General features: G+C 40.7%; 6 protein-coding genes across 6 annotated transcripts; 2 read left to right on the top strand and 4 right to left on the bottom strand.

Annotated features, from left to right (window-relative positions):
* Positions 1–8,019: 8,019 nt before the first annotated feature.
* On the top strand, positions 8,020–9,594 carry LOC110697470. The gene is made up of 2 exons (XM_021874842.1): positions 8,020–8,105; positions 9,138–9,594. Exons 1-2 carry the CDS (start codon positions 8,020–8,022, stop codon positions 9,592–9,594), a joined length of 543 nt encoding a protein of 180 aa, XP_021730534.1.
* Positions 9,595–36,924: 27,330 nt separating this feature from the next.
* On the bottom strand, positions 36,925–37,788 carry LOC110697461 (serine/threonine-protein kinase WNK8-like). The gene has a single exon (XM_021874830.1). It carries the CDS (start codon positions 37,786–37,788, stop codon positions 36,925–36,927), a length of 864 nt encoding a protein of 287 aa, XP_021730522.1.
* Positions 37,789–40,051: 2,263 nt separating this feature from the next.
* LOC110697457 (serine/threonine-protein kinase WNK8-like) lies at positions 40,052–40,996 on the bottom strand. The gene has a single exon (XM_021874826.1). It carries the CDS (start codon positions 40,994–40,996, stop codon positions 40,052–40,054), a length of 945 nt encoding a protein of 314 aa, XP_021730518.1.
* A 7,228-nt stretch (positions 40,997–48,224) lies between these two features.
* On the bottom strand, positions 48,225–49,334 carry LOC110697447 (F-box/LRR-repeat/kelch-repeat protein At2g27520-like). The gene has a single exon (XM_021874817.1). The coding sequence runs from the start codon at positions 49,332–49,334 to the stop codon at positions 48,225–48,227; it is 1,110 nt and encodes a 369-aa protein (XP_021730509.1).
* Positions 49,335–63,698: 14,364 nt separating this feature from the next.
* LOC110697434 (protein FAR1-RELATED SEQUENCE 5-like) lies at positions 63,699–64,499 on the top strand. The gene has a single exon (XM_021874810.1). The coding sequence runs from the start codon at positions 63,699–63,701 to the stop codon at positions 64,497–64,499; it is 801 nt and encodes a 266-aa protein (XP_021730502.1).
* A 2,590-nt stretch (positions 64,500–67,089) lies between these two features.
* On the bottom strand, positions 67,090–68,499 carry LOC110697423 (protein MAIN-LIKE 1-like). Its single transcript, XM_021874802.1, has one exon. It carries the CDS (start codon positions 68,497–68,499, stop codon positions 67,090–67,092), a length of 1,410 nt encoding a protein of 469 aa, XP_021730494.1.
* Positions 68,500–72,089: the final 3,590 nt, after the last annotated feature.

Here is a 72,089-nt window from a genome sequence, read left to right as displayed (position 1 = left end):
CACTATAAGTTTTTGGGTCACTATCCACATTGAAACAATATGGAGTAGTGGAACTAAGGACATCCCTAGATCCTTCAACTAAGTAAATAATGAAGTCATCTAGAGGATTCCTAATTTTCCTTTCTCTAGTACTTCTCCTTAAATTAGGAGTTTCAACATCCTCATTATTGAATGTACTTTCATGAGTTTCAAGTTGATCATTCAACTCTACTATCTCCCTATCACTGGCACTAATTTGTAGATCTTTCGGTTTACTCATTGATGAAAATCGGTTTTCATCAAAAATTGCATCTCTTGACTCTATAACTGAATGAACAGATATATAGTCATTTTGTTCTATTACATAGAACCTATAGGTTTTGCTATGCTCAGCATACCCTATAAATATGCAATCCAAGCCCCTTTCACCGAGCTTTCTTTTCTTGTTGCCGGGCACTCTTACGACTGCCCTACAACCCCAAACCTTGAGATACTTCAAGTTTGGCTTTCTCTTGTACCAAAGTTCATAAGGAGTAGATTCTTTTCCCTTAGTGGGAACTCGGTTAAGAATGTGACATGCTGTCAACATAGCTTCACCCCAGAACCCTTCACTCAAACCTGAGTAAGACAACATGGAATTAACCATTTCTTCTAGGGTTCTGTTTTTCCTTTCAGCTACACCATTTGATTGTGGTGCATAACCAGCTGTAGTCTCATGAATTATACCCAAAGATTGGAAATAACTTGGATCATAGAATTCCCCTCCCTTATCAGTTCTAATTCTCTTAATAAGTGAATCTACTTGCAATTCTACTTCCCTTTTATAAATATCAAACTTGGTTAAAGCTTCATCTTTGGAATGCAAAAGATACACGTAACAAAACCTAGAATAGTCATCTATAAAAGTAACCATGTATCTTTTGTTCCCCAAAGAAGGCGTACTATGAAAATCACACAAGTCACTATGGATTAGTTCTAAAATGTTAGAACTTCTCTCAACTCTCTTAAATGGAGTTCTAGTGATCTTGTTTAACATGCAAGTAGAACACTTATTAGGAGAAATATCACAACATGGAATCAATTCTTGTTTGGACATGAAAAGCATTTTATTATAATTCACATGTCCTAATCTAGAATGCCACAAGTCAAATAAACTTAAATCAACATGATTATAACTTGCATCAACATTCAAACAAACATCATCAAATCCATACATGTCTTTCAAAGAAAGCTTAAATAATCCATTACATAAATAACAACGACCTATGAAATTTGTTCCTCTAGTAATAATACACCTATTTGCTTCAAACACTAGTTTATAGCCAAGACTATTCAGGGAAGGCCCCGATACAAGATTCCGACTAATATCCGGAGCATACAACACATCCCTAAGAATGATTGCATTCCCCGAACTAAACATTAGTTCTACTTGTCCTCTACCAAGGACCTTGATGGTTGAATTGTTTCCCATAAAGAGATCTTCTCCATCACCAACCTTGTGAAAGGTTTTGAACCAATGCCTCATCTTGCATACATGCCTTGAAGCCCCCGAATCCATCCACCATGAGTCATCATCCTGCACCATAAAAATGTTAGGATCTGTTGAATTTAAATCCAAACCGGAATTAAATTCAACCTCGTGAATTGGATTACCTTTGGTGGGTTGTTCCTTGCTAGTGCTAGCATGACCCTCCTTGGCTTTCTCCATCCTTTTCTTGAAAGAAAAGCAGTCCTTCTTGCGGTGACCAACTTTACCGCATTCCCAACAAGCAAACTTGTTATTGTTTGCTTGCTTCTTGGACTTTCCCTTGAAAGAGGTATTATACTTCCTCTTTCCACTAGTGGAAGCACTAGTTTTTCCTTCCTCTACCAAATTAATGGTAGATGAGCTAGGATTCCCATCCTTAGCACTTTCCATGGCTCTTATCCCTTCTTCAACTTGAAGATGGGTGGCCAACTCGGACAAAGACATGTCCTCTTTCTTGTGTTTAAGCTCATGCTTAACACTTTTCCAACTAGCAGGCAACTTATCAATTATACTTGAAACAACAAACAATTCATCCATAGAAATACCATGTTGTTTCAAGTTCCCATAGATTCGTTGTAATTCATGAAATTGGTCAATTATGGACCGACCATCTACAAACTTATAATTATTAAAATTACTAACCAAGAATTTCTTGCTTGAAGCATCTTCAGCCATATATTTGCCTTCTAAGGACTCCCAAAGCTCCTTAGCCGACTCCACATTTTGATACACATCAAAAAGATCATCTTCCATACCATTCAAAATATGACCACGACAAATAAAGTCATCGTTGTCCCATTTTGACATTTCCCGAACATTTTCCAAGGATTCTTTCTCATGTTCACTAGGCCTTGGAGTACTAATAACATAGGCTACTTTCAAAGATGTAAGAAGAAAGTACATCTTCTTCTTCCATCTCCGAAACTCCACACCGTCAAACTTCTTGAGTTTGACAAAATTTGTGGTCAAATCTTTCACACTAGACATGCTTGATTACTCTAAAAGATTAAACTCTTTAGATTGTTAGGTTTACAAGTAATTCTATAACAAGAAGTACTTTAACAATTGTGGGAACAAAACCTAACTATGTATAATTGATAAATGAATTATACAAACAACCAAATACAATTCAATGTATTACAACCAAACACCAATTTTATCAAAGTAATACAGAAAACACAAAGAAAAACTAGTTGTGAAAGATATTTTACTTGCCTCTACTCCAAGCTATTCCATCCAACATGAACATGAGAATTCGGTGACCACTTGAGTCTCAATCCTTGATACACTGACTTAGGCGTATGAATACATTCCTAAAGAGTTTAATTTCCCCCACAATGGTGCTTGGGTTTGATCCGGAAATACTCTTTGAGATACAAAAGTCAGCCCAATTGTTCTTTGCACTAAGAACAAATTGATGATAAAATGATTCACAAAGAAGACTAAAATCAAGAAGATTTCTCACAAAAGTTTGCAAGATTTTTGAGAGGAAAAAAGGAGAATTACTTAGGGAGAATTCCTGAGAAAATTCTGTGTTTTTGTTTTGAAAAACAACCTCTTCCTTATAATAGGATCAACCGTCGTATAAAACCGCAAAAACGGCAAGAAGCGCGGGCGCGTTCGAAGAGGCGCGGGCGCGCCACCACAGAAGCGCGGGCGCTCCACCATGGGGCGCGGGCGCGCCACCAGCTTGCGCGGGCGCGCCACCAGCTTGCGCGGGCGCGCCTTCTTCTTTGCCTATAATAAATGAAATTCCAGGAAGTTAGCGCGATTTTAGCGCGGTTAGGCGCGGGTCGCGCCATGCCATGGCGCGGGCGCGCCAACCGGAGGCGCGGGCGCGCCTCCAAACTTTTCCAGAATTTCCAGAAACTCATCGCGGTTTATGCGCGGTTTTGACGCGGGTCGCGCCTAACTGGCGCGAGCGCGTTTCAGAAGCGCGAGCGCTCCTCCGACACTCTAAATTATCAACAAAGTCAACGCACATTCTCCAGCTACCATTTGCCTTCTGAACCATCACAACATTGGCCAGCCATTCTGGGTACTGACAAGGCTCGATGAACCTAGCATCCAGGAGCTTTTTGACCTCGGCCGCAATGTTTTGGTTCTTTTCGGCGAAGTAGTTCCGCTTTTTCTGCTTAATGGGTCGACTTGTGGGGTCGACATTAAGCTTATGGGAGATTAGGTTCGGATCAATCCCGGGCATTTCTTCGGCCGAGAAAGTGAACACATCTCTGCTGGTTTGAAGGAGTTGGATTAGTGCAGCTCGGGTTTCTGGCTCGAGGCCTAGCCCAATGCTAACACATCTTTCAGAATCTCCTTCGGCAAGCTCTATTGATTCAGTCGGATTATCCGTCTCCAAGTTTTTGGAGTCGGACTCTTCATATTCCGGCCTGCTGTCAATATCAGCAGGCTTTTCTGATCGTGGCTGATCATCAAAGTCTTTAGGCTCTGACATGGAATCGGCCTTTTGACCCCCTTTAGATTTTTCTTGGGAGGGGGTCTCACTTGTCGAAGCGCCCAAACTTTTCATCTTTTTGGCACTTCGATCTCGATGCATTTCATCTTCATCATCTTGGCCGCCTCGGCGCGCCCTAGATGGCTTGAGATGATTACATCGGCGGGCTTCCCTCTGACTGCCCTTTATTTTTTCAGAGCGGCCCTCGTCCGATACGTATATCATGACTTGGTGGTACGTAGAGACGACTCCTTGAATCCCGTGAATGAGGGGTCTCCCCATAACCACGTTGTACGCAGGCGGTGCATCAACGACCAAGAACTCGGCCATGATGCTCCTCGCTGCTTGGCCTGAGCCGATGGTGACGGGAAGTGTAATCTTCCCATCAGGGTATAATGAAGAGCCGTTGAATCCAGACACCGGGTAAGGTGCTGGGCTCAGGTGACTGGCCTCCATCTTCAGTTGATCAAATGCTCCTCGGAAGAGGATATTCGCTCCGCTGCCGCCGTCGACGAGAGTTCGCCAGACGCTGCGGTTGGCGATGCCCAAAATGATTACAAGAAGGTATTCGTGAGGGTATACCACCCCTTCGCAGTCCTGGGCTGTGAACAAAATGTTCGGCACCGGCGACTGAGGTCGCCGAAGTTCAGCATGATAGACGTGATGGGTTAAACCCCTCATGTGGCGTTTGGCTGCACTTCGGGAGGTTCCCCCGGAAATGACTAGGATTTCAAGGGTGTCCTTGTCTTGGGACCCTTTATCCTTTTTCCGGGAGAAATTGAGGTCCTGCCGAGAATCTTTCTCGGCTCTTTTTTCTTCGCGTCTGTCCGCGAGATATTTTTTTAGGTACCCCTTCCGGACCAGCTCCTCAATCTGATCCTTTAGCTGGACACAGTCTTCGGTGCGATGTCCAGGAGAATCGTGGAACTCGCACCACTGGTCCTTGCCCCTCTGCTGGTTCCAGGGCGGCAGCTGACGAGGCTTTTTGAACCTCCCCTCATCCTTGGTCGTGCTGTAAATTTTTGCACGTGGAAGGATGAGAGGAGTGTAAGATTCATACCTTTCCGAGTAGGGAACGTACTTCTCCTTCTTCGGCTCAGGAGCAAAGGACGGTTCTGAGGCCTTGGCCTTCCCTTTCCTTTGCGCCGAATTGTCGGGCTGCTGCCCTCTCGACTTCCCAGCCCCTGATTGAGACTGAGACTTCGATTTGTTCCACTCTTCAGCCCGGATGAATTTATCCGAAGCTTCCAAGGCTTCCTCCAAGGTCTGCGGGGTATGCATGACCATGAAGTCCAGGAACTTGCCAGCTTGAAGGCCGTTCCGTAGTGCAAATACGGCCAGGCCTTGATCCAGACTTGTAATTCTGGACGACTCATTGCTGAAACGAGTAAGGTGTTCACGGAGGCTTTCGTCCTCCGCCTGCTGCAGGCTCATCAGCTCTGTAGTCGTTTTCTCTCGGCGGTTTTCCGTAGAAAACTTGCTCTTGAACTTGTTGGAAAGATCATCCCAACCAGTTATAGAGCCATCCTTGAGCCCTTTAGTGATCCACGATTGTGCAACACCCTTGAGGGTCGTAGGGAAATACTTACACCAGGTAGCCTTGGACCTAGGGTTGAGATACATGTGCCCCTCGTAAGAGGCAATGTGATCCTTTCGGTCAGAGGTACCATCGTAAGTTATGTGCGCGGGTATTTTCACCGTCGGCACATGCTCCTCCACAATCCACCTTTGGAAGGGTGAACTAGTAGGAACCATCACGGCTTTCCCCTTTTGCCTAGGCGAAGGGACCTCGCTTCTCCCTCTCAAAGAGGTGGAAGTGGTTTTCGTCCTTGGCCGAGACATTCCGGGGCGTGAGCCGCTTTTTGCAGGGAAGGTGAGGCGGTTGTGCACGCTCGCCTCCTTCGGGCCTAGGCGTTCAAGAACGCTTCGGCGAGCAGTTTCCTCCTGCATGGAGGTTGTATTACTGCTTTTGAAGCTCATGGAACGCTGAGCTCCGGATTGGACGAAGAATTGTGGGTTCCTCTTCCTCTCCTTACTCGTATTCCACGTTGGCTCCTGCCACTCCCTCCCGACTTCTCGGTGAGATGGATCTTGTCCATCTTGGTCTTGACCGATTCTCCTTTTCAGGAGCCTCGGCTGACAAGAAGGGTGCGCAGAGGGAGTGGTTTGGATGGGTTCCCCTTGTGCTTCGAGGAACCGGATACAGATTCTCACGGCCTGGGCTACTTCCTCGGTTGAGGGCCCTGAAGGAGGAGTTTCCTTCGGCTGAGACCGTGAGCGCCAGCTTTCATGCTGGCGGGATGGGATTCTCGCCTCCGAACCTTCCTGGCAGACCGGGCTTGCTGGCGGCTCAGAATGGTGGGGAGGGGATCCTCAGGAGGTTTCCCTTGCCGGGGAGCGTGAGGCTCCACCGGCCTCCCTTTCAGGAGTTGAGGAGGCCTCTGAGGAAGAGACTGCGGCTTCAGGTGAGGAGAGAGCGGGTTGATGCCCCCTCACCGTGATCAAGTCCCTCCTTCTCTCGGAGGGAGTAGGAATGGGACCGACTCTCTTCTTGGCACCCTTGGTGCCCTTGCCACTCTTAGTCATTATGATTGCCAAAGTGGTCGATGATTGACGCGAATTTTTGTGAAGTTCCCCACAGACGGCGCCAAATTGTTTCGGATGAAAACAATAGAACCTTGGAAGGCCCTTTTATCTCGGGAGAACTTGATCTCGGTCCAGTAAGCGATGGAGCCGAGGATTTCCTGCACAACGAACACACGTAAACTAGCCTCGGGGGTGTAGCTGAGGAAGGCCCCTCCGATGCTAAAGTCAGTATGTGTGAAGAGAAGAAGCTGTGCCAGATATTTAGTGCTTGAGGCTTGTTGTGTATATCAGAGAATAGACCAAGTTAATGGCTTTTATACGTTTGCTTAATTGGATGTTGACTGGGCTATGAAGTCAATTGGACTTGCCAAGTTGACTGGGCCTTGACTGACTTTAGCATGCTTTGGATGGGAGTAGACCTTTGCATTGGGCTTGTGATTGAGTTATTTGGACTTGGCCCAATTAAGTTGGTGAAATTGGACCCAAACAAAAGTGTTATTATGTTGTCACCAACCATGCACGATAGCCAGAATCACTTAACTGTATTCGTTAATTGACCACAAACGAGATGTAGTATATACCGAATATCTAAGAATACATAGGCATATAGCCTATGTCAAACAAGAATCTATAATAATATGAATATAAAATAAATAAAGTAGAGGTGCAAATAAGATGATTCTTACTATTTTGAAAAATGTCTTCAAGTGATGTAATGCAAGATGCAACCATTGTAAAGTCTTTCTAATAATTAAGAAAAATAATTCATTGGTTGTTGCGTGCAATCTAGATTTAAGATGAAGGATGAGAGTAACTGAAGGGAAAGGAAAATGTAAGGAGGTGTATTGGAAATAAAGGGTGTATTAGGAAATAAGATAACTGAATTGACATATTTTAATGACTTTTATACCCTTACTTTGAAATATTATTACATCATCACCCATAGTTACCTTCAAACCACAAATTCATACCACCACACCACAACACCTACACTGCCGCCACCATTAATACTCCGGCCGCCGGCACCACCACCACCACCACACCTCGCCACATTTTTCGACTATATTAAAAAAACAAATCTTATACAAAAAATAATTCCCTAATTTTATACAATATAATTAGTTCAAATAAAAAAGATTTGACATATTTTTAACACAAACATTTATATAGTTTTATAGAAAAAAAGTTCTTTTGATAAATTTCTACATCATTTTATGTATGACAATTCTCTATTCTGATCAAAATTTGTCAATTATATTATTAAATTTTTTTTTTTATAAGAAACTAATTATAATGACAACTTAATAGTGGTTATTGAAAATTTCCGTGGATGGCTAGTGACCAACCTACATGAAAACCCTTAAATCTAGTGTAACTACTAGCGATTAGTTATTTGCAAACCGTAGGGAGTAGTAAAACCCTGTTTTAATTAAGTTCCAATTTCTCCCTAATATTTTTTTGTTCTTATACAATGGCGGACGAATTGCCGGAAATATCAATGAATTTGTGGACGGAGATCTTAGCAAGGCTGCCCGCGAAAAGCCTAATGAGATTGAGGTGTGTTCGTAAAAGCTGGTGTTCTTTAATTGATTCTTCTGATTTCATTCTTTTGCATCATCAAATTTACGACAACATAGCATTCATAGTATCGATACATTCAGTAAAACTCCTGATTGTTGCGCTGTTATAGGGAGCTGTAATGGATTGATTTTGATGTATTCCTTAACGTATAATAACATTATGATGATACTTTATGATCCTTGTATTCGAAAGTCCCTTGTGATTCCACCTTAGCTTGTCCTTTTATTTCGATAGGATATAGAATAGGTTGGCTAGGTTTTGCTCCGTCTAGTATGGATTATAAGTTGCTTGCTTACAGGTTTCTTAATCATAAGTATCCCAGAGTTTTCAATCGCGGTTTATTCATTAAATGTTTGCCTTTGGAGGATCAAATATAGGTCGTATGCTCACATTCGAGGCCTTAGTTTTAAAGACGGGGATAAATTTAATAGTAAAGATGGTGTGTACTAGTGTGGACTTGATCAGGACATACCTCGTGCGGCTCGTGGCCTACACACTCAGCTTGTATAGTTCGATTTTGATTTTGAGAAATTTAACTTTGTGGATTTGCCTGATGCTCTTAAGTGTTGGAAGTATTTGGTTTTTGTTATAAAATAAAGAGAAGAAAAGGGGAGAAGAAAAGGAGGGGAGTGAAAATCCCACATTGGTGGGGGGAAGAGAGTTTTCCTCATTTATATATTATAGTATGTTAATACTACTTAGTTGAGTGGCTTGGAGGTGGGTGTTGTTTCACACACACGCGCGCGCGCGCGCCGAGCAGGACCGGGACGGGTCGGGTCCGGGCTTCGGGTCTTGGGGCTTGTTGACTAGGTTCATTTGCCAGTTTAACTTCCCCTAATTAAGCTGACCGTTGCTTAAGTTTAGGCATACCTCCTATTCTCCTTCACTGGTTGCCTATTTTCAGTTTCGGTTCACGCATCAAGAGCTAAGTTATTTCTGTTTTTTGCAATTAGTATAACAATCTAAAAGACGATTATGGCTTCCAAATTTTTGATTCCTGAAATCTAGGTTAGAACCTTTATATGGCAAAAATTATAAACGTTGGGCTGTTAGGATGCGTTTTTATTTGGAACAAATTGATGTTGCATATGTTCTTGATGATATTATTGAACCCATTGATAAAGATGATTTGTCTGAATCTGATATTAAGTTTGCTAAGGATGATAGAACTTGTAAGGGAATGTTGTTGCATCATATGTCGAATACTCTTTTGGATATTTACATGGGATTTTTTCATGCTAAAGATATTTGGGATGCCTTAGAGAAAAAATATGGGACTGATGATGCTGGTTCTAAGCGTTACTGTGTTGGTAGGTGGTTAAGCTTTCAAATCGTTGATAATAAACCTATCATTGACCAAATTCATGCTTATGAAAATGTTTGTATTTCTATGGCTGCCGAAGGACTTTCTATTTGTGATAATACCTTAGCCATTGTTCTGATTGAAAAGCTCCCTCCCTCTTGAAAAAAATTCCGTAACCAATTAATGCACAAAAAGAAAGACCTAACCTTAGAGGAACTTGTAGGTCACCTCAAAATTGAGGAGGAAAACCGTATTAAGGACAAAGGTCATCCTTTTTTCCCTTCCTCCTCTTCTGCCAAAGCCAACCTTGTTGAACCCAAACAAAATAACCGGTTCAAACCCAAAAACAATTATCTTAAGCCTAAGGGGAAGATTGAGAAAAAAAAGTTTAAAGGTACTTGTTTTGAGTGTGGGCTTTCTGGTCACAAGGCAAAGGATTGCAGGGTCAAAAAGAAAAACAATGGACAAAGTTAAGTGAATCTTGTTGAGGATTCTAACGTTATTATTGCTGTTGTTTTAGAGGCTAACCTTACAGGTAACTCTGCTGAGTGGATTGTTGATACTGGAGCAACCAGACACATTTGCGCCAACAAAGACATGTTCACCACCTATGACAAGGTTGAAGGTGAAAATGTCTTCATGGCCAACTCGGCTTCTGCCTCTATCCAAGGCAAAGGGAAGATCGTTCTCACCCTTACTTCTGGAAAAGTGCTTACTCTCACTAATGTTTTGCATGTTCTAGAAATGCATAGGAATTTAATTTCTGGCAGTTTACTAATGAAGGCTGGACTTAAGCTTTCTTTTGATTCTGATAGATTAGTTCTTACTCGCAATAGCGAATTTGTAGGGAAGGGTTTTTGTAATGGGGGGCTTTTTACTCTTGATGTCAAAATCAACACTATGAATAATAAGATTGTTAGTACTTCTTCTGCTTATATCGCTGAGTCTATTGATTTATGACATTCTAGATTAGGTCATGTCAACATTGATTCGATTAAAAGACTTAAACACTTAAATTTGATTCCACGTTTTTCTAACTCTGATTTTTCAAAATGTCAAATTTGTGTTGAAGCCAAATTTACAAAGAAGCCATTCAAATCAGTAGATAGACAAACAGAAGTACTAGAACTTGTTCATAGTGATTTAGGTGATTTTAATAATCACGAGAGTAGAGGGGGTAAAAAGTATTACATTACTTTTGTTGATGATTGTTCACGTTTTTGTATGATTTATCTTCTCAGGTCTAAGGACGAAGCTGAGGAAATGTTCCTCAAATATAAAGCTGAGGTAGAAAATCAATTGAAAAAGAAGATTAAAAGAGTTAGGAGTGACAGGGGTAGTGAGTACATCCCTGACACTCTTAAGGCGTTTTGTGAACAACTTGGCATTGTTCATGAGACGACAGCTCCTTATTCACCTAAACATAACGGTATAGCTGAAAGTAAAAATAGAACTTTAAAAAATTTGATGAACTCTGTGCTTATTAGTTCTGGGCTTCCTAATAACATGTGGGGGGAGGCTATTCTTTCTGCTTGTCATGTTTTGAACAGGGTTCCTCATAAAAAGCTCGACAAAACTCCATACGAGATATGGAAAGGTCGAGTGCCAAATCAGAAATACTTGAAAGTGTGGGGGTGCCTAGCAAAGGTAGGCATACCTAGCTTCAAGAGGGACAAGATTGGTCCTTAAACAGTTGATTCTGTTTTTATTGGCTATGCTTATCAAAGTGCAGCTTATCGTTTCCTTGTTAAAGGAGCTAACTTCCCCTAATTAAGCTGACAGTTGCTTAAGTTTAGGCCTTCAGTTCTTGGCAGTTACTTCCTCTTTTCTTGCTGGCTGTTACCTCCTCTTCTCCTTCACTGGTTGCCTATAAATAAGGGCCTCGTGTTTCTTCAAAAACACAGAAAAATATAATCTCCTACTCTCGTCTCTAAAACAGCAAACACATTTCTAACTTCCTGTTTTCTGGGCAAAGTTTTGAGTTTCAGTCGGGTTTTGTGAGTGCACACAAACTCCGGCGCCGTGCTTATCCTGGAGGACGACCGCTTCATGTCTACTGCACCGGGAGGTAGCGCGGAATCGTCTTTTAGGTTAGTGGTTTGCCACGACGCGGCTATTTTCAGTTTCGGTTCACGCATCAAGAGCTAAGTTATTTTTGCAATTAGTATAACATTAAGCAAACAGGTCTTGTCAAAATTAATTTTGTCCTCGGTGAGTCTGTAACAATTTTCTGTTTGTCTCCAGATTATACCTCCATATGGTTTTGGTCGAGGATGGTGGAAATAGATCATGGCGACTTTGGTATGACGGAGATTCAAATTCAAAAGCTTTTCGGTTTCTTACAATAAGTATTCGTACGGAGATTTTCAATGTTGAGAAGAATACATATTTCGTATTTAATAATGATAGACTGTATTCTTATAATTATAAAAGTCACCACCTACAACATGTGGAAAATTATAAGGGAATTTTGACTTTTACCACCTTCAAATAACCACTTAATTGAATTTACCACCTCTAAAAAAAAAAGATTTACTTTACCACCACCAAAATTTCCAAAAATTCGATTTTACCACCAACTAACGGATTCCGTCCATGAATCCGTTAGTAGGGCCCACCTTTTTGACGGTTCTTCTTCATCTTCCCCGATTTCCATATCAACCCAGCCAGCAACGAAATTAACACACCATGGTTGGTCGGAATTTCGTGTGGGGGCAAGGGAGGGGTCGGAATTTGGTGTAACCTAGGGAGGTGATCGGAATTAGGTGGTGGTTAGGGTTTTAGGAGTGCGGAATTTGGTGGTGGCTAGGGTTTTAAGAGTTGTCGGAATTAGGGGGGCTATATGGGTGGTCGGAATTTGGTGGCTAGGGTTTTGAGGTCGGAAATTGGTAAAAGGGGGTCGAAATCCGGTGTGGGAGCTGTGGCTGGGTGCGGTGCGATGCGGTGTTAGCGGTTAGGTGGTGGGGTCGTTGGTCGTAGTGATTAGGTGGTGGCTAGGGTTATGAGGTCGGAAATTGGTGGAAAGGGGGTCGAAATCGGTGTGGTGGTTGTGCGGTGCGGTGCGGTGGTTGTGGCTGTGCGTTGCGGTGGTAGTTATTAGGTGGTGGGGTCGTTGGTCGTAACGGTTAGGTGGTGGGGGCTGGTAGCGGTTAGGTGGGGGGGCTGGTCGTAGCGGTCAGGTGGTGGGGCTGGTCGTAGTCGGTCCGGTGGTGGGGTCTCGACGGTGGCAGCAACCACCGGTTGATGGATGGGGTTTTTTAATTTTTTTTTTGTTTTTTTTTAATTTTTTTCTAAAGCTTACCCAATAATATGGCGACACGTGTGCAAGGTAGGCCCCACTAACGGATTTATGGACGGAATCCATTAGTTGGAGGTGATTGGTGGTAAAACTGATGTTTAATTTTTTTATGAGGTGGTAAAGTAAATCTTTTTTTTTTGGAGGTGGTAAATTCAATTAAGTGGTTATTTGAAGGTGGTAAAAGTCAAAATTCCCAAATTATAATGATGGTCGTAAATATTTTGTGACTATTAAGAAGAGATTAGTACTGCACAAACGAAACCAAGGGTTTTTACAAGACGGCTGAATGTAGGAGAATATCGTAAACTGTGAAGAAATTGTTAGCTTGACATGCGCTAACTTGAACTGCTTGAATGTAAACGTATTGAGAAGTGTTATTTGTTGCTTGTTTTTCGTCTTTACTTTACGTTTAGGGTAAAAATACCCTGTCCACATGACCCAATGGCATGCTGACATGTGTCAGCCTTAGAGAGGCCCAGGGGGATCCAATCCTCTGCTGACACGTGACACCTTAACCCTAAAAGGGGAACTGATCTCCTTCCACTATAAATAGAGGAAAATCCTCATTTATTACACATTTATAAATACAAACACAAAAAATCGAGCAATATTAATTGAAGAATTCTCTCTGAATTAGAGAGAAAAGCCTTTATATTCCGTACTTTTATACATACGGAAACGTTCTAACTTGATTGTCGGAGGCGGAACTCCACCCAACCGGAGTTTCCATGGTTTTGTAGGTACAGACGGTCGATGCGCATCCTTGGAATTGTAACTCTCCCGAGGGACTCCAAAAACCCCGAAATATTTGGCGCCGTCTGTGGGGAGAGTAATTCTTAGACGGCATCCGAATCTGTACCGCTTGTTGCGGGCAAACAGCCTATGGCCGAGCCCGAGGTCCATACGGATCAAGATGGTGGTGACGACTTTGAGGTCGACACCTACGTGGCCCCAGACGGGTCATTCATAACAAGACGCACCCGTTTCAAAGAAACAAGGGAACGGGTCCAAGATAAAGTTGGTCCTAGCAGCCTAACCGTCAAGCCGGCTGGGAGACCCCAGGCGGCGAAAGGGGCTGCCCCCGTAGCTAGAGACGAACTCATGAAATTCATGACGAGTTTCAAAGGGGAGATTAATTTAAGGACCTGATAAGCAAGCTAGCTAGCATCAACAAGGGTCAGCCGGCCAAGAAGCCTTCTCCCTCCGGGAAGAAGCATATCAAAGATCGTATACCCACTCCTCACCCTAAATCAAAGGGGGTGGACGGGCCCCTGATCTACCTATCCAAACTTCGTTTCCCTGAATTAGGGCAAAGGAAGGCCATCCGACAAGTTCAGTTGGATGAGTCAAAAAGACTTACTCAGACGCCCGGATGTTCATCCAGGAGAAGAGGAGTAAAAAAATGTCTGAGTTGGCCTCAACGTCGACGTACCCAGACTGTTTCCAGAGTACTTCAATAAAGCATTCGGAAACAAACCGAGAGAGTCAGTTACGCGACATGTCTACACGTACTGGCCGTCAGATTATCCAGCCGGCTCCGTATGTGCCCCAACAGCCATACATGCCGTATGGATCCCCTTACATGCAGTTGACCTTCTTTAGGGTCCGGCGGCATAACAAGTCCAGCCCATGGACTAGCAGCTCCGGCTGCTAAACCTTAAGGAACAGCCGTCAGCGTTCTCCAGGGAGATAACCGAGGCGGCTCAGCCGACCAAGGTTAAGAACGTGTTTGTTGGTATCTATGATGGTACCACCAACCCAGAAGACCACCTAATGGCTTACACCAACCTCATGTACTTACAGGGGTTGGATGATGTCGCCTGGTGCCGATGCTTTTCGGTAACATTCAAGGGCATAGCCCAACGATTTGGCCATCTGCCGGCCGGATGCATCAACAATTTCAAGACGCTAGCATACCTGTTTGCGTCCAACTTCTCCATGAACATCCCTGCCAAAAAGACAAGTCTCGACTTTGGGGCTATTCAGCAAGGAGACAAGGAATGACTAAGGTCCTATGTCAGGCGGTTCAATCTGATTAGAATTCAGATCCAAGGGCTGTTTGATGAAGTTGCCTATACAGACTTCTTAAAAGGCCTAAAGGACGGGTCGACCTTTAAGTTTGACCTGGTCAGAAACAGGGTTGCTACCCTCGAAGAGGCGTTGATGGAAGCCGAAGCCTACATACAGGCGACGGAGCTCTATGCCATCAAGCACTCATCGGACCCTAAAAAGTCTGACAGAAATGAGAGTCGGTCTGCTCAGCCGGCTAAAAAAGAAGAGAGCAAGAAAAAGAAAAGAAGTTTGGGCGCCGTCCCAGAAGAAAAAGAGAGAGTTAAAGTCGTACGTCCCCAAGTACGAGTTCAACAAGGACTGCTCCTCCATCCTCATGGAGATCAAAGACCGGTTGACCATTAAAAAACCGGCAGCAATGAAAAGTCCCATCAAAAGTCGGGACAAGAGCAAGCACTTTAAATTCCATGAGGATATCGGCCATGACACCAATGGTTGTTATAGTCTCAGGCGGCTACTAGACCATCTGGTTGATGAGGGGGCTTTGAAGTCCTATATGATGAAGTACAAGGGTAACCCCAAAACAAACAATGGACAACCGTCCAAGAAGTCGGCTGTGAGCTTTGACACCGATGAAGAGCAAATCTTCACCATAGCAGGCGGCTTTGGGGGAGGGGGTCCTATTATCCAGGGTACCAAGGACAACATCAGGAAGCTGGTCAACTCAATGGATGAGGGCCAAGCATCGAGAGACACCTTCCCTGAGGTCCTCATCTCTGAGAAGGATCGTGGCAAGGTCATGCGACCTCATGATGACCCTATAGTCATCGAATGCAAGGTTACCAACCAACGAGTAAGATGGATTCTTATTGATACCGGGAGCTCGTCTGACCTTATAAGCTATAAGTGCTTGGCGAAGCTCAAGTACAAGCCTGACAGCATGCACAAGGCCTCTCACCCTTTCATTGTCTTTGGGGGAGGGGTAGTGCATCCGATGGGGAGGATTGACCTACCCATCCGGCTAGGTGAAAAGGGGGAAGGACGACACATGGTCGTCAAGTTCTTTGTGATCGAGGAATTGACAGCCTATAATCTGATTTTGGTTCGTTCAAGCCTCAATGATTACAAGGCAGTCATCATCCCATCCCTGATCAAATTTGAAAGGATGATGAAACGGTGGGTTCCCTAAACGGGGATCAAAAGACGGCAAGGAGTGTTATCTCTTAGACGTCAAGCCTATTGTGGCCGCAGCCGGCCAAGGCGAGGAATCCATCGACTTTGACAACTTCAAGGAAGCCGTGCCTGCTCCCAAAGTAGCCGGCAAAAAGAGAAATTCGGACTACCTGGTGGCCGTAAAAAAAGAGAAGCAATAGCAATTACTGATTGGGAAACGATAAGATGATTTCCGTCCCCAGCCAGCTATTGAAAATATCGACATTATCCTTGACAACAGCCATCCGGAACGAACCATCAAAGTGGGGACGGTTGCTTTTGCCAAGTTGGGTGCTGATTTGCACCAACTGCTGAAGGAATTCAAAGACATTTTTGCCTTTGAAGTGGAAAAGATGTCAGGCATCAGCCCGGATCTTGCTGTCCACAAACTTGCCGTGGATCCAAAAAAGAAGCCGGTTAGGCAAAAGAAAAGAAATCACGGCGAGAAAAGATCTCAGGCGGCTGTCGCCGAGGCCAAGAAGCTTATGGATGTCGGGTTCATTCGGCAATGCTACTACCCGGATTGGGTAGCTAATGTCGTTCTTGTAAAAAAGATGAATGGAACCTGGCGGAAGTGTGTTAATTACACATATCTAAACAAGGCATGTCCGAAGGATAGCTATCTGCTTCCAAGATCGACATTCTGTTCAACTCTACAGCCGGTCATGCCTTGATGAGCTTCATGGACGCCTACTCAGGTTTATTTTTTTAAACGGTGATGTCGTTTGGGCTGAGGAATGCGCCTGCTACCTTCCAACGGATGATTAATACGGTCTTCATTAATCAAATTGGGAGGAATGTAGAGGCGTACATTGATGACATGATAGTCAAATCTAAGTTCCAGATGGATCACCTTGCTGATCTCTGAGAAACCTTCACCACCCGTAGGCGGCATAAGGTCATGCTTAATCCCAAAAAGTGTGTCTTTGGTGTTGAGCCTGGGAAGTTTCCCGGATTCTTGATTGATCAAAGGGGGATAGAGGCCAACCCAGAAAAGGTACAGGAGGTAATTGACATGAAGTCACCCCGCATTGTCAAAAGAAGTCCAAAAGCTTACCGGTTGTCTGACGGCATTGGGAAGATTCCTCAGCCGATCAGGCGACAACTGCCTCTACTTCTTCCAGGCAATCAAGAAGAAGACTAGATTTGAATGGGGGGATAATGCTAAAGCGACATTCCAGAAATTGAAAGAGCACCTTCACTCATTGCCACGGCTGGTCAGCCTTTTAGCTCCCGGTCTATTTCATTAGCCATGTTCTTCGAAATGCTGAGTTGTGGTCCCCCTTGGTTTAATAATTTGGCCTCGCCTTGTTCATGGCAGTCAAGAAGTTGAAACCATACTTCTTGGCACATCCGGTGGCGGTCTACACAGACCAACCCCTCAAGCGGCCAATGACGACCTTGGAGTCATCCGGCAGAATGCTCAACTGGGCTATTGAAATGCAAAGTCTGGAAATAATCTTTGAACCAAGAAAGGCAGTGAAGGTTCAGGCGTTTGCCAACCTCATTGTGGAAATGACAAGGCTGGCTCAGCCGAACAATGTTGACCAGGTTTGGAAGGTGTAGGGTTTCGTAGTGACCCGGCACTACGCGAAAGAAAACCCACCAAGACCCGCCCCTTAATTAAAGCAATTAATCAAACATAATAAACTTAATCAAACAAGATTAAGGACAAAAATTATACCTTTGACGCGTGCTTCGCTCCCAAGGAGCTCTTACTTCAAAATCTCGAAAGCACGAGATCTCCGACGGTTCGTACCCACGAACCCGACCCGAGCGTCCTAAGCCTCGAAGGTTAGTCGAGGCCCGGACAAATATAAACTTGGAGTTTTACGAATTTCAAGGTTTACTCAACAATGGAGTTGCCTTTACTTTTCCACTCAAGGTTATGCTTTCCAAATACCATGCCTTTGGTATTTATAGGGAAATGCACCCTTGAATCTCATTCCCCAACCAATGTGGGAGAATGAATAATTATGCTAATTAATTTATTTCTAAAATAAATTAATAAACAAATTCAATCACAATGCAACAAGTGTCAAGGAGAGAGAGAAGGTTAGGTGAGGACCATGAACCTTGGGGGGGACCATTGCCTTGCTTCCCAAGGCATGCTCCAAGCCTTGGTCCCCACCCCTCACAAACCGCCACTTGCAAAGGGGTTGCTGGGCTGTTGCCAGCTAGCACGCCAGCTAGCATGGTGCTGGCCAGCCCAGCCAGCCAGCATGTGCTTGCCCAGCAGCCTCGCATGCCTGGTGCCAGGCCATGCTAGGCGCTGTTGCTGGCCAGTGCTAGGCGCTACTGATGCTGGCTGCCTAGCACTGCCTATCGCACATGCATCCCTCTCTCTCGCATCGCATTGCTAGCACAACCAGCATGCGTGCTGCTAGCGAGCCACGCATGCTGGTCCCTTCCTTCGCATACGCATCACCCAGTGCCTAGCTTGGCGCTGGTGCGTGCTGGTGCCAGCTCCAGCAGCCTACGCACACACGCGCACACACCTTGCCCACCATGCATCTGCTCGTATAGCTGCGCGCATCCAGGCCAGCACGCACTAGCGATGTGCTTGGTGCGTGGCCTGCGATGGTGCCTAGCACACACGCAAGGCCAGCGCTGCCTGCCAGCTATGGTGCACACGCACACGCATATACGCATGCGCCTAGCACTGCGATGGTGTTGTGCTTGGTGCGTGGCCTGCGATGGTGCCTAGCACCCAGCCACGCATGCTGCGATGCAGTGTCATGCGAAGGCACGCATGCGCGCAGGCATGCTAGCTACGATGATGCGACGGGCTCAGGCACAAGCACACACGCACTGGCCTAGCCATGCGATGGTGCTGTGCTTGTGCTGCGATGGTGCGTGCTGGGGTGCTATGGTGCGTATAGCACTTGCGATGGTGCGCCTAGCCATGGACGCCTAGGCATGGTGCTAGGGCTGCGATGGTGCCTAGGCAACCATGCCTTGCCTAGCATACCATGGTGCGTCTAGCACACACATGGTGCGCCTAGGCATGCTATGAGCTAGCCTAGCCTAGCTACGGCTACGCTCATACTTGTTGCTTGTGATTTTGCGACGCTCGGTCTCGACGCCCTAGGCTCGATTTCCGATGTCTGTATTCGTAAAACTCTGTCGACTCATTAAATCCTTTCGGATTAATTCGACGTCTCGGATCGGAGATTCGATTGGGTTCGACCCGAAGGGTTCAGTTAAGATTAAGCTGTAATATCAATTGTACCTTGATATTACTGATCGGAAGCGGCCTCCACCTAGGCATTCCGATCACTTGACCTTACTGAAGAATTACCTCTGTAATAATTCTGAACCCTCTATCGGAATAATACACTTGTTGGAAGGACACCATTCCTTTCAGAAGGTTTATGTAGGCGGGAGCTCTACTATGAACGGCTGGTGTAGGCGTAATTTGCAAGTCTCCGGAAGGGGACCAATATGAATATCACTACGATTCAAGTTCTAAGCCTTGAATAATGAGGCGGACTATGAGGCCTTGCTAGCCGGTATCCGCATGTGTAAGGTGGCAAGGGCTAGGAAAGTTGACGCTTGCTCAGATTCTCAGTTGATCGTTAGCTAATATTATGGTGACTACGGGGCCACTTATCCGGCTATGATCAAATATGTGCAAGCGGTCAAAGATGAGGTCGGGACACTTGACGAATTTCATCTAAGTCAGGTGCCTAGGTCAGAAAATAATTAGGCGGATGCACTGTCTAAGTTGGCATCATCAACCACTTGTGATGCACCTAATTCAGTCTTCCGGGAAGTCATGGAAAAAAGAAGCATTGAACATGATCCCATTGGAGTTCTTGACCGAATATCGACCTGGATGGATGTCACCCGGGCCTATTTGGCAGACGACACTTTTCCGGATGCCACTTTAGAAGCTGCAGCGTTGAAAAAGCGAACCTTAAGTTTCAAAATATACAAGGGGGGAACTCTTCCGGAAGGGTTACCTCCAGCCGCTGCTGAAGTGTGTTACCCCTGAAAGGAGAAAAAAGTTTTAGAGGATCTACACTTGGGCTTTTGTGCATCACATATAGGCGGCAGAACTCTAGCGAAAAGAGCCAGACAGCAAGGCTACTTTTGGCCCACTCTTGAGGCAGATGCCATGGAAATGGTGAAGAAGTGCGACAAGTGTCAAAAATTTGGCCGGCTCATACACCAACTGGACACTGATTTGACGGCTATCTACAACCTGGTTCCATTTGCAAAATGGGTTATGGACATCTTGGGTCCATATACGCCTGCCATAGGCGGGCGGAGGTACATCTTGGTGGCTGTAGATTACTTCACCAAATGGGTTGAGGTAGAGGCGGTCAAGGGCATTAAGACAAAGGATGTCTTATCCAGTACAGTTCTAAACTGTACCTGTGCAAATGATTTATAACTGTCACGTCCGCGCAGCACAAGAAACGGTGCTGTAAATCATACTACACACTAATCTATTGCGGTCATCAATCGTCCATCTGTTTAGATGACCTTGATTAGGGATACTTTTCGATTTAATATTCAACGTTCACTTAACAGGTGTTTCTTTATCCAAGACATGGTCTTGATACCCTGTTTTGAATATTTCATTAAATCGAATGGACTCATTATTTAATTCTAAACCACAATTAAATAGTAATGGAGTGAATGATAATTTTGTACAAAAATTAATTACTCCATTAATGAATGGTTTTAGTACAGTGTTTTACATTAAATCAACCCTGTTTAATTGAAACACTTGTACAGGGAATATCAAAGCCAGTCTCCAACATGCTTGATTCCCATTGCCTCAACGTGTTTGTTGTGTTTCACTTGAGGCAAAGGTTTAGTCAAAGGATCGGCTACATTATCATCCGTGCCGATCTTACAAATTCTGATTTCACCTTCGGATTTCCATTCCCTTATCATGTGAAATCGTCGTTGCACATGTTTGACCTTCTGGTGCTCTCTCGGCTCCCTGGCCTGAGCGATAGCTCCATTATTATCACAATAGAGATCTATCGGTCCCTTGATTGAGGGTACAACACCAAGTTCACTAATGAACTTGCGAATCCAAACAGCTTCCTTGGCCGCTTCCGAAGCAGCCAAGTACTCGGCTCCAGTTGTAGAGTCTGCAGTAGTGCTCTGCTTGGCACTCTTCCAGCTGAATGCTCCTCCATTCAGACAGAAAACATATCCCGACTGAGACTTGAAGTCGTCTCTGTCAGTCTGGAAGCTAGCGTCGGTGTAACTTTCAACAACCAGTTCTTTGTGGCCTCCATATACCAGGAATTTATCCTTGTTCCTTTTCAGGTACTTAAGGATGTTTTTGGCCGCAGTCCAATGCGCCTCTCCTGGGTTCGATTGGTATCGACTCGTTGCACTCAGGGCATACAATAAATCCGGCCTTGTACATATCATGGCATACATGATCGATCCGATTAGCGAAGCATATGGGATCTGATTCATTCTTTCACGCTCAACAGGTGTCTGTGGACATTGTTTCTTGCTGAGAGTTATGCCATGGGACATGGGTAAATGCCCTCTTTTGGCATTTTCCATGTTGAATCGAGCCAGTACCTTATCAATGTAAGTACTCTGGCTTAATCCAATCATCCTCTTAGATCTATCCCGGTAGATCTTGATGCCCAATATGTACTGTGCCTCTCCTAAGTCCTTCATTGAAAAGCACTTTCTTAACCAGCACTTTACGGACTCCAATAATTTTGTGCTGTTTCCAATGAGCAGTATGTCATCGACATACAGGACTAGGAATGCAATATCACTCCCACTGACCTTCTTGTATACACAAGACTCATCTGGATTCTTGATAAAACCAAACTTGTTGATGGCTTTATCAAATCGCAGATTCCAACTCCTGCTGGCTTGCTTTAGTCCATAAATGGACTTCTTCAGCTTGCAAACCTTTCCAGCGTTGCCTGGATCGACAAAACCTTCCGGCTGTGTTATATACACAGTTTCTTCCAAAATCCCATTAAGGAAGGCGGTTTTGACATCCATTTGCCATATTTCATAATCGTAATATGCAGCAATCGCTAGGATAATCCGGACGGACTTTAGCATTCCAACTGGTGAAAAGGTTTCATCATAGTCAATCTCGTGGACTTGTCTATAACCTTTTGCCACCAGTCTAGCTTTGTATACCGATACATTTCCATCTTTGTCTGTCTTCACTTTGAAGATCCATTTGCATCCAATGGGTGTGTAACCCTCGGGAAAATTCACCAAGTCCCAGACTTGATTTTCAGACATGGAGTCCATCTCGGATTTCATGGCCTCTTGCCATTTTGCAGATTCGGGGCTCGTCATAGCTTGCTTGTATGTCGCCGGCTCATGATCATCCATAACTAGGATGTCCTGATCATCAGTTAAGACGATACCGAGGTATCTGTCTGGTTGAGATCTTTGCCGTTGCGACCTACGTAGGGTAATCGGTTGAGCGTTTACATTGTCTGTTTGACTCTGACCAATCTTCCCAGATGCTTCCAAAGTATCTAGATTGTCAGTTTTGTCAGGTTGACATTGTTGCTCGTCCTCTCGAACTTCGTCGAGTTCGATTTTCCTCCCACTTGTCATTTTGGAAAGGTGATCCTTCTCCAAAAAGACACCATCACGAGCAACAAATACTTTGTTCTCGGATTTATTGTAGAAGTAATACCCTTTGGTTTCTTTTGGATATCCCACAAAGAAACACTTATCCGATTTGGGGTGAAGTTTGTCCGAAATTAATCGTTTGACATATGCTTCGCATCCCCAAATCTTGAGAAAAGACAACCTCGGAGGTTTCTTAGTCCATAAATCATATGGAGTCTTTTCAACAGCTTTTGACGGAGCTCTATTTAGTGTTAGTGCTGCTGTTTGTAGCGTATGTCCCCAAAACGAGATAGGGAGTTCACTAAGACCCATCATTGACCGAACCATGTCTAACAAGGTTCGATTCCTCCGTTCGGACACTCCGTTCTATTGAGGAGTTCCAGGAGGTGTCAACTCTGAAAGAATGCCACATTCTTTCAAGTGATCGTCGAATTCATGGCTCAAATATTCGCCACCCCGATCCGATCGAAGTGCTTTAATTTTCTTGCCAAGTTGATTTTCAACCTCTTTCTGAAATTCTTTGAATTTTTCAAAGGATTCAGATTTATGCGACATTAAGTAGATATAGCCATATCTACTATAATCGTCGGTGAAGGTTATGAAATATCGGTAACTTGCCTTGCGGGTGTGCTCATAGGTCCACATACATCCGTGTGTATTAGACCTAATAAGTCACTTGCCCTTTCTCCCAACTTGGAGAATGGCTGTTTGATCATCTTGCCTAATAAGCATCCTTCGCAATTTTCAAATGACTCTAAGTCAAATGAGTCAAGAACACCTTCTTGAAGAAGTTTCTTGATGCGTTTGATGTTAATGTGGCCAAGACGATAATGCCACAAGTAGGTTTGATTCGACTCGATGGTCTTAGCCTAGTGGTATCAACTTTTGTCGTATGTAAGACATGCATTTTAATTGAACATAAATTTGTAAACTTGAAACAACTATTGTTAAAAGTTTCACATTTGAAATTCCTAGGTGTCCAACACCATGGATCATAGTCTGTTCAAAGCATGATAAAACTAGGGATAGTTTAATTACATATCATAGACAAAATAGTGCATGCAAGCACGACCGAAAAACCATCTTCGTCGTTTTTTGTTCATGCACCAACACTTGATAAGCTTCTCACTTGGTCCCTGAAAAGGCAACATTAAGTGAGTCATACTTGGTATCCAATACCTTATGATAAGCTTAATCCACAAGTGTTTAAGGAAGATACCTGAGGTGGATACTCCATTCCTCTCCTCCTCCTCCCGAAAGAGCTTGCATTCTCTCTTGAAGTGGCCTTGCCCGCCACAGTAGAAGCAACGCATCTTAGCCTTAACCTTGAGATCCCTCCTTCTTGCTGGTCTTTTGGTTGCCCCAAATGAGTTGGCCCGGTGCAAAAGCTCCACCACATTCTTTAAGGAATGTGTCTCCTTTGAATCAGAAATATATGCCCTTAGTGCATCATATCCTGAGTGGAGTGAAGTGAGCAAAATATGACCTGCCATTCCATCTTCTAGTGGAATTCCGAGAAGTTCCATGTGCTTGAAGAGCCTAGTCATTCTTGCCACATGGAGTCGGAGGGGCATACCCGGTCTCAACTTAGTGTTGCAGACCGTAGACCAAAGATGGAACCTCTCTTTCGCAAGACAACCTTGATTCGACGGCTTTACATTCATGTCCGTAAGTGACCTAGTCACTTCAAACAAGAGTCCATCATTGTTGTCGTTGAAACTCTCAGAGAATCTCATACCGACAACATCCCTTAGTTCTCCAAGGAACAAATCTGGGAAGGAGAATGGAAGTTTTTCTTTCCATTCTTCCGGGATGGAGTTAGCCATGAGTTGTGACACTAATTTGCAGTCTTTCAACCATGCACAATAAGTTTCGTCACTCAAGAGGATCTTGGAACAGAGAGTTGGGAGGGAAGTATCCAGAACATACTCCTTGGAACAACTCCGGAGAGTTTTCCTGATTTCTTCTTCCCATTCATCAAGGTTTGTTAAGTTAAGCTTGATGGCTAACTTATCGGGGAGTTCTAGGCACATTTGGTTGTTGTTCGAGTTACTTGCAGACATGTTTCCACAATTGAAATAATTTGAAGTGAAAAACCATTCATACATCAATAAGTTGAAATTTAAAGCGTTCATGCACTTATTCACACTTATTGAACATTTTATCCACGCATTTTAAGATTGTCCCTTATGGGCGAGAATAAAATGATTCCGAGATCCCAAAGATCAAGAAATGGTCAAGCATGCTTTGGCTTGTCTTAACCATTAAATATCTTAAGGTAAGCAATCCAATTGCTAATAGCTCCAAGCTACTCTCGGTTTGATAAAATGTCGCATCTAATGCATACTTGACATTTTATCTCTTTTGCCACGACATCTAAGGACTCCTTACTGATATCGTTGAGCTTAACCAAGACAACTTGTATACCTAGTATACCTTACGTTCCTAGGAAAGTAGTGATGCCTCGCTTTGGCGTAATCCATCACGTACGCGCATTAGTTCGGTAAGTGTTGTTCTTGGAATGGCAAATTTTTAGCTCAATATTATTAAGGGACCTAGGGTTTCTATGTTGGTTGATTTAAGTGAACTTAATTAATCATCACAACGCCATAGAAATCCTAGACATGCATCTAGCAAACATATATATAATAACAATATATAAGGCATAAAAATTAGATGCATTTGGCAACTAGCATGACCCCTTGAAATATTCAATTTCCATGGGTCTTCATCTCGGCTCGTCTTCGTCGAAACGCCGTCTTGAGACATCTTGGCCAAAATGAAATAAAGAAGCTAGCTAGAACGACTAAGATTAATCTAAATAGTACAAAAATACTTAACGGTTCGCAGACCGTATTTAGATTTACAAAAATACATAACGGAACGCAGTCCGTATTTTCTATCCTAGTCGGGCCCCACTAGTTGCCATTTTCAAAGAACCTGTTTTGAAAACAATCTTTCATTCACCCGTTCACTATTTGTGAACGGCCCATGCAATTTTACGAAATACATAATTAAACACACAAAACTAGTAACTAACTTAGGTCGTTAATCCAATTAATGCGCCTAATTAAAACTAGTCAAAGTGGTTTAATCCATTATTTCTAAACGCAAAATGCTAACGCATTTAATTAAGCTCCCACTAAATTCCGCATCCGTACTTAATTAATCCGATTAATTAAGTCGGCATAACCCGTAATTTGTCAAAATTTTGCAAAATCGAAAACCGAGGTTTTTAGCCTCGTTAAAATAATTAATCAAAATTATTAACACGGGAAAAATTGCAAAAACATAGCTCAACGTTAAGCAAAATGGCATCATCCAATGATGCTTGGCGCACCATAGTGCTAGGCAGCCCATGCTGCGCAAGCTGTGCTGTGTGCCAGCATCCATGCCTAGCATGGCATGCTGCGCCAGCCAGCACTAGCAGCTCGCTACGCATGTTGCGCATGCTAGCTTGCTAGCTGGTGCCTGGCAGTGTCTGGCAGGCTGGCTGGGGCTTGCTGCCTCGCTGCCCAGCAGCATGCACAAGCAGTTCCAGCAGCCTTGCCATGCACTTAGCACCACGGCAGCACATCCCTCCCACTGCCACACTGCCACGCACCAACGATGCTCTACCAACGCGCACCACAGGCAGCCAACATGTGGGCTGCTAGGCAGCCCGGCTAGCCTTGGTGTCGCTTGCGGTTTTGCATCGTTTTGCGTGCATTTTTACTCGGAATTTGATTCCGATTTGTGTGCGACAATAATCAATTCTAAATCAAATTTTAGAATCAATTTTGAGGGAAAAATAAAATAAAACAAATATTAAGTCTAACTTAAACAAATTTTATTTTAATTGGTGCTCAAGCCTAAATTATCCAAAATTTCAATTTTGAACAAAAATTAGGTCAAATTTTATGCTTAAAATGAAAATGAGCTATGTCCAAAATTAATCTTGCCAATATGCAAATTAATCATGGATTTGACAAAAGGGAGTTGGAGAATTAGATTTTTCATCCAATGATAAAATTTTCCAACTTGCATACTTGTGTAAAATACCAAGATTACATCTTCCAATATGAAGATTAATCAAATTTTACTCACAAGTAATTGAACTTAATGGATTTTAATCAACCAAAACATGAAAAATCCAAACTTTGTTCAACATGGAATTTAGGGTTAGGGTTCCAATCATTTAAACATTTAAACATTAGAACTTTAACATTATTTGGGAACTTAAAAAACAAAATCACAACAAGTTTTTACACCTTATTGCAATTTATTTGCAAAATTGTGAAAAACTAGTTTATGTGATTACTTGGTATATCCACTTAAGCACTAATAAACACTCCATTATTATGCTCAAGGATATTTTAAAACCAGAAGATTAGTGATGCAAATATGCATTTAATCTAACCTTGTAATGCTTGCATTAATCAAGGCTTAAAAGGAATTAAAACTTTCGTTGAAAAACGAAAAACCCAGAAAATTTGGGTTTCTGGTTCGAATTTGGCTTCTAGACAACCCTAAAAGGATTGAAACAGTTCCAGAATGTCGATTCCACCCAAAATTCACTATTTTTGAGCCAAAATCTGGGTTCGACAGCCAAATTGATAATAAAATCGAGTTTTAAAATTAATTAAAACGAGCATCTAATCTAATAGGATGAACATGAACCAGAAAATTAAATTCTTTAAAACACCTTAATTAATAAATAATTGCAAAAATTAAAAGGAGCGTGGCTCCGATACCGCTGTAGGGTTTCGTAGTGACCCGGCACTACGCGGAAGAAAACCCACCAAGACCCGCCCCTTAATTAAAGCAATTAATCAAGCATAATAAACTTAATCAAACAAGATTAAGGACAAAAATTATACCTTTGACGCGTGCTTCGCTCCCAAGGAGCTCTTACTTCAAAATCTCGAAAGCACGAGATCTCCGACGGTTCGTACCCACGAACCCGACCCGAGCGTCCTAAGCCTCGAAGGTTAGTCGAGGCCCGGACAAATATAAACTTGGAGTTTTACGAATTTCAAGGTTTACTCAACAATGGAGTTGCCTTTACTTTTCCACTCAAGGTTATGCTTTCCCAATACTATGCCTTTGGTATTTATAGGGAAATGCACCCTTGAATCTCATTCCCCAACCAATGTGGGAGAATGAATAATCATGCTAATTAATTTATTTCTAAAATAAATTAATAAACAAATTCAATCACAATGCAACAAGTGTCAAGGAGAGAGAGAAGGTTAGGTGAGGACCATGAACCTTGGGGGGGACCATTGCCTTACTTCCCAAGGCATGCTCTAAGCCTTGGTCCCCACCCCTCACAAACCGCCACTTGCAAAGGGGTTGCTGGGCTGCTGCCAGCTAGCACGCCAGCTAGCATGGTGCTGGCCAGCCCAGCCAGCCAGCATGTGCTTGCCCAGCAGCCTCGCATGCCTGGTGCCAGGCCATGCTAGGCGCTGTTGCTGGCCAGTGCTAGGCGCTGCTGCTGCTGGCTGCCTAGCACTGCCTATCGCACATGCATCCCTCTCTCTCGCATCGCATTGCTAGCACAGCCAGCATGCGTGCTGCTAGCGAGCCACGCATGCTGGTCCCTTCCTTCGCATACGCATCACCCAGTGCCTAGCTTGGCGCTGGTGCGTGCTGGTGCCAGCTCCAGCAGCCTACGCACACACGCGCACACACCTTGCCCACCATGCATCTTCTCGTATAGCTGCGCGCATCCAGGCCAGCACGCACTAGCGATGTGCTTGGTGCGTGGCCTGCGATGGTGCCTAGCACACACGCAAGGCCAGCGCTGCCTGCCAGCTATGGTGCACACGCACACGCATATACGCATGCGCCTAGCACTGCGATGGTGCTGTGCTTGGTGCGTGGCCTGCGATGGTGCCTAGCACCCAGCCACGCATACTGCGATGCAGTGTCATGCGAAGGCACGCATGCGCGCAGGCATGCTAGCTACGATGATGCGACGGGCTCAGGCACAAGCACACACGCACTGGCCTAGCCATGCGATGGTGCTGTGCTTGTGCTGTGATGGTGCGTGCTGGGGTGCTATGGTGCATATAGCACTTGCGATGGTGCGCCTAGCCATGGACGCCTAGGCATGGTGCTAGGGCTGCGATGGTGCCTAGGCAACCATGCCTTGCCTAGCACACCATGGTGCGTCTAGCACACACATGGTGCGCCTAGGCATGCTATGAGCTAGCCTAGCCTAGCTACGGCTACGCTCATACTTGTTGCTTGTGATTTTGCGACGCTCGGTCTCGACGCCCAAGGCTCGATTTCCGATGTCTGTATTCATAAAACTCTGTCGACTCATTAAATCCTTTCGGATTAATTCGACGTCTCGGATCGGAGATTCGATTGGGTTCGACCCGAAGGGTTCAGTTAAGATTAAGCTGTAATATCAATTGTACCTTGATATTACTGATCGGAAGCGGCCTCCACCTAGGCATTCCGATCACTTGACCTTACTGAAGAATTACCTCTGTAATAATTCTGAACCCTCTATCGGAATAATACACTTGTTGGAAGGACACCATTCCTTTCATAAGGTTTATGTAGGCGGGAGCTCTACTATGAACGGCTGGTGTAGGCGTAATTTGCAAGTCTCCGGAAGGGGACCAATATGAATATCACTACGATTCAAGTTCTAAGCCTTGAATAATGAGGCGGACTATGAGGCCTTGCTAGCCGGTATCCGCATGTGTAAGGTGGCAAGGGCTAGGAAAGTTGACGCTTGCTCAGATTCTCAGTTGATCGTTAGCCAATATTATGGTGACTGTGGGGCCACTTATCCGGCTATGATCAAATATGTGCAAGCGGTCAAAGATGAGGTCGGGACACTTGACGAATTTCATCTAAGTCAGGTGCCTAGGTCAGAAAATAATTAGGCGGATGCACTGTCTAAGTTGGCATCATCAACCACTTGTGATGCACCTAATTCAGTCTTCCGGGAAGTCATGGAAAAAAGAAGCATTGAACATGATCCCATTGGAGTTCTTGACCGAATATCGACCTGGATGGATGTCACCCGGGCCTATTTGGCAGACGACACTTTTCCGGATGCCACTTTAGAAGCTGCAGCGTTGAAAAAGCGAACCTTAAGTTTCAAAATATACAAGGGGGGAACTCTTCCGGAAGGGTTACCTCCAGCCGCTGCTGAAGTGTGTTACCCCTGAAAGGAGAAAAAAGTTTTAGAGGATCTACACTTGGGCTTTTGTGCATCACATATAGGCGGCAGAACACTAGCGAAAAGAGCCAGACAGCAAGGCTACTTTTGGCCCACTCTTGAGGCAGATGCCATGGAAATGGTGAAGAAGTGCGACAAGTGTCAAAAATTTGGCCGGCTCATACACCAACTGGACACTGATTTGACGGCTATCTACAACCTGGTTCCATTTGCAAAATGGGTTATGGACATCTTGGGTCCATATACGCCTGCCATAGGCGGGCGGAGGTACATCTTGGTGGCTGTAGATTACTTCACCAAATGGGTTGAGGTAGAGGCGGTCAAGGGCATTAAGACAAAGGATGTCATCTCTTTCATTTGGAGAAACATTATCACCGACCCTCAGTTTGAAACGCGTACCCTCAAGAGCTAGTTGGGAGATCAAGGGATCTCGCATTGTTTTGCATCGGTCGGCCGTCCCCAAGCAAACAGCCAAGTTGAAGCCTTCACTAAGCTCATCTCAGACGGGATTAAGAAGAAAATTGAAAGGGATGGCAGTCTATGAGCGGATGAGTTGCCTCATGTCCTATGGGCCTTCAGAACAACTAAAAAAGGGGAAACCGATGAAACCCCATTTGTTATGACATATGGCACTGAAGTCGTCCGGCCAATTGAACTTTATGAGCTAACACTTTGAATCATGCTCTATGATGAAAGGCAAATTGGGAGACCATGCGTCTACCATAAGATTCACTCCCAGCGCGCAGTGGCAATGCCGCCTTGCGTCATGAGATATACCGTATGAGAATGACGAGGGCCTACAACAAAAGAGTACACAAACAACCCTCAAAGTGGGGGACTTTGTGTTACGAAAAATGGAGGCGACCAGTAGGGAAAATGAGCAAGGAAAGCTAACCCCTAACTGGGAGGGCCCCTACTGGATTTTTGAAGAAGTTAGAGGCGGCACCTACCGCCTGGAAACTCCAACCGTAGACAGCTAGCCAAAACCTGGAATGTAGATAACTTGAAAAAGTACTACTTCTAAGGACTTGTAAATTTTTGTAAAGAGTATACTAATGAAAGAATGCTTTATTTCCATTGTCTTTTTAACAAAATTCCCATCTGTGCAATGCACAACTAGGCAACCGTCTGCTCTAAACTAAGTAGACGTAGGCTAAGTATCAAACTCAACTATTCATATGACCAATGGCCGAATTTATTTTAAACCACCTGCTCTAACATAAGCAGGCAACCAGCGGCACCTATTTGGGTGAATTCGTCGAAGAGAACATCTCCCATTTGGGTGCTACATTTTTCTGATAAATTATAACTCAAACGGCTTTAACCGATTGTCTAGGTTAAAGATAACTCGCGACCGTTAGAATGATAAACTGAAATCAAGATGCAACCGGTAAATGCTTCTAAGCAACCAGAAATTTAAATCCTGGTCGAATGTAGCCGGTCTTTGCTCAAAAGCATTACAGCCTGTTACTAACCCGAATTACACAAGGTCAAAACCTTGGCATTTAATCTATAATTTGGTTATGATGCATATCAACAAACGACAATGACGGATACCCCAAGAGTAATCTGCAGCCGGTCAAAAGAATAATCTAGGTTGGCCCTAGCCGGTACCGCTTGCTAATCCAAATTAGAATATATAATTCTAATTTAAATGCAGTCAAGGACCGCCTATCTATTCGTCCGGGTGCTTGTATGGACGGATGCCTACTTAAAGTTGGATAATTTTAAGCAAACAACCGTACAGAGGCAGGTAGAGCCAATGCATCCGGCATACCACATGTATTGAATCAAATTGCAAAAAGAAAAAGATTTGTACGAGCAAAAAATTGCAAAAATTAAAGCAAATAATACCAAAGGAAAAACCGACTCAATCGACAAATATATTAAAAATAGAAGATTGTCAGCCGGACCTATGTCCGGGGAAGGAGGTACAAACAACTACACGGCTCGCAGGCCGGAAGTAGAAATAAAGAAGGGAATTAATAAAGCTACTGCTACTACTGCTGCTGTTGCTAATGATGTGACGGCTGGCCCAGGCCGGAAGGAGGAGCCTCTTGAGTTTGCTGGACTTGGGCTTCGTCAGCCCACCCGACATCTGATCTTCCGCCTGCTCCTTTTCCTCCTCGGGAATGCCGACCCACTTTTCAAAGGGCGCCGGCTTCTCGATTCCTAGAACTTGGGCGTCAAACACCTCAGTGGCGTATTTGTACCGCAAGTCAAAGTAGGCATATCCGGTGTCCGGATGAAAAATGGACCAAGCCATCTTCATGCGCTATTCACAGTCGCGTTCATTCTCGGCAACTAGCCGGTCTTGTTCAGCCACCAGCTTTTCCTTGTGGTCCGCCTGGGTCTGGGCCTACTCGTTCTTCAGCCGGTTGACCTCTGCCCGCAGCTTAGTATTCTCCTTGTCAGCATCCCCCAAGGCTTTGACGTTAACTTGGAGGTTTTTGACTTGGAGTTCAAAGTCGGCTGCTTTATTCTTGTTGGTTATATCAGCAACAACCGTGAGCTCCTTGATAAGCTTCTCCTCTTTCATCTCCCGACTTTTAGTTTGGATTTCATACATAAGGGAGTCATATTGGGTAACATTAATGAGTTCGGCTGCCCGTCTTTGGGCATCCCTTACCTCCTCTTTCTTTTTCTGCAAGGGGACCTTCATCCCATCCACCATCAACATTACCTGCAAAGTCAGCCGGAAAGAAGTTAGTTTTCCAATTACGTTACAACCGGTAATGAACAAAATGGCACAAAAGCACCCCAACCGATGAATTACCTCAGCCAGCAGTGAGTTGATGCGGTCAATGTTGATTTGGTTTATACCTGGTGTCGCCTTCTTCTCAGACCGGGTAAGGGTCCTCAACATTCTCTTGGCGTAATTCTGGAGATTCGGCCAACGAGAAGAGGCATCTGCATCAATAGATTTATCAGTTAAGTATTAAGCATATGCGGCGCCTATATTCTGTTGGCTGCCGGAAGAATCCCCTGACTGGGTAGCTTGGGACTTGACTCGCACAGGTCCAAGCGGCTAGGCGGGATCAAAGGTGAGAGCAATACCTTGATGTTCAGGCTAAGGGGTCACTCCACCCCCAGCCGCATTGGAGCCGGATGCTACAACAAGCACCCGACTTGAGGGAACTTCGGGCTCCCTAATTTTGACCTTAGCCGGCCCTGAGCTCAGGCCAAGATTCTTCAGACTTTTGCCTGCGGAGGTAGGCCTCTCAGGAGCAGGCGACCTTCCACTAGAGGCAGGGGCACCCGATACCCTTCTTGTCTTGGAAGAAGGCTGGGAGGGCTCCTCTCCCGGCCTCTTCAGCATTTGTCTAAGGGAACTAGGAACATTCTTGCTCCCCGTCTGCAAAAGAGAACAACTTAGCCAGTTAGTATCAGAATAAGCCACAAATATTACAGACGTAAAAAGCAGTCGGCGCTTACCCCATCATCTTTGGCCGCCAGTTGGGCCCTCTTTTTCTCCAATTAATCCTTTCGGATCTCAGCAGCAGACTTAGCCGGTGTCTTTTCGGGAGGCACCATCTCTAGTCCTTCTCTGCAAAGAAGAAAAACCAAAAAAAATTCAGAATTCATTTAAGTATGATACAGACGGCATAAAGTGTCGGTTAACAATCAACATATGTCTATTCAAAATGTGCTAAGGCCACAGGGGAAAAGGAACGCCTCGTCCTTAAGCCACTCCGGATGAGGGACCTAGTGTTTGGGGACAATGACTTATGTTCCGTCATCCAAAGGCAAAGTGGTCTTTTTGAAAAGACCCAACTCCATTATTTGATCCCATGCCGCCTCCGGTGCTTTAGAAAGGGCACACTTTTTTCCAAAAAGAGCCGGGTGGGTGTTGTAGCGACGCAGCCGGTGGTTTAGTTGCACTGAAGGGAAAGAAACCATGTAAAATTTGCTCTTCCAGCTGCTCCACTTAGACGGCTTATCCAGCGTCATCATATATTCCGGATGCGTGGTCTATGTATACCACGCATTCCAGCCGCCTAGGGCACGGCTAACATAGTGCATATATGCAAACGTCTCCCAGCTAGGCGTTATGTCCTGCATCTCGCAGGCGGCGATGTACCCAAGTATATTCACCCAAGAGTTGGGTGTTAGTTGCCAGACGCCAAGGTCGTAACCCCTTAGAATGGCTTTTATTGTGTTGTGGAGGGGGAACCGAAAGCCGGATTTGAATGCCGCCTCATAGCAGCCAAAGTAGTCATTGGCGTGGTCAAGGTTGTCCTCCCAGACGACGATTGCCTCTACCGGCGTTACAACTATTTCCTATCTGGCCCCAACCGGATGCTTCTCCAAAAATGCCGAAAGGTTCAGGGTGCCACATCCCGGGCGCTCATATGCGCCTCTGTTGGATTGTTTATGGAGGGCCACTTATATGCCTCCTCATCCTCTTGAGGGGCATCTGGTTCCATTTTTGACTCAATAGAGTCTGATTGCTGGACAGTCTCTTCGCCGTCTGTACTTTAGGATTCCTCCAAGATCTCATCTCCAGGCGTGCTAGATATGCCCGGCTGGTCATAAGGTACATCGTCAGCCAGAGCTTTGGCTGAGCCGTCTAACTGGTATTTAGGGTCAACAGCCTTCCGTCTCGTCCGAGCCATTCTGTCCTGCACATAAACAGAGACGGTCAGATTCGCAGAAGAGTTGTCCAAACACCCCTAGACGGCATCCCCAGTCCTAGACCCAGCCGTGTCCGGTGACCGACTGAAACTGTCCTAGGCCGTGCCGTGTGTGTGTTGGGAGAGTCTATTATTGTTTAACAAGCTATATAACCGGAAAAGCGCAAAAAGTTGCAAGGGGCAAAGACGGTGTCTTGAAGTTGTATGAAATTTGAAGACGGTTGACTTCTTGAAGTTTGCAGCCAAAAATTCGCTTGGTTGCTTGATGACACCCCAGGCGGTATCCCGGATGTACCCCTTTGAAGAGAAACTAAACCTCGCTAAAGACCCAGCCGTTTCTCTGAAAAGTGGCTTGAGGATACCCCAAACGGTAATGACCGGCTGTGGGTGTATTGAAAGCTAGGGAAAATAAAAGGGTACTCAGACGATTTTGAAGAAAGTGGCTAGAAGATGCCCCAGACGGTTTTGACCGGCTGTGGGTATATTGAGAGCAAAGGGAAGAAAATTGACTTTGATCAGGCGGTATCTGAGAATTTTGAGCAAAGAACACTCAGACGGAAGCCGGATGAGTGAAGAAGGAGAAGATGGTTGTGAATGCAATAGCAGCCGGTATCAGAGCGTTCACTCAGAATTCTCTCAAAAACGAAAAATTTGCAAAGTGTGAATTGAAAGGATGGGGGTCTCAATTTATAGAGAACCTCAGAAGGCGAACCGTCACTTCCCATTCAAATTCGAAATTCGAATTCAAAAAAAATAAATAGTGAGGGATGGAGACGAACCACCACCTTCACATAATGTGACACCTGTCACAGATGCCACGTGGTCCAATGACATGCTAACACGTGACAGCCTCAGAGAGGCCAAAGGGGATCTAATCCTCTGCTGACACGTGACACATTAACCCTTAAAGGGGAATTGATCCCCTTCCACTATAAATAGAGGAAAATCCTCATTTATTACACATTCAAAAATACAAACACAAAAAACCGAGCAATATTAATTGCAGAATTGTCTCTGAATTAGAGAGAAAAGCCTTTATATTCCGTACTTTTATACATCCGGAAACGTTCTAACTTAATCGTCGGAGGCGGAACTCTACCCAACCGGAGTTTCCGTGGTTTTGCAGGTACAGACGGTTGACGCATATCATTGAAATTGTAACTTTCCCGAGAGACTCCAAAAACCCCGAATCACTTTAAATAATGGTTATGTCATACGAAATTGTTGTATGTTTAACATGGTTTAAATCTGATTCACCCTTAGTTTTCATACTAATGTTAGTTCACGGCTTAATGTGAAGTGTTATGTTGCTTGTTCATCGTCTATACTTTGAAGAATGATGGTTCTGTCATAGCCTCATAGGAACATGAAATCAACGTATGTTTAATTTGGTTTAAATCTAATTCACCCTTAATTCTCATGCTAATGTTAGATCACCAATTTACTTATATATAAGAAAAAACATCTACTAAGAAGAAAAAAACATAATTAAGTAGAATCTTGTTAAATTTCTCTCAATTTAACATGTATAAAATAAACGAAGTACTTTATTAATTAATAATCTAAAAATCAAACAATGTGTAATCAAACGGCTTGTCTAATGTCAATATGTGCCATTACGAATGAAACAAAGTCATAAAGAATTACAAAGATTATTTTTTCCCCAAAAGCATGGTTACGCATCATGTTACCTTATGCCATGTTCTTTTCGTTTGAAGAAAATAATTTTTCGTCAAAATAATTTAATTTTTGTACAGTAAAACTAATTTAGTTTAATTAGTAAATATCAAGTCATTAGAAGTACATCACAAAACACAATAATTAAAATTTGTATAAAAACCAAAAGTAAAAGCACCATTAAGTCCAATTGATTCAATTGATCTGATAAAATATAGAATCTATTTGTAGTGTTGTGTGTTGCAAGTGAAGATACATCATACATATATATTTGACCTAATTATACTCAAGATGACACGACACTACTTGACTAACTCTAATTGGTCCTATTAATTTGATCCGGCTTAAGTTGAACACTTTAATTAAAGAATTGTATTCAATTAACGCTAATTGGTCATACTAACTTGATCCAGCTTCAAGTTGAGCACTTAATTTAAAGTGTTCTAGTGACATAAATTTATAGCCCGTGTTTATAGTAGTAAAGAGATGAAAGGATTGAAGAGTAAAAGAAATTGGACATAGAAGCTACTATTTATAAAGAAAGAAAAACAAACTGCAGTCTCTGTTTTTATTAAAATCTTATAACTAACAAACCAATGTTCATATGTCTAAATCACACTTACAATTGAAAATCAATCAAGAAACTAAAGAATTAAACCCTAAATGGACCTAAAACTGAGAATTCATACTTATTGACACACTAAGTATCACTAACATACCTAGGATTATTCAGAACATTTCTGTACGATGACATAAACTGATGAATCTAGAAATAAGCTACTGACATGCCAAGAAATAACAGATTTCTGAAGCAACTATATTATGTCTTCCTGTTGCCACTTCCCTCATCTTAATCACTCTGATCAGACGTTTCACCTTGCGAGTCATTCTGCCATCAGTCGGGCATTTTCAGACTCTGCAGCTGCATTAGTGTTGATAGCAAGCCGACGCGGTTGAAATACAATCCTCAGTGCAAGAAACGGGTCTTTAAGGAGATCAGTTATTGTAGTTCCAACATCAGCATGAAACACACACACCTGAATGAAGCTCTTAAGCCCTAGGTCTTGTACCTTTGTCAATAGGCTCATATCCATTATTCGCGATGTGCTGTCTGCAGCATCCTTATTCACCATCTGTAGTGCGCACAACCCAACACAGTATATCTCAGACCGCTCCATCCTACGAGTATCATCAACAGAATACTGAGGACTACTCTTCCGTTCAAGAATCTCCGCGACACTCAAATCTCCTAGCTTAATCGTGCCTGAATGTCCAACAACAACGATGTTTTCGCACTTGAGATCATTGTGAATAATCGGTTCATTTTGACTGTGAAGAAAATCAAGCCCTGTCAGAATCTGTTGACACCATTTCTTGATTCCTGGACTGTTTTCTTTAACCTGATGTTTCTGAATGTAATCCTTCAAATTCCCAGAATAAAGCTCAGTAATCATGTTAAACTCATTTTTGGTTCTTGGTTCAGCCCAAAAATGGTAGCATTTAATTATGTTTTGATGATCAAAACTCTTCAACGACTTAGCTTCACTAACCAACTTAGAAAAATTATTACGTTTAGGAAATTTCTTACACCAAGCAACTTCTCTGCAATTAATGTTATCATATCCCAAATAAACTTTTTTATGATCGCCTTCATCAATCAGCTTACTATACCTTACGTAATGCCCTGAAGGATCTGTCTCCCAAACCGTATAATCGTCGTCTCCTCCACTTGAACTCGAACCCGCCATTACTAGTTAATAACAACAGCAAAACAGAACTAAAGAAAGATTTGTAATGAAATCAAGCTAATGAAGTTGATTTCTATAGATGGATGGAATTAAACAGAATGTTTGAAATAGTGGGTTGATGATGAAATGAATTAGAATGGTAAAGGGTATTTATAATGGAAAGTGTTTGGGTTGTTACTTATATACGAACCGATTAATCTTCAATTTATGCTGTTGTAGCAGTTAGTTAAGTCAGTTATCAAGATCAAGAATTAGAAAATGCCCTTTCTTGATTTTGTTTTTTATTTAAAAAAATCTTTAATTAGCCCTTTATTCAAGAAAGATTTCTTTTGATTAACAGTTTTACTTGTATTTTTAAATGACTTGTTGATAACTACCAACAAATTGTTTGGAATATATTGAAAAATATTGAAATATTGAAAATGTGACTTGTATTTGAGTATACATACGAAATAACATACTGTATATACGGAGTATAATGGCAAGTGTTTGGTCATTTATTATGTCCAAACTAAAATATAAACAAACCGATTAATTTTCAATCTACCCAGTTGTAGTTAGTTCAATCTGTTATCAAGATCAAGAATAAGAAAATGCCCTTTCTTGTTTTATTTTTTTAATTTTTTTTCCTAATTTTATTAAGTGACTAGTTAAAACCTAACTAATTTTTTTTATTTTTTTTTCTTTATTTTTTTTTTGACAGCACAATACCTAACTAAATTCGTCTGTTGGAAAACATTGGAAAAAATGTGTTATGTGTGACACGTGACATGCAATTTTGAATTTTCTGAATGTTCTACCTGCAATTCCAAAATACTAACTAACAAACTTTGTGTAAGTTTCTTTATGCAATGAATTCATGTAATTTGCCCTTTATTCGATAAAGATTTTTATTTTTTAAGTGACATTTCTTAAAAGTGATTGGTAACTAACAAAAATCGTTTTTTGGTAAAGACTTATATTTATGGTTTTTAATTAGAATCATTAGAGAGAAAGCTTTGGTTATTTTCAATCTAAAGAACTTACAGATTTTAAAAAACTCAATTTATTTTAAATTTATGACATAATTTTCATTAATTTGTCCTTTATTAAAGAAAATTTCGGATTAATTAATAATGTGGTATTCATAATTTTAACATTTTGTTGATGGCATATATAAATAATATTAACTGAATTTTAAGTCCCTAATTGTTAAAGTATTGAAGCGGTACCGTAATAAGAATGATTTTAATATTTTACTACAAGTGAGCCGGGTGGGCCGGGTCTTATTAAACACATTTTTTTCGAGTAAAGGCGCTCTAATCGTTGTAGTCTAAAGTGATTGGGGTAGAAATATTATTAGCGGTTCACATATTGTTTGTTAATCCTATTTCTCCAATTTTGAAGTACTAGTTATATTGAAACATTTTACTTAGAGATAAATAATTTATGTTAAGTAAGTAGGTTTAATGAGCCTAATTGCTTCAAGGACAAATGGCTTCACCCTGCTCACCTCTCTTTTAATTCGCTATTAAGAAGTATTTAATTTTAGAGTAGTAGAGGTTGCATATAAACATAGTCAAAGTTAGCCTCATCAACTAAGACCCTATTAGTAGAGATGACACGATAATACCACGCACTTGCAAGCTTTGATCCAAATGTTATACTAACTTGATTAGTGTTGTGTTTTGCAAGTTAAGATACATCATACATTCATACTTATTAAATTGACCTAATTTTATTCAAGAAGACACGACTCCACTAACTCTAATATGTCCTATTCACTTGATCCAGCTCTAATTCCTCATACTAACTTAATTGATCCGGCTAAAGTTGAACACTTTATTTATTGAATTTTGGTGACATAAATTTATAGTAGTGAAGAGATGAAAGGATTGAAAAGTAAAAAAGAATGGACATAGAAGCTACTAATTATAAAGAAAGAAAAACAAATTACAGTCTCTGTTTTTATTAAAATCTTATAACTAACACACCAATGTTCATATGTCTAAATCACACTTACAATTGAAAATCAATCAAGAAACTAAAGAATTAAACCCTAAATGGACCTAAAACTGAGAATTCATACTTATTGACACACTAAGTATCACTAACATACCTAGGATTATTCAGAACATTTCTGTACGATGACATAAACTGATGAATCTAGAAATAAGCTACTGACATGCCAAGAAATAACAGATTTCTGAAGCAACTATATTCTGTCTTCCTGTTGCCACTTCCCTCATCTTAATCACTCTGATCAGACGTTTCACCTTGCGAGTCATTCTGCCATCAGTCGGGCTTTTTTAGAAGCAGCAGCTGTGTTACTGTCGTCTCTATCACCCTCAGACTCTGCAGCTGCATTAGTGTTGTTAGCAAGCCGACGCAGTTGAAATAAAGCCCCAGCAGATGGTACTGTTGATGTGCTGCCAGAAGGCGCAGTCCTCGGTGCAAGAAACAGGTGTTTCAGGAGATCAGTTATTGTAGTTCCAACATCAGCTTGAAACACACACACCTGAATGAAGCTCTTAAGCCCTAGGTCTTGTACCTTTGTCAATAGGCTCATATCCATTATTCGCGATGTGCTGTCTGCAGCATCCTTATTCACCATCTGTAGTGCGCACAACCCAACACAGTATATCTCAGACCGCTCCATCCTACGAGTATCATCAACAGAATACTGAGGACTACTCTTCCGTTCAAGAATCTCCGCGACACTCAAATCTCCTAGCTTAATCGTGCCTGAATGTCCAACAACAACGATGTTTTCGCACTTGAGATCATTGTGAATAATCGGTTCATTTTGACTGTGAAGAAAATCAAGCCCTGTCAGAATCTGTTGACACCATTTCTTGATTCCTGGACTGTTTTCTTTAACCTGATGTTTCTGAATGTAATCCTTCAAATTCCCAGAATAAAGCTCAGTAATCATGTTAAACTCATTTTTGGTTCTTGGTTCAGCCCAAAAATGGTAGCATTTAATTATGTTTTGATGATCAAAACTCTTCAACGACTTAGCTTCACTAACCAACTTAGAAAAATTATTACGTTTAGGAAATTTCTTACACCAAGCAACTTCTCTGCAATTAATGTTATCATATCCCAAATAAACTTTTTTATGATCGCCTTCATCAATCAGCTTACTATACCTTACGTAATGCCCTGAAGGATCTGTCTCCCAAACCGTATAATCGTCGTCTCCTCCACTTGAACTCGAACCCGCCATTACTAGTTAATAACAACAGCAAAACAGAACTAAAGAAAGATTTGTAATGAAATCAAGCTAATGAAGTTGATTTCTATAGATGGATGGAATTAAACAGAATGTTTGAAATAGTGGGTTGATGATGAAATGAATTAGAATGGTAAAGGGTATTTATAATGGAAAGTGTTTGGGTTGTTACTTATATACGAACCGATTAATCTTCAATTTATGCTGTTGTAGCAGTTAGTTAAGTCAGTTATCAAGATCAAGAATTAGAAAATGCCCTTTCTTGATTTTGTTTTTTATTTAAAAAAATCTTTAATTAGCCCTTTATTCAAGAAAGATTTCTTTTGATTAACAGTTTTACTTGTATTTTTAAATGACTTGTTGATAACTACCAACAAATTGTTTGGAATATATTGAAAAATATTGAAATATTGAAAATGTGACTTGTATTTGAGTATACATACGAAATAACATACTGTATATACGGAGTATAATGGCAAGTGTTTGGTCATTTATTATGTCCAAACTAAAATATAAACAAACCGATTAATTTTCAATCTACCCAGTTGTAGTTAGTTCAATCTGTTATCAAGATCAAGAATAAGAAAATGCCCTTTCTTGTTTTATTTTTTTAATTTTTTTTCCTAATTTTATTAAGTGACTAGTTAAAACCTAACTAATTTTTTTTTATTTTTTTTTCTTTATTTTTTTTTTGACAGCACAATACCTAACTAAATTCGTCTGTTGGAAAACATTGGAAAAAATGTGTTATGTGTGACACGTGACATGCAATTTTGAATTTTCTGAATGTTCTACCTGCAATTCCAAAATACTAACTAACAAACTTTGTGTAAGTTTCTTTATGCAATGAATTCATGTAATTTGCCCTTTATTCGATAAAGATTTTTATTTTTTAAGTGACATTTCTTAAAAGTGATTGGTAACTAACAAAAATCGTTTTTTGGTAAAGACTTATATTTATGGTTTTTAATTAGAATCATTAGAGAGAAAGCTTTGGTTATTTTCAATCTAAAGAACTTACAGATTTTAAAAAACTCAATTTATTTTAAATTTATGACATAATTTTCATTAATTTGTCCTTTATTAAAGAAAATTTCGGATTAATTAATAATGTGGTATTCATAATTTTAACATTTTGTTGATGGCATATATAAATAATATTAAATGAATTTTAAGTCCCTAATTGTTAAAGTATTGAAGCGGTACCGTAATAAGAATGATTTTAATATTTTACTACAAGTGAGCCGGGTGGGCCGGGTCTTATTAAACACATTTTTTTCGAGTAAAGGCGCTCTAATCGTTGTAGTCTAAAGTGATTGGGGTAGAAATATTATTAGCGGTTCACATATTGTTTGTTAATCCTATTTCTCCAATTTTGAAGTACTAGTTATATTGAAACATTTTACTTAGAGATAAATAATTTATGTTAAGTAAGTAGGTTTAATGAGCCTAATTGCTTCAAGGACAAATGGCTTCACCCTGCTCACCTCTCTTTTAATTCGCTATTAAGAAGTATTTAATTTTAGAGTAGTAGAGGTTGCATATAAACATAGTCAAAGTTAGCCTCATCAACTAAGACCCTATTAGTAGAGATGACACGATAATACCACGCACTTGCAAGCTTTGATCCAAATGTTATACTAACTTGATTAGTGTTGTGTTTTGCAAGTTAAGATACATCATACATTCATACTTATTAAATTGACCTAATTTTATTCAAGAAGACACGACTCCACTAACTCTAATATGTCCTATTCACTTGATCCAGCTCTAATTCCTCATACTAACTTAATTGATCCGGCTAAAGTTGAACACTTTATTTATTGAATTTTGGTGACATAAATTTATAGTAGTGAAGAGATGAAAGGATTGAAAAGTAAAAAAGAATGGACATAGAAGCTACTAATTATAAAGAAAGAAAAACAAATTGCAGAGTCTCTGCTTTTATTAAAATCTTATAACTAATACACCAATGTTCATTTGTCTAAATCACACAATTACAATGAAAATTAATCAAGAAACTAAAGAATTAAACCCTAAATGGAGCTAAAACTGAGAATTCATACTTATTGACACACTAAGTATCACTAACATACCTAGATTTATTCAGAACATTTATGACATAAACGAAAGTCTAATTTTGTACTAAAGATTCAAACTGATAAGCAAACAAATAAGCTACTGACATGCCAAGATATAACAGATTTCTGAAGCAACTATATTCTGTCTTCCTGTTGCTACTTCCCTCATCTTATGTGCACCAATCAGACAATTCACCCTGCTTGCTGTTCCTGATTCTGCTGCTCCGCAGCTATCCGAAGAGATGAAGCACTGCCTGATATTACAACAGTTCTCCTTTCATGTAAGCCATATTGAGACACAAAAACTGTTAAAAGCTGTTCCATACCATCAGAAATTGATGCGTTTTTATCATCAGATTGGTCAAAATGTTCTTTCAAACTTTCCATGACGCGTAGAACTCTATTAAGCCCAAGTGAGAAACTAAACTGATAGCGAAGGTTTCTCATTTTCAATGTCATATGTATCAATCCATTATCATCTGATCTTCCTTTAAGAATGTTCCTCTGACGTTCTCCGCCAATTTCCGTTGCAGACAGCAACGGTAATGAACCACTACGACCTCCTCTTATAGCATAGCTTGGTGCAATAGTTCTTCAAGTGTCGGCTGTGTATCTCCTGGCAGGAAGCAACTTTTTATGAAATTCTTGCATTGTTTGTCTATGATCAGTTTACCACTCAAACTTTTGGTCACCATCTGCAGGACGCATTGTCCAAATCGTTGTATCTCTTCTTGCATTGCCCTTCCAGTTGCATCAGTTGCAGGATCACTTGCTTCCATCTGTAACAAAGCTTCTGCAGGTATGAACGGGTTGCATCACTCAAATCTCCAATCTTAACTGATTTTCAATAAAATCACTAAGATTTCCAGAGTAGTTTTCTGTAATTTGGTCTAATGTATTTGTTTCTTGATTATCCCAAGAGTAGTAACATTTCAATACATTATAATGATTTAAACGCATCAAATATGCTTCTCTTTCAGCATCGATCACTCTTTTCAATCTCTTAATCCAAGCCACTTCTTTCCCATTACGTGTATCATATCCTTTAAAAACAGATTTTGATGTAGATTCTTCGATCAGATTTTTATATCTTGTGTAATGCTCTGAAGGATCTGTCTCCCTGACCGTAGAATCGTCGTCTCCTCCACTTGAACTCGAACCCGCCATTACTAGTTAATAACAACAGCAAAACAGAACTAAAGAAAGCTTTGTAATGGAATCAAGCTAATGAAGTTGATTTCTATAGATGGATGGAATTTTTGTTGGATTCTTAGGAGAAAAGACACAATGTTTGAAATAATGGGTTGAAGATGAAATGAATTAGAAATTTAGAATGGTATTTATAATGGCAAGTGTTTGGGTTGTTATATCCAAACCGACTAATCTTCAGTTGTAGTAGTTAGTTAAATTAGTTATCAAGATCAAGGTTTAGAAAATGCCTTTTCTTGACTTTTTTTTTGTTTATTTTTTTTACAACCTCATTAGTCATTTCACATCCACTAGACAAAGTGAGAACCTTTCCTGATGAGCTCTCCTCACCTGATTTAGCGCCCATAAAGGAGGGATCATTGTCCTTCGATATGAACAACTGCTTTCTACTAGCCAAGATAAGAGGTTCCTCCTCCGCCCTCTTCGATACACCTTTCCTCGGAGACGCCTGAAGGTATAAACCCCACCCCAACTTCTGCATCTTTTCTTCCTCAGACACATGAGCACAATCTTTTTCGACGACCGACAATACCACACGCAAAGCACAGGTATGGAAATCGTTTGTATTTGAACTCCACTTTCACCTCCTTCCCCTTCTTATCCTTCATCAACTAATAACGTCTCAAAGGCTTTTCAACATCTATCATCACTCTAACCCTCCTATATCATTCCAGTCCGAAAGCATCATCCTCTAACTCCATAAAGGTTCCCAAGTTCGAGGTAATGGCTTTGACATAGGCCTTCGAACGGCAATTAAACGGCACATTAATCTAACCCAGAAAGGGGATAGATTAAGTTTTACACGATCAGGTTGTTCATCCCCTTCAATTTCTTTCAGAATTAGCAGATGATTCTCCCAACACCATGGTCTTCCTTTTAATATTTTTTCTCTATCTTTCCAATGAAAAAACTGAAAAGCAAATAAATTAGGGCTAAATTATTCGAGAGGTTCCACACCTTCAGCATCGTTTGCTTGAAAGCCTCAACATTATACGGACGACTGGTACACACGCGCCCCACCAGCAACAGATCAATGTTATCATTCGAATCCTCCCCATCAATATTACAAAAGTCTATCAGATCCCCTTCTTTCTCCTCCAACCTTAGCGCTGAGTATTGTTGAGCCAACTCATCAGCCATAATGTCGGAGTCCGATCGTTCGTGACAGAGAGTATCGTTCGAGACGGAGATACGGTCTTTCTCTCAAGAGAGTTTTGCCCTATCTTTCGATGGAGTTTTCATGGTGTATGTTTTAGTATTATGTTATTGATTTATAAATTATGAATTATTAGCTATCACTCATTTCTCCAATTCCATTCCCTCCATTTCCTTTAATCCAAATAGAGTGTTAGAGGTGAAGATATTAGGAGGATAGTTGGAGCTAGGAACATTAAAGATACGATAATAGAGAACTACTAACATTGGTTCAAGCTTGTAAGGCAAAGATCAAAAGGCGCGCTAGTAAGGAAAGTTGAGGATTGGTAGCAAGTGGATCTTAGAAAAGGCAAGGGAAGATCGGAAGACCATAGACGACTTCAATCAAAATATTTAAGGACATATGCAACGAGGGAGCATCAGTTCTTCATTATGAGAAACACTTTTGTTTCTCATAATGGCATTTTGGAAAATAATGTGATGTTTTTCACTGGTGGGGACCGTGTATGTGTCATGAGTGGGAGCCCCAGATCTTGACACATACCCCATGAGAAACACACAATGAGAAACAGAGATTTACCCATATGGAACTTGAGTTTGTAGGAGCATGCATGAAAATCATATTAATGAAGGAAACTATACAGAATTATGGAAGACTGTGAGAGCATTTATATTCATTTACTACCTGATAAGTAGTAATTAGTAATTTACATTAAGCTGGGCAGCAGCCCCTTATGCACTGCCCCAAGGACGGACCTGGTCAAGCCACCTTCTAAAACAGATTATCAATTATTTTACAAATCAAAGGATCGTTATGAGAAATTGGGGGTTAAATGTGAGATTATTTCCTGATTTCAAAAAGGTGGTATTGTTTTGAGCAGATTTGCTCTCCCCTTACCTCTTCATTTCAATGGTTGATGCTATCTTTGGTCTGATTAACAATTATCTTTATTTAATTTCCTACATACTCTCTCCATCTCTTAATACAAAATCGCTTTTGATTTTGCGCGGGAGTTAAGAAAGTTATAAATTATTTAAAACTAATGTTAAAAGCATATATGTGCATGTGGGGTTAGAGAGAGATAGAAAGAAAGAAACGTAGTTGGGAATAAATAAAGAGAGAGATAGAGAAAAAAATGTTGGAAATTGATGTTAAAAATACAAAAAAGGGTAATAATGTAAAAAAAATACAACCTTTAAATAGAAAGAGGCATTGTATTTTTGTTTACCCAAAAAAAATGAGGCTTTGTATTAAGGGACGTAGGGGGTAGTAATTAAAATAAATACAAAATAATATTTATTTATAGTAACATAAACCAAAATGGAATAATAACTTTAATACTTTCCTCAAAATCAAGAGTCGATATAGTGTTTAACTAACTAATTAAACTTACAGGATTCGATTACCTATTTACTTGTATGTTACATTAACATAAACGACTTAATATATATATTCTCACTTTAAATAACATCATTTAATCATGTCACTCTACATTAATAAAAAAAAAATTAATTTAATATCTTATTATACTCATAGAAAATTGTTAAAGAAGGTAATAATACATATTTGTCATACCAAACAAGCCTATATAATCAATCTAAATGTCAAGAAATTAAATTAAACCACAAACCCAAAAATAACACTTAAATTCTGATAGAGTAGATGATAAACATTGAGTGCACAAGGTAGGAATTTGTTTCGGAATATAATGATGTCTCGCGTAATAACAATTTCAAATTTTTTTGGAAAATAATGGAAGCGGCTTAAATAACTGACTTAATTAGAACCTCCTTCCTAATTTTCCTTCCACCCCTACAATTCTTCTAAATCCGAACTTTGAGAGCAACAAAAACAACTTTTTCGACCTTCCAACAATATAATAGTAAGGATGCCCAAATATGCCGTGCAAAATGCACACAAATTAACTGCTGTTAAGAGGAGGAAGATGTATACCTAACATGTTTGTTATCTAACCACATAAAAGGCATCAAGTAATTGAGAAATATTAGAATAAATACAAAATAGGGTACTCCTAGAAGTCCCTCTGGGCGTATAGGCCCTATTAGTTTTTTGCTTGTAAATAGGAGGGCACGCAATCTGGAATTCGGTGGTACATTTTTTTCTCTCTTAATGATACAGTGGTATATTTTTAGTACTATTATGCATGTATAATGTACCATTAAAGTATAAGTTGTCTGAAAAGTACTTTTTATGTACAATTATGCATGTAGTGGTACCTTTTACCGTCATATTTTCAACCCTCATGTTCCCATTATTATTTACAACAATTCCATCCTATATGCATTGCTTATTTGCTTGTAAATAGGCCCTATGCGATAGGAGTTCTCCTTCTTCTGGAAGCAAGTCAACCGCTGTCGGGACCTTCTTACAGTAGTGAGGCACGTTGCCCTTAAACTTGGAGCAGTCCCCTTGTTCAATCATGTAGGAAAGCTAGAGTCTACCAAAGTTAGCTGATATTATTTGGTATAAATTGTTTGCAAGTATACATCGTTCTATACCATACATTAGCGTAGTATACAGAAATCAACCGAGATATAAATTGTACGGAATATTGTATGTTTTGTGTTCATCAGACATTCATATGATCGACGAAAATTAAACTGGTAGTACTGACTCTAACCAGATAAGCTAAACCAAGGACATGGAAAACACCCGATTATAAGGAGAAAATCATAGAATTTATTATTATTATTCTATTTTTGCAAAGCCAAAGGCAAATTAAACACTGACACGAGTACTCCGTAAAAGATTTGGTCTAAACACGGACCAATTCTGTACTTTCTTCACCATTCACATTATGGTATGTCAAAATCTTCCTTTGGTTTCGGTTGTGCACTACTAAGCTCTCCATATAAATGCCAAAATAGCTATAATAATAATCTTCCAAATGTTGTATCCGGTGACTTCTGAAGTTATAAGAAAATATATTACTTCTAAAAGAATAGATAAATGTATTCTTCTCAACATTGAAAATAACCGTACGAAAACCTCTGGTAAGAAACCGGTGAGCTTTTGAATTTGAATCTCTAGTATACCAAAGCTGCCATGATTTAATTTTATCTACACCATCCTCGACCAAAACCCATATGCAGGCACAATCCAAAGACATAGCGAAAATTGCTACAGACTCACCAAGGACAAAATTAATTTTAACTAGACCTGGTTGTTTAAGAGCATCAGGCAAATCCACGAAGACGAATTCCTCGGAATCAAAATCGAACGATACAAGATGATTATGTACGCCAGGAGGTTTATCCTTTTCAAAGCCTAACCAGCACAAAGCATCCTTACAATAAAATTCATCCGCATGTTTAAAACTTAAAAGGCCTCGAACGTGAGCATCCGACCTATCTTTAATCCTCCAAAGGTTAGCATTTGATGAATAAACCACTATCGAAGAATTATCATAAACAAAAGCAACAACCTTATAATCATTAGTAGACGGAGCGAAACCTAGCCGATATGTCCAAGTTATATAAGGACAACAGGGGATCGACCAGGACTTTCGAGTACAGGGATTATGAAATACCATCTCATCCATATTCGTACTTGCATAAAACGCATACATCAAAATTAATCCATATTCGCAGCATATTACTTCACAATTAAAAGGAGTTTTAAATATTTCGTCAATTTTTCTGAATGTGTCGATACTATAAACTGCAGTTTTGTCGCAGTTCATGGCTATCGCGTACTTGGGTTTGTTGTTGTAAATTTGAAGATGCAAAAGACTGAAATAAGAGGAATCAATTAATGAACACCAGCTTTTACAAACACACCTTAATCTCATTAAGCTTTTCACCGGCAGCCTCGCTAAGATCTCTGTCCACATATCCATCGTTAAACCCGGCAATGCTTCCGCCATTGAGTCAGTATTTGAAGTTATTACGGGAGATTGGAACTAATACCGTTAAACTCACAAGAAATTTAGGAGAAAACGGCTCAATGAGCCTTTACCATTAAAGGCATATATATAGGCTTACAACATTAACCTAACAAGCCAAAAACTCCTAACAAGATATATACAAATATATACACAAAATATATCTCAAAACATAATTATATCCTAACACAAATCATATCTTTCACAAAAGTATATCTTATTCATATGTATTTTGGTAGTGTGTTTATCACTTTCTAATAATATTTACTAGTATATATTTTTAAATTTATAATTTCTGATCTTATTGTAACTAAATGATGTATCTTTATATACTACTATCCTATACCTATTCATCAGCTTAACTTTTTTATAATGTATACAGTGTAACTTTTTGTTATCAACCTTTCGATTTCATTCTCAACATTATTGTGTAAAATGATATCTTTATGAACATGAAATTTGCAAATTCCGTCTAACGTTCCATTTTAGATCTAATGTAATAGCGCACTCACACATGATTCTAAACTTGTATGGCACATCAAAGAATTATTTATAAAAAATAAATAATTAAAAATCAAGAAAGGACATTTTCTATTACTTGATCTTGATAACCAACTTTCAAAAAAAAAAAATTGAAATTCTAAAATTTATTAATAGCCGAGTTAACTAACTACTACTACCAGTACGGAGCAGCATTCAGGCAAAAAATCAACTATGAAAAGTTAGAAGTGTCTTTCAGGAGTTAGAACTAAGCAAAAAGAAGAGATTTTGGGAATTCTGAATATGAAGCAGATGGAACGCCATGATAAGTACCCAGGTGTACCGAACATATTGGAGAGGTCTAAACAGGGTGTTTTTGAAGCATTGCTTGATAGAGTGTGGAAGAAATTGCAAGGTTGGAAGGAAAAGTTGTTATCCCAAGCCGGAAAAGAAATTCTTCTGAAGTCTGTAATTCAGGCGATTCCAACTTACCTCATGGGAGTTTATAAATTTCTTACGGAGGTTATTAGGAAAATTCATTCGGCTATGGCTAACTCTTGGTGGGTCCAAAGTGAGGGTCGGAAGCGTATTCATTGGAGGAGTTGGGATTCAATGTGCATGAGGAATCAATAGGGTGATGGAATAATAGCAATTATACTCTAGAAGGGGGGTTGAATAGAGTATGACAACTTTTTGCAAAACTGTAAATCTTAAGGTCTTGAAATCAGTTTCAAGGCGGAATAAACTGATTTCACTTTTCGGTGTCAAGGCTTTGAGATTCACTTCAAATGTTTAAAATGAACTTTGAAACTTTAACAGTATATATTTGAATAATTGAAAAACAGTAAAGTAAAGTGAATGAAATGAAATAAAAGACTCGATGATATTTTTACGAAGTTCGGCAAAAATGTCTACGTCTCCGCCTAGGGTAGTTCAACCCGTAGGATTTTAAACTTCTTTTATTTCGTCCTTTAGAGCCCTAAAGTAACTAGAAGTTGTTCTCTTCTTTTTTCCGCAACCACCAGGTTACACTTTAGTCACTCAAGTCCTAGAAACAAAAGACTACCCAAATACTTTAAGTATTATAAAAATACTCTAAGTATATCTCTTTTGATATTGTTTTTTGCTCTTAGGATATACTCTTTTCTTTTTCTCTCAAACTCAATTACATACAAAGTAATATAACTCTTAGAGAGAAAATAACTATTAAATGATGAAGCTTGATTGATCTTGTGAATTACTCTTTGTATCTTGTATTTCGTGAGTATCCTTTGTTTAGCAAGCTTCCACGCAATTTATAGATGAATATGAACTGGAGATTGACAAGGTCTTTTAGAAGATAGCCGTTTGAATTTGAATTGCAACAACTTTGCAACAACCGCTATTATGGGCTTTGAATTCTGATGACCAAGTAGATAAACATTCCAGCCTATTCTCACGGATGATAACAGCTCATCCTATGAAGCTAACAAACACAACTGTTAGGATAAATATTTCAAGCAACATAAAATATTAATTTCGTAATTATCCCTTTGATTTAGGGAGTTAACAAAACCAGTTTTAATAACATAACCATACAATCAGAAAAAATGACAAAGAATATAAATATCTTATGTAGAATATGAAAACTGATTTTAATATCTATCTAAGCAATATTAACGTTAGATAATAATAAATTTAACATTAGATAATTATTATTAATAATTAAACTCATATATCTTTATATCTTTGACAGTAATTAAATTCATATATTATTGACTTCCATCATAAAATATAACACAATATGAAAACAGTATCAAGGTGGAGTCTTCAATCTCCCCCTTGATGGAAGTCAAAAACCATCATATATGAATCAAGATATAAAATATAAGATCACGTGCAATTATAGATTGGATGCAATATAATAGAAATATTATAACAAGCATAAAAGAGAATATAAATATCTTAGAAGATAAAAATCAGAATATATATAAGATAAAACTAAGTTTCAGCATCCAAATATTATCAAAGAATCATACGCATGGACTGACAAATATAATCCTGCATATCACATAATATTATAACCATTCATAACTTTGACTTCCATCATACATAAATAAGATAGAATACGAAACCTTTATCAAGGTGGAGTCTTCAGTGCACTCTTAAATGTTTAGGAGGTATGGGTTTTCGTGACTTGGCAGTCTTTAACGAGGCTCTCCTTGGTAGACAAGCATGGAGGATGATGAGAAATACCACCTGCCTCCTTAGCCGTGTGATCAAGGCTAAATATTACAACAATTCGGATTTCTTAGGCTCTTATCTTGGCTACGGTGGCAGTTTCTCGTGGCGGAGTATATGGGGATCGAAGGCACTCTGAAAGAGGGGGTGCTATGGAGAGTGGGTAACGGGGATAGACGGATAGTATTAATATTTGGACTGACCCATGGATTTGTGATGATGAGGGTCGGTTTGCAACTAGTGCCTCTACATCGGAGTTAACAAAGGTCAGTGATCTAATAAATTTCGAGGACATGGCTTGGGATTACGAACTGCTGCAAGCTCATTTTAATGAAAGAGATTTAAAAGGTATTCTTGCAATTCCTTTAAGCTCAAGAACTCCACCTGATGAATTGACTATGGGAAAGAGTCAAAGATTGAGCAAGATCTTAGCACTTAATTATGGAACAAAATCATTCTCTACGTGATATTAGGCATATTGTATATAGTTAGTTTCCTATCATTACTCACTCTTACTTGTATAAATATAGAGGCTGTACACAGTGATTAATTAATACAATTTGAGTATTCAAAACCAAACCTAATTCCGCATTAATTATGATTGAATCTCGTGTCCCGAGCCATTATGATTGAATCTCGTGTCCCGAGCCATTGCTACGGCTCCATATCTCACTAACCGCCTCTCTACAAAACCCCTTGATTATCAGACCCCTCTTGACACTCTAAGCTCTCAGGTCCCAATCCCGTCTTCCCACTCTTTACCTCCTAGAGTCTTTAGGTGTGTGGTATATGTTCATCTCCCTAAACAAGTTCGAAGTAAGTTGGAACCTAGAGTTGTTAAATGTGTTTTTATTGGGTATGGGGTTCACCAAAAAGGGTATCGTTGTTATGACCCTGTTCAGGATCGAGTCTATACCACTCTGGATTGTGAATTCTTTGAACATTCGTACTACTACCACAAGCCTGGTCCTCAGGGGGAGAGTCTGAGTGATGACCTTAGCTTGTTGACCTATCCAGTTGAGATGGATCCTGACCCTACAACGCAAGTAGGTACTACCACCGATGTTGTCACTGAAGCATTAGTACCTTCTTGTCTCTCCATTCCAGTCCCATCTGATGAGCATCCATCTAATGACGATCCTCATGTTCCTCTCAGTGACTCTCATCACCTACCGAGGTAAACTCTTAGCCCCCTGATAATGAGTCTAAACAGGTATGAGTTACCTCCCAGAGCAGAAGAGGCATACCCCCAAGGAGATATGACCCTGACTTTGAGGCTCAAAGGTCCAAGTACCCACTACAAAAGATTAGTAATGACAACATGTCCCAGACCGCCATAGCCTTCACAACATCTCTATACTCTGCTGACATTCCCAGAAGTGTTGATGATGCCCTTAAAGATGAGAGATGGAGACAAGCCATGGAAGATAAATACTTAGCCTTTTAGAGAAATGAAACTTGGGAGAAATGTGCTCTCCCAAAGGGCAAGAAAAAGGTTGGATGTAGATGGGCTTTTTCCATTAAATACAAGGCAGATGGCATTATTGAACGATACAAGGCTCGGTTATTAGCAAAAAGGCCTTCTCACCGGTGGCAAAAATAGATACAATTCGGGTTCTATTCTTTATCGCAGCAAATAAAGAATGGCCCCTATACCAATTTGATGTGAAAAATGCCTTCATTCATGGGAGCATTGAGGAAGAAGTGTATATGGGGGCACCACCAGGCTATTCTCGAGAGTTTAGAGAAGGAGAGGGCTGTAAACTGAAAAAGGCTCTCTATGTAAAACAATCACCACGAGCCTGGTTTGGGAGATTCACAAAAGCAATGAAGAAGTTCGGCTACAAGCAAATTAACTCGGATCACACCCTGTTTCTAAAGAGAGTTAGAGACAAGATCACTTGCCTGATAATCTATGTTGATGATATGATTATCACGGGAAACAATGAGAATGAGATCAATGAATTGAAGAGAAAGCTGTTCCAAGAATTCGAGATGAAAGACTTGGGAAACCTGAAATACTTTCTTGGCATCGAGGTCCTGAGATCAAAACAAGGGATCTTCATTCACCAAAGAAAGTACATACTTGATCTTCTGGTAGAAACTGGCACTACAAGAAAAGAGCTGATTTCCGACGGAATTTTTCCGTCGGAAATCAACGGAAATTCCGTCGGAAAGGGCCTTTCCGATGGAATTCCGTCGGAAACGTTCAGCCGGAAAACCCTTCGTCGGAAATTTGGGATTTTTCGAGGGAAATTCCGTCGGAAGACACATTTTCGACGGAATTCACTCCGTCGTAGCAGAATTTGACTTTCAACGTCAGTCCGTCGGAAAATTCCGACGGGAAATTCCGTCGGAAATTTTATTAAAAAAAACTAAAAAAAAAAAAGCCTAGCCCCACCACCACCCAACCCCAGCACCGTAACCCACCCCCACCACCGTAACCCACCCTAACCCACTAAACCCCCTAACCCACCCTAACCCACTAAACCCCCTAACCCACCCCCACCACCGTAACCCAATGAACCCCCTAACCCACCCCACCACCGTAACCCACTGAACCCCCTAACCCACCCCACCACCGTAACCCACCCTAACCCACTAAACCCCCTAACCCACCCCCACCACCCGTAACCCACTCCCTAACCAACAAAACCCCCTAACCCACCCCACCACCGTAACCCACCCTAACCCCACCCCACCTAACCCTAACCAAATCGAACCCACCCTACCACCAACCAGACCCACCCACCACCACCAACCGTAACAACCCACCCCACCACCCACCACCACCACCAACCGTAAAAAAACCAAAAAAAATCCAAAAAAAATTGAGGAGAATTACATTACAATTTAAACTAAAATCAAACAAAACAGTTTATACATTACATTACATACTCCAAACAATTTATACAATACATTTTAAACATTATAAACAATCTAAACATTATAAACAATTATAATCAAAAATTTTGTAAAAAAAACCTAGATCTACAAGCTTGACGGTTCTTGAGCGGCGGTACGGTGGACGACGATGCTTGAGCAGCGGTGGCGACGGTGCTGCTTGTTGATGTTGGTGCGGCGGTGTAGATTTTTGTGGAGGTGGGTGGCCTGGGTTCTGGTCGTAGGGGAGGGGAGAAGAAGAAGGAAGTAGAAGGAAGGAGGAAGGAGAAGGAGAAGGAAGGAGGAAGGAGACGGAGGAGAGCAGAGAAGAGAAAAGAGGAGAGCAGAGAGAAAGAGAAGAGAAAATGAAATACCACGGCTAGGGTTTCAATTTTTATATAAGGATTTTCTGACGGAATTTTCCGTCGGAAAATCCTTAAATAATTTTTTTTTGTTTTTTTTGTTTTATTTACAGGTTCCGACGGAATGTTCCGTCTAAAAAAATCCTTAAATAAATTTTTTTTGTTTTTTCTGTTTTATTCACAGCTTACGACGGAAATTTCCTTTTCCGACAGGCCATAATTCCGTCGGAAATGTCGAATTTTCCGACAGAATATATGTCCGTCGGAACGTTTCCGTCGGAATTTGGCCTATTTCTTGTTGTGTGGGATGCTTGACTGTAAGCCAGCTGAGACTCCAATTGTGGCTAATCATGGCCTCCAGATCCTTGAAGGAGCAAAACTAGATGATAGAGAAAAGTATCAAAAGTTGGTGGGAAAACTTATTTATCTAGCTCACACAAGACCAGATATTGCTTATGTTGTAGGAGTGGTGATAGATTCATGCATCTTCCACAGGTTCAACACATGACAACGGTAATGAGGATTTTGAGGTACTTGAAAGGTACAAGCAACACAAGTATCTATTTCGACAAAAATGATCATCTTGATCTGATTGCCTATACAGATGCAGACTGGGCAGGCGATCGTGATGGCAGAAAGTCCACTTCGGGATATTTCACCTTAGTAGGTGGAAACCTTGTTACCTGGAGGAGTAAGAAACAGAAAGTTGTGGCCCTATCAAGTGCAGAAGCCGAATTCAGAGGAATTGCGAAAGGGGTAACCAAGATTCTATGGATCCAAAAACTAATGAATGAACTTGGTTTTCCATAAAGAATAGCATGCAAACTATACTGTGATAACAAAGAAGCCATTAGCATTTCTGAGAATCCTGTCCAGCATGACAGGATTAAGCATGTAGAGATCGATCGACATTTCATCATAGAGAAAGTAGAAGATAAGGTCATAATGCTCCCATTTGTGAGATCAAAGGATCAACTAGTTGACATCCTTACTAAGGCAGTTAATGTAGAAAATAGGGGATATTTTGTTTCTCAAATTAAGTAATATTTTGTTCCTTAATTAAAGGAACAAAATATGTTTATTAGCTGTATTTTAGGCTGCTAATTTTAGGTTAACTTTTCCTATATAAATGTAATCCTCTTGCTTATTCAAATATAGAAAACAGTATTCAATACCAAAATTACAATTCCGCATAATTTCTTCATGGTATCAGAGCCGTAAGGTTCGATTAGGGACTCCGAAACCTTTTCTGGTTCTCATCATCTACCATATACTTACCTGCGATGACCGATCAAACAGAAAGCTCAAAGCAATTAGTCTCTATGGAACAGATGGAACAAATGTTCCAGATATTCCAGAATCTACACAAAAATCCAACCAGATATTCTAGATGGAACAAATAAGAGAAAGCAAAGTCAGTGCCACATCTATCAGTCAAAAGTGAAGTCTCAGCAAAGACTTTCTTCAGCTGAAGTTCTATACTTAGCAATTTCTTGAAGAAACATTCTAAGAAAGCAAAAAAGTACGAAGAACTGAGAAAGCAAAGAAAGAGATAATGGCTGAGAAAAATGAACTTCATTCAAATAAAAGTGAAGGATTACAAAGATTCTGAAAGTTTTCAAATCCTAAACTATATCGGCAGTCGCCCACAAGCGGAAACACAGCCGCCGAGAAAATGTACTTAAAGAAAACACAAACAAAAGGTACATTAAACAGCAAGCTGAAGCAAAAGAAAGGTAAAAAGAAGATGTGGCATATTACAATTAAATACAAGAAGACCCGCAAGATTCTGCAGACGACTCCCCGTGTTCCTATGCTTTGGCATTAGGAGGATCTTCATCATCTTCCTCTTCATCCTCAGCTTCGGCAACTCGAGCTAAGTACGCAGACTCAGCTAGATGAGGAGTTCGGACCATTGGATGATTAGGCACAGCAGCCCACTCTTCTACTTGGTCCCAATTGATTTCAGGATCAACATGAAAGGCAAGGCGCCGAGCAACGTTGAAGCCATTGTCAAAGCCTTCTTCATACTGCTCTTTGGTGTAGATCCGAACTTTCAACTGAGCCTGAGCAGCTGAGAGATCTGCCTTCAACTTTGTAATCTCCTCTAGCTTCTCAGCCTCGCTTTTCTTCAGCTCTTGCAGATTGGAGTTAGCAACCTCCATTTCTGCATCCTTGGCAGCGCAGATACTGGCCAGGTTCTGGATCTCAGCTTGGCTCTTGACCTTTACTAACTCCAGCTCCTCAACCAAGGATTTTCGAGCCTCTGCCTCGGCCCTAATCTTCTCTTCAATTCGGGCCTTGAAGCCCTCTATATCAACAGCGCCACACTCCTAGACCAAGGCATGGCCTTCTTCTATCTAAGGAAAGACGGTCTGCTCTAGACCAAGGCAGAATTGCTGCAGCTGCTCGTCCATTTCAGCAGCCTTGGCAAGGCCAACTAAAGCCTCTTCTTCAACTTTTTGGCACTTAAGCTCGAACAGCCGAGCTCGACACTCAGCTTCCTCGACCCTATGCTGATAATCAGTCATAAAGCCAATAGCCAGCACGTTGTTGTGCATAGCCTGACCAAAATAAAAAAATAAAAAAAAAGTGTGAGCCATCCGAACAAACACACTAGAAGAAAAAAAAAAGAAAAAGAAAAAAAAAGAAGAGAAGAAGAAAAGAAAAAGAAAACAAAAATAAGCAAAGAAAAGATGTAGAAAAATAGCAGAAGGTTTACCTGCATCAACAACCGCTTGTTTTCAGCTATGGAATCCAGCACCCTCGCTGTAACTTCAGCAACCCCAGCAGCAGCCAGGTTGGACCATTTCTCAGCTTTTTCCAGCTCAAATGCGCTGGAAAGATCTCCAAAGAGCCCAACTGCTTCGGCTCGGCGCTGGTGCATGAAATCCCTGGTAGCTTCAGGCACTACCACTAAAGGGGGGTTTGATACCCCATTTGTTCGGATTGGAAGGTCCTGAAAGAGGCCCCAACAGACCAAGGCACATCCTATACGTCCCTTGGAACCTCAACTTCCTCATTTCTATCTTTCCGACTATCAGACCTTCCTGACAGCGTTTGCAAGTCGTCCTCAACAGAAGGCTGCACAATGAGTGCATCAGCCTCCCGCTGGACAGCAGAAGAGAATCCCTCGGCTTCCTGCCGATGAGATTTAGAGAATTCAAAAGGGGTCCTTTGCTGGACCTCCTCCTCTTGCGGCAGAGGGGGTGGAGGAGTTTGGGAAATCTCCCTTATTTTCTCGGATTGAGAAACCTCAAACTGAGGTGTTTTCTCGGTGGACTCCTCCACCAACGAGAAGTCTACCGGCTAAACATAGGCTCTTTTTTGCCTCTTCTTCTTCGACCCCATATCCTCGGATGTAGTTGGAGATGGGGAAGATTGTTCGCTTTTTTCTTCTTCGCCGGACTGCAGCAGAAGGAAAAAGGGGGGCAACGGAGTATCAGCAATTGTAAAAAAAAAAAAAAAAAAAAAAAAAAAAAAAAAAAAAAAAAAAAAACAAGACATGTAGCAGGCAAAATAAGGCCTCAGCCGAGCAATAACACTTAACATAATTTTTGAAGCAAATTTTCACAAGTTGAAAAGCTAGAATTCTAAGTGCAAAATTGCGAAAAAAAGAAAGTTCAGGTAGAGGAATTTAAGATACTTACAGAACTCTTTAGCAGTTCCTCATCTGAAGCAGAGAGAGGACTTGGCTCGCGGATAGTAAGTGCAGCTGGGGGCCTAGAAGCACTCGTTCTCCAAGTTGCAGCAGCGGCCAAGGACTGCTCCTCAGGACTGAGCAGATAGAACAGGTCCCGCTTCTTATACCACGGCTTTTGAGAGAGGTAATCAGCTGAAGGGACAATGTCCGGCTGAGAACTTCGGAGAAAGGGCGCTCGGTTTGCAGGAGAGGTAATGACTTGATCACGCTTCGTCACAACCCTTGACGCTCTAATTCCCAACAGCTCGTAGTTCAAGCCGCAATTCCCTTTGTGCAGTACTGTTTCATCAAAAAAGAAATTGATTAATACATGCATAAAGGAAATCAAAGAAAAATTACAAAGCAGCAAAAAATCAAAGAAAGCTTATTCGGCCCCAGCCGAGATTCTTACCATCCTGGTACTTTCGGCTGAGGCCAACAACAACAAGCATCTTCTCTTAGAAGATGTAATGATAGCAGGGAAGCCAGACTTTAGGAAGCCCTGTTGATCGGCTAGCTCCCCTAGTCTTTGAGTCTCGCTTGAAGAGCTGCAGCTACTCTCTTTCCTCGACTGTGAACTCATCAGGGCCGAGGTTGCTCATTTTTGCGTCAGGCCATCTCAGATGCCTCAGCGCCCCGCAGAAGTTCGATTGTCCCTCCTCTATAGGAGCCGGAACCCAGATCCACTGGCCCCTTCATTCCTTATCAGAGGTGTCATTCGGCCAAGTGGTTAAGTACCCCTTTTGGGTCTCAATTCGCCACCACCCAGGTCCATGGGCTTCATTAGATTGCTGGTTCGGCACCAGCTTGTGCAATTTCCTAAAGACCTGGAGGCTCGGCTCGTACCCATAGAACATACATACCCACAAATATGTCATTACCCTCCTAATGCTAACAGGTGTTAACTGGCAAAGGGAAATGTTATAGGCGTTCAGCAGCTGAATGATAAATGGGTGCAAAGGAAATCTAAGTCCAAATTGCAGATGCCGAGTATACACTCCAAGATAGTAAGGGGGAGGTCTATGAATCCTGTCCTCAGCTCTAGGCATTTGACACCAATACCCATCCTCCTCCAAAATTCCATAAAATATCTCAATTTATTCAGCAAATCTATGGGCAGCATCCCCTTTCAACCACCAATCATAGGGGGCTGTAGTAATCAATCCATTGTTCTCAGGAGGGTTATGCCATTCCTCGGCTCCTTCCCACAACCTCCTAGGTCCATGCACAGAACCACTAGACGAACAAGTAGGCTCCTCAAATCCTTGATAGGGTACGAAATTTAAGATAAGGGTACTGTAGCTACTGGGGTTGTTAGATCACTATCCATATTTTCGGATCTTCGGAGTAGTGTATTGGTTCGGCTATGACTAAGGGTAGGCATACGCTGCAAAGGGCAATCTCGCCGGGCTCCTAAAAAAGTCAGGAGCAAGTTAGGGGCCTCATTTTCAGAACTCTCCCTCTCGGCGCTCTTTCTCACCATGTTTGAATAGAAAGGGTAGTATCGAGAATAAAAGAGGAAATAATGGAAAGTAATTTAAAGCCGAGCAAGTTTCGAAAAGAATTACCTCAAAAGATTCGGAATTTTCCGATCTTCAAGTAGCAGCAACAAAAACTGACTGCGGTCAAGTGAGCTTAGAGAAATCAAAGGAACAAATTTGGGGAATTCGCAGTGAATATCGCAAGTGCTCAGAGAATATTTGTGTTTAATGCGTGAATGATTATGGAATTGTGAAGAGGGGCGCTTATATAGTGCAGAAATCAAGAATTTCTAGAAACTTTAACCTCCCAAAAACCCCACAAATTCCATATTGAATTAAGTAGTCGTTATTAGACCTGGAAATCCTGACCCAGACCCGATGACCCGAATCGAATGACCCAACTCATTACCCGAAATTGACCCGAAAATTGTGATCCGAAATAAACTCGAAACCCGAATCAACCCGACCCGACCCATACCCAACCCGAAGTGGAATTGACCCGACCTTGACCCGAAACCCAAAACGACCCGACCCGAAATGACCCGACCCGAAGTTGAACCGAGACCCGAAGTGACCCGAGACCGAAGTTTTCCCGACCCGAAGTTGACCCAATATCCAAAGTGACCCAACCTTTAACTTGAATTAATTAACCCAAATAGACTCGAAACCCAAAGTGACCCGAACTAAAATTACATTATGTCCTTGTACATGAAATGACCAGAATCTATTTAAGCTAACGATTTGACCTGAGCAAACCGAAATAGAAAATAACCGCAATCAAACTGACTTAATTTTTTTTAATAATTTGTAATGTGTAATAGTGTAAGTACTTTACATATTTTGAGATTCTTGGAATACAAAATCTTCTAGGCCACTTGAGTAAAAAACGCTTCAATGGAAAATGAGATGAAGTGTGTAGAGATTAGAGAAAAGTGAAGACAAAAGAGAGAGATTGGACTCCTAATTTGCAATTTGCAGTAAATTTAATTTCAAATGAAGCATGTCATAACATATATGATATATATGATCGAATCAATTGAGAAAAGTTCACAGCACGAGTAAGTGTACTTGGCGTCCATCCACGCTACTACACTTTAAGTCTTTATTAGAAAAAATACAGTGTTGTCACTCTTGTGTCATTGTGTGTATTTGTTGAAATCGCCATCACAATAAATATTTTAAGAATATTCAATTGGTAAAATTCTATAAAGTAATTACTAATAATTATAATATGAAGTCTATTATTGATCAATTTCCTACAGTGGCATGCCTGCATACATGTATCAATGTATGTCCAACAAAAAAAAATCAGTATTCTTTTTCAATTTGTAGAGCCTTTAATTTTGATGAGTTTTGGATTTCAAAACTCATCTCAAGACCACTATATATAGTCTCGCACCACATTATTGCAAAAAACACAAGTTTAGTATGTGAGTCTTAAGTGAAGACTCCACTCAAGACTCACCAATAAACTTACCCTAATAAACTAGAGCATTACCTGAGCCCAATATTATGACCACTCGCATATTAATTGAAGAGTCTCGCACAGATCAATTCAGCTTGGTATAAGTGGGAAACCCCATAAAAATTAGAAGGGAAGAATAAGAAAATCTCCACTTCCAAGTTCCAAATTACTCTAGAAGTCCCAAATTACTCTAGTGGGAATTTGATAGCCGAGATATAAGTACAAATATTATAATCCAACCAAGTAGGCAATTACTCCCCCAAATATAGTTCTTGTTTTTGTTGTTAGGCCTCTCAAAAAGTTGTTCCTATTTTATATATTTCCATTTTTAGACACTATGAAAATAACAACTTTTAGACACGACGAATAACAGCTCTTAAAAGGTTATTTGCATGAAAATAACAATTCATTGCTATTCGTCGCTCGCATATTACAGGGCAACGCTCGCAAATTGAAGTGAATTTACCTTTTTGCCCTTTGCTTGATTTCTTCTATTTAAGGAAGTCCGATTGTTGTAATGAAACACGAGCTTCCTCAAAACAATACCGAGCATCAAATTCCTTAGTTTTCTTTTAAAAACTCGAGCCTCAAAATTCCCGAGCGATTTCACCTCAAATCGAATTTTTTTTTTCCCAAAAAAATTTCCGTTCATTAATCTCTGGGTTGAATATGTGGAACGACGTCAACGATCGCACACCGGAGGTATCGTCGGAGGAATTCGTAAGTTCGCGAATTTTTTTTTTGTTTCTGTTCAAAGGACATCCGCCTTTTTTTTTCGGATCCTCCATGGAGGATCCGAAAAAAAGGCGGATGTGCTTTGAAACAGTTTTTTTTTTTGGTTTTTTTTTGTTTTTGTTGTTATTATTATTATTATTAGCGTTGTTATTATTATTATTATTACTATTAGCGTTGTTATTATTAATATTATTAGTGTTGTTATTATTATTATTATTACTATTAGCGTTGTTGTTGTTGTTATTATTATTATTATTATTATTATTATTATTATTATTAGTGTTATTATTATTATTATTATTATTATTAGTGTTATTATTATTATTATTATTATTATTATTATTAATAATGTTGTTATTATCATTGTTAGTGTTGTTATTATTTTTGTAATTGTTGTTATTATTGTTAATGTTATTACTATTATCGTTGTTATTATTATTATTATTATTATTATTATTATTACCATTAGCGTTGTTATTATTATTATTATTATTATTATTATTATTATTATTATTATTATTATTAGCGTTGTTATTATTATTATTATTAATGTTGTTATTATCATTGTTAGTGTTGTTATTATTTTTGTAATTGTTTTTATTATTGTTAATGTTATTACTATTAGCGTTGTTATTATTATTTAGTTATTATTATTATTAGTGATCTTATTATTATTATTAATTTTGTTATTATTATTGTTAGTGTTGTTATTATTATTATTAATGTGTTGTTATTATTATTGTTAGTGTTGTTATTATTGTAGTTATGATAATTAATGTTATTGGGGTTTTATTATTATAGGGTTCGGAGAACGAGTACGGCGCCGAATGTGTGAACCATAGTGAGCATTTTGTCACGGACACGGTATTTCCAACGTTCGATGATGCCGTTAACTGGGCGAATGTTGTTGCCCTAAATCTGGGATTTATTCTTGTTAAATCATCTTTTTGCAAAAACAGAGATGGACGGCCATACCAGTATTTGAGGTGTGATAGGGGTCGAAGGAGCCAGCCGAGGGATCTCGGGAACGCAGTTCGGATGGACACAAAAACGAAAGCAATTGGTTGTCCGTTCTACATCAAGATTTACTACGTGCTCGTTACCGATAGTTGGAGGATCTGGGCAAAAAACGATGCAATTGGGACCCATAATCACCCAATGATCGTATATCCGGAGGGTCATCGTAAGATTAGTGACCTAAGTCCGGATGTGAAGAAGGTTGTCCGCGACATGACGAAGTCGAAGGTTGCGCCGCGTAACATCATGGCGGCCATTGCAGAGCAATTTCCCGACGATCATCCAAACATCCGGCATATCTACAACTGCCGGAATGACTTGAGGGCGGAGATGTCCGACGGGAGAGGAGTGGTCCAACAATTTTTGCATTTGGCGAGACAAAGCAAGTATCTTCACTGGGTCATGTCCGATGATGATGGCGTTCTCCAGCACGCGTTTATGGTTCACCCAGTCACGGTGAACATACTACGCACGTACCCGTACGTGATCGGTATGGACTCGACTTACAAGACCAACCGGTACGGGATGCCGTTTTTTGAGATAGTCGGCGTGACACCCACAAATCAGAATTTCCTTGTGGGTTATGTGTTCATGCGCAACGAGTGCACGGGAAGCTACCGGTGGGTTCTACAGATACTGAGAGAGGTGATCGGGTATGATAAGGAGCCGTCAGTGTTTTTGACAGACCGTGAGCTCAGTCTTTGTGCTGCATTGAGAGAAGTGTTTCCCGGGATGTCGCATTTGCTGTGTCGATGGCACATTAACAAGGACGTGGAAGCTCGGGTCACTCAGATGTTCAAGAACAAGAAGATAGGGGCCTAATTCAAAAACGGGGTCTGGAAACGTGTCATGGATGCTGCAACCGAGGTGCTTTATGACTCCGCCGTAGATAGGCTGAAGACTCGGTGGGGAAGTTTCCCAAATGTGATTACCTATGTCGAGGGAACCTGGCTCTATCATAAGGCAAAATTTGTGACATTCTGGACAAACCAGGTTCTGCACTTCGGTAACACGAGCACCTGTAGAGTTAAGAGTCAACATTCGGTCGTTAAGATGTGGTTTGAATCTTCGACAGGTTTGTTGTTTGTAAATCCTTGCAGAGTTGACGTTTATACTTTGTTTAAGTTATTTTATTTGTAAATCCTAACGGTTTTTTTTATAATTTTAATCATTGTCAGGTTCGTTGGATACTGTATGGGCCCGAGTGCATTGTCATATTGGCAACCAGATCATTGCCATTCGTAACTCTTTGGAGGGGTCAAGGTCGAAGATTGGTGAGATGTACAGACAGTTGACATTGTCTCGTATTAATGGTAGGGTGTCCCACCATTGTCTGAAAGTTCTGGATGGCGAGACGAGGAGGATGAGAGAGCTGAGTTACCAGGTGCATGAGCACTGTGGATGTGCAATGCTTGTGACCCATGGTTTGCCTTGTGCTTGCAAGATATATGATTCGCTGGTTGCCGAAACAGGCTTGTATACCCGGCAAATTCATCCGTTCTGGAAGACCTTGGTTATCGGCGATGGTGTTAATGAACTGGAGTTCGTTAACAACTTGAACGAGGAAGCTGCACATTTCCGTTCCCTGGTTGACGAGGTCGTCGGTAGTGATCGTGCTGTGCTTAGAAATGTGTCTCACATCATCGAGGAGGAGTTGCATCCGAACCATTCACACCTCCAAGAACCACAAACAAACCACAACGTTCGAGGTCGCCCAAGGAACAACAATACAAGACGTAATCTCAGTTACTTCGAACATGTGGGTCGTCGGTACACTCAATCTTGTAACCGTCAGACAGGTACGACTTGGAGTTAACTTTGTTATTTTCACGTATTTTAACTTATATGACACAAATAAATATCGTAAACATGAATGTTGTGCAGGAGCAGAAGATCTATGTGACATCAGCCAATGCAGGTATTTGCACTTGCTACCAGGACCGATGTTGCCTTACATCACGGGGTGGAAGGATGTCATTGGCGACGGTAACTGTGGATTTCGTTGTGTGGCGGAGTTCTTCCTCGGTGGTCAAGCACGCTGGTATGACGCTCGGGAAATTATAGCGAACGAGGTCGGCTCTCACTGGGGTTTGTACGAGAGGATATACGGGATAGGAAGGGTGGGGCTAAATGTGGAACGTATCCGATGGATGGCGGGGCTGTTGATTCACGGCACTGGATGGTTGCAATTCAAGATTTATTTCCTATTGCTACGTTGTTCAACGCAATGGTTATTATTCTGGGTGTCGGTACCGTACCGACCTGCTATTACCCTTGCCTCACTGTCTTACTGTTGCGTGCATGGAACACGGTCAGAGCACCCGCCCGGGAATTTGTGATCGCTACTGTTGGGGCTTCCCACTTCATCTGTCTTGAGCTTGCAGAGAACTCACCTCTTCCCCCGATTGCAGGATGGTGGACAGAGAACCACGAGCCTAGTGTTCACGGATGGGATCAGCTTTATTAGGCTCGTAGGAACATGTGGGATGCACTATTTAACCAGTGAATAGATTTATGTACTTATTTTATTCAGATTTATGTAATTATGTTAGTCAGATTTATGTAATTATGTTAGTCAGATTTATGTAATTATGTTAGTTAGATTTATGTACTTATTTTATTCAGATTTATGTAATTATGTTAGCCAGATTTATGTAATTATGTTAGTCAGATTTATGTACTTATTTTATTCAGATTTATGTAATTATGTTAGTCAGAGTTATGTAATTATGTTAATCAGATTTATGTAATTATGTTAGTCAGAGTTATGAAATTATTTTAATCAGATTTATATATTTATTCTAATCAACTTTATGTACTTATTTTAATCAGATTTATGTACTTATGTTAATCAGATTTATGAAATTATTTTGAACAACTGAACTAAATAACTATGTAACATAAAACAGTAAATAAAAATAATAATAGAAAAATTCAAAATGATAATACAAAGGAAAAGTGTCAATAAAAAAAACAATACAATACAAAAATCCAGCAAAGTCGAGTCAACATCCATAGAAAACAAATAAATACAGTCCCTACTGCAAAGGAAAACGAAGACAAGTTACATCACAATCCCATCATCGTCTTTTAGTCTGCTAGCAACTGCTTAGCCATTGCCCTGGTGTCCCGCGTCATGCTCCCAGGCTCATCGAGCGACCTACATATCACCTCCATTGACCGACCCATCCACTGCAGTTAAAAAAACAACTTAGTAAGTATATAAAGCACAATAGTATAAACGAAATTTAAAGTATAAAATGACACAAGTGCTTACATAGTCTGTGGTAGTCCTCTCTGGAAGCCGGTGACCCCTGTCAGATGACGACCCACCCGGAGAAATACGAGGATGGGAAAATCGATAGAACCACTGCATGTAACCGGGGCCCACCGTAGGTCCTCCACCACCAAGTCAAGTCAAGGCACCTAGAACAACACTGAACGATGTGCCAGGGACAAACCGAGTCCACATCACTGATGTCATCTCGGTGGGAAACTCAACCCGATACATCTTCAGGTTGGTCGATCTCTTAGCCTTCTCAGGCCTGATAATAGTCCTCGGAATGTCCTGGACGAACCCCAGCTGCCGGACCACTCGATCAGGCATATATGGCTCAATGATAGCTTGATACTGGATGCAACCAAAAAATAAGGTGGCGGGCACTCGTCGTGCAACATCAACTCCGTAAGGGAGCCAGTTGACCTCATTGTTGGTCAACTGATCCAACCTAGCACGAAAAGCGAGAAGGCTCTCAATGCTCTTGTTGGGGCATCCTGCTCCAACATCCCAAGCAGACGCACGCGGAACACTGAGCTCCCTAGTCAGGGTACCCTGTTGAGGCCGGAAGCACGGGAAGTACTCGTAGATCCACGCCTGAAGAAGCGTGAGACAACCAGCGATCGAATCAGCATCTTTCCTAGATGTCGTACCCAACTGCTGATACAAATACGCTAGAGTCGCTGAGCCCCAAGAGTAGTCAGTCACTGACAGATCATCAACAATAAGCTCGCCGAGGAGGGACGGATGCCTACGGTTACCACTCTTGTCTAGGAACAGACAACCGCCAAGTAGTAACCACAGGTACACACTGTAATGGGTACTAAAAGGCCTCTGCACCGCCAGGGTTGACTCCACAGTCTTCTCGGTCAGTACCCCACTACCCTGCCAGATGGTCTTCGTCCCGTGCTTCTCACCCAGCTCCTCTACAGTCATGTCCAGGATAACCGAGCACGCGTCCCGTAGGGTGTCCGTGCTCTGAGTAGCAGAAACCAGGCCACCATCTACACGCAGCCCTAGGATGTTGTACATGTCGTGCAGCATGATAGTCATCTCCCCGAATGGCATATGAAAAGTGTTCGTATCGGGCTGCCATCTCTCAACAAAGGCTAAAATCACCGGCCAATCTAAACGCCTGAACATGATCCCAGGCAGGTGCGACAGACCACTGCTGTCAATCAGCTCTAGATGCTCCTGGGGAAAACGCCCTCGCCAGGTGACCAATTCAGAACACAGCTCTGTCCTGCTCAAACAGTGCAAAACATTACGCTCCTGCCCGACCCATATATACGCAGCCACGTGCCCCCCAAAACTAAGGATAACGGTCCCATCTTCAGGACCACCTGTCATCGACTCGTGCACTACCCACGGCTCTGCTGCGCTGGTGGAAGGCTGACTGGTTTGACTACTGCTGGCAAACCTCCTAAACTGACCCCTATAAACCGTATGATAATGCGGAGGGTCGTACTCTAAATCGCGTTCATCCTGGCTTGATCGCCCGTCTTCCTCATCGTCAGATGAAGGCACTCCACCCGACGTGTACATGGGGAGACTGCGTTGTGGCTCAGGCTCCCCCGACCAGTTACCAGCAGACCCATACTACTGCTGGTGGTCAAACGGTTCAGCCGTATTTCCTAAACGGCTTGACTCCCGCCTAACTAACGCATTCAAGCGTCTGGATACTGCGTGACGAGGTCCCGAACCCTCGATCTATATTAAATACGTACAAAAATCAACAACATCACAAACAAAAAAAAAACACAACCCAAGTAAAAAATAACAACAACATTAACAACAACAACAACAAAAAAACAAAAACATTTACAAACAAAAACAACATTAACAACGCTAATAATAATAATAATAATAATAATAATAATAATAATAATAATAATAATAATAATAATAATAATAATAATAATAATAATAATAATAATAATAATAAATAATAATAATAATAATAATAATAGCAATTCACTAAATATAATAATAATAATAATAATAATAATAATAATAATAATAATAATAATAATAATAATAATAATAATAATAATAATAATAATAATAATAATAACAACAACAACACTAATAATAATAATAATAATAATAACAAAGATAATATCAACACTAATGCTAATATTAATAATAATAATAATAACAACACTAATACTAATTTAAGAGATATTACAACACTAATGCTAATAATTTCACAAACAACAAAAACAAAAACATTAAAAAATTTCGTCTCCTAAATAATCTTATAAAACAACAACTACAAAAAAATTTAGTTCAGATTTTTTGGTGAGAGATAAAAGAGTTTTGGAGTGAGGAATATGAGCATGAAAAGTGAAGTCCATGAGTTTCGTGAATATTTATAAGCAAGGGCAATTTCGGAAATTCAGGTCCAAAATGCGAGCGTCGCCCTGTAAATTGTGAGCGACGTTTGACAACTCCCTATTTTTTTATTTATTTTTATTTAATTTTTTTTAAAATTCACTCAACTACAATATTTTCTCTAACTATTTATACCGTACCCTTACCCTTGTGCATGTACTTTATACTTAATAGCTACAATTTTTTTTTTTCATGTATATATTATTTGTGGTTCACTCATATAACTTGTACATTCCTCTCTTTTTACGTGCAGTTTATGTACTTTCTCTTTCCAAGTTCTCAATTATAGCTTGTGTTTATGTCTAATGGAAATGTACTATATTTGAGAAGTGAGAGAGTCCTATTTGGTGCGCTTCAAATATAATGTTAGAATAAGACAAACATAAGAGAATAGAGGGAGTATAAACTATCATAATTCTTTATATATGGCTGGCCACACTGTGTGGCAGCGATTACTTGTAGGGGGCTACTTGTTTGGTCAGGAGTTACTTGTAGGGGTTACTTATTTGGGTTACTCTTTTGATCAGGAGTTATTTATTCAGGGGTTATTCGTTTTATCGAGGGTTACTTATTCAAGGTTTACTTGTTTGGTCAGGGGTTACTTATTTAAGGGTTACTCAGTCGGTTATGGGTTATTCTCACACAGAAAGCGCGTTAATCGATTGAGTAAGTAACCCCTGAATAAGTAACCCTTACATGCTATAAGTAACTCATGAGTAAGTAACTACTACAAGCAACCTCTAAATAAGTAATAACTCATACAAGTAACCCCTACAAGTAATCCCTGCCACACAGTGTGACCAGCCACACAGAAAAGTTTGTTGCTGATAAACTATAAGTATGAGTAATGTCAACTTGATAATAATTTTTCCTTTGGTCACTAATTCACCAGATACTGCTGAAATATTCAGTATTTATATATTAATTCACTAGAAACTGTCCAAACTGATACTGATCAGTAATTCAATTAATTTTGCTAGACAATATTATTATAACAAGTTTGACTAAGTTAACCAATCACTTAATTATTACATAAAAGTGTTATTATGTTGTCACCAACCATGCACGATAGCCAGAATCACTTAACTGTATTCGTTAATTGACCACAAACGAGATGTAATATATATCGAATATCTAAGAATATATAGGCATATAGCCTATGTCAAACAAGAATCTATAATAATATGAATATAAAATAAATAAAGTAGAGGTGCAAATAAGATGATTCTTACTATTTTGAAAAATGGTCTTCAAGTGATGTAATGCAAGATGCAACCATTGTAAAGTCTTTCTAATAATTAAGAAAAATAATTCATTGGTTGTTGCGTGCAATCTAGATTTAAGATGAAGGATGAGAGTAATTGATGGGAAAGGAAAATGGAAGGAGGTGTATTGGAAAGAAAGGGAGTATTAGGAAATAAGATAACTGAATTGCTATTTGACGAAATAAAAATACTTAAACTGACAATATTAATGACTTTTATACCCTTATTTTTAAATATTATTACATCATCACCCATAGTTACCTTCAAACCACAAATTCATACCACCACACCGCAACACCTACACTGCCGCCACCATTAATACTCCGGCCGCCGTCACCACCACCACCACCACACCTCGCCACATTGTTCGACTATATTAAAAATAATTCCCTAATTTTATAAAATATAATTAGTTCAAATAAAAAAGATTTGATATATTTTTAATACAAACATTTATATAGTTTTATAAAAAAAAAAGTTCTTTTGATAAATTCCTACATCATTTTATATATAACAATTCTCTATTCTGATCAAAATTTGTCAATTATATTATTAAATTTTATTTTGTTATAAAAAACTAATTATAATGACAACTTAATAGTGGTTATTGAAAATTTCCGTGGATGGCTAGTGACCAACCTACATAAAAACCCTTAAATCTAGTGTAACTACTGGCGATTAGTTATTTGCAAACCGTAGGGAGTAGTAAAACCCTGTTTTAATTAAGTTCCAATTTCTCCCTAATATTTTTTTGTTCTTATACAATGGCGGACGAATTGCCGGAAATATCAATGAATTTGTGGACGGAGATCTTAGCAAGGCTGCCCGCGAAAAGCCTAATGAGATTGAGGTGTGTTCGTAAAAGTTGGTGTTCTTTAATTGATTCTTCTGATTTCATTCTTTTGCATCATCAAATTTAAGACAACATAGCATTCATAGTATCGATACATTCAGTAAAACTCCTGATTGTTGCGCTGTTATAGGGAGCTGTAATGGATTGATTTTGATGTATTCCTTAACGTATAATAACATTATGATGATACTTTATGATCCTTGAATTCGAAAGTCCCTTGTGATTCCACCTTAGCTTGTCCTTTTATTTCGATAGGATATAGAATAGGTTGGCTAGGTTTTGCTCCGTCTAGTATGGATTATAAGTTGCTTGCTTACGGGTTTCTTAATCTTAAGTATCCCAGAGTTTTCAATCGCGGTTTATTCATTAAATGATTGCCTTTGGAGGATCAAATATAGGCCGTATGCTCACATTCGAGGCCTTAGTTTTAAAGACGGGGATAAATTTTATAGTAAAAATGGTGTGTACTAGTTTGGACTTGACCAGGACATACCTCGTGCGGCTCGTGGCCTACACACGATGTGGATTTGCCTGATGCTCTTAAGAAAATAGGTCTTGTCAAAATTAATATTGTCCTCGGTGAGTCTGTAACAATTTTCTGTTTGTCTCCAGATTATACCTCC

This window comes from Chenopodium quinoa, unplaced genomic scaffold (assembly GCF_001683475.1).
Source record: "Chenopodium quinoa cultivar QQ74 unplaced genomic scaffold, ASM168347v1, whole genome shotgun sequence".
NCBI classification, from domain to species: domain Eukaryota; kingdom Viridiplantae; phylum Streptophyta; class Magnoliopsida; order Caryophyllales; family Amaranthaceae; genus Chenopodium; species Chenopodium quinoa.
This window is presented reverse-complemented; position numbering and strand designations above follow the sequence as displayed.

What these genes read in the sequence shown, in the direction of transcription:
- LOC110697470 (XM_021874842.1), top strand. Translation starts at nt 8,020, where the DNA reads ATGGCGGACGAATTGCCGGAAATATCAATGAATTTGTGGACGGAGATC. An exon ending in AAAAGCCTAATGAGATTGAG is followed by an intron (nt 8,106 to 9,137) that starts GTGTGTTCGTAA and finishes CCTGAAATCTAG; the next exon opens with GTTAGAACCTTTATATGGCA.
- LOC110697461 (XM_021874830.1), bottom strand. Translation starts at nt 37,788, where the DNA reads ATGGCGGGTTCGAGTTCAAGTGGAGGAGACGACGATTATACGGTTTGG.
- LOC110697457 (XM_021874826.1), bottom strand. Translation starts at nt 40,996, where the DNA reads ATGGCGGGTTCGAGTTCAAGTGGAGGAGACGACGATTATACGGTTTGG.
- LOC110697447 (XM_021874817.1), bottom strand. Translation starts at nt 49,334, where the DNA reads ATGGCGGAAGCATTGCCGGGTTTAACGATGGATATGTGGACAGAGATC.
- LOC110697434 (XM_021874810.1), top strand. Translation starts at nt 63,699, where the DNA reads ATGGACACAAAAACGAAAGCAATTGGTTGTCCGTTCTACATCAAGATT.
- LOC110697423 (XM_021874802.1), bottom strand. Translation starts at nt 68,499, where the DNA reads ATGTACACGTCGGGTGGAGTGCCTTCATCTGACGATGAGGAAGACGGG.